At 27.9% G+C, this 72,089-nt stretch overlaps 2 protein-coding genes and 4 long non-coding RNA genes across 9 annotated transcripts; 2 read left to right on the plus strand and 4 right to left on the minus strand.

Moving 5' to 3' along the window:
* Window positions 1-11,366: 11,366 nt before the first annotated feature.
* LOC136079779 (THAP domain-containing protein 1-like) lies at window positions 11,367-24,698 on the minus strand. 3 transcript variants are annotated; one of them, XM_065796155.1, is made up of 4 exons: window positions 23,420-24,698; window positions 13,291-13,882; window positions 12,820-13,172; window positions 11,367-12,722 (listed from the first exon to the last, which is right to left on the minus strand). In XM_065796155.1, exons 1-3 carry the CDS (start codon window positions 23,488-23,490, stop codon window positions 12,987-12,989), a joined length of 849 nt encoding a protein of 282 aa, XP_065652227.1. In that variant the 5' UTR covers window positions 23,491-24,698; the 3' UTR covers window positions 11,367-12,722; window positions 12,820-12,986. The 3 variants fall into 3 exon arrangements, with proteins under 3 accessions (XP_065652227.1, XP_065652228.1, XP_065652229.1); XM_065796156.1 differs by lacking the exon at window positions 23,420-24,698 and adding an exon at window positions 19,487-19,614; XM_065796157.1 differs by lacking the exon at window positions 12,820-13,172 and having other exon boundaries at window positions 11,398-12,722.
* On the minus strand, window positions 19,790-22,217 carry LOC136079071 (uncharacterized). The gene is made up of 6 exons (XR_010637923.1): window positions 22,122-22,217; window positions 21,446-21,466; window positions 21,259-21,279; window positions 20,735-21,138; window positions 20,592-20,615; window positions 19,790-20,466 (listed from the first exon to the last, which is right to left on the minus strand). It is a non-coding gene; the product is annotated as an uncharacterized LOC136079071 (long non-coding RNA).
* Window positions 24,699-24,838: 140 nt separating the features above from the next.
* LOC136079780 (uncharacterized) lies at window positions 24,839-51,670 on the minus strand. Its single transcript, XM_065796158.1, has 9 exons — window positions 51,533-51,670; window positions 42,559-42,626; window positions 41,791-41,832; window positions 36,182-36,226; window positions 36,060-36,104; window positions 25,502-25,546; window positions 25,336-25,362; window positions 25,169-25,201; window positions 24,839-25,023 (listed from the first exon to the last, which is right to left on the minus strand). The coding sequence occupies exons 1-9, from the start codon at window positions 51,538-51,540 to the stop codon at window positions 24,995-24,997; spliced, it is 342 nt and encodes a 113-aa protein (XP_065652230.1). The 5' UTR covers window positions 51,541-51,670; the 3' UTR covers window positions 24,839-24,994.
* On the plus strand, window positions 26,089-29,434 carry LOC136079782 (uncharacterized). The gene is made up of 5 exons (XR_010638216.1): window positions 26,089-27,077; window positions 27,779-27,877; window positions 28,533-28,691; window positions 28,995-29,057; window positions 29,143-29,434. It is a non-coding gene; the product is annotated as an uncharacterized LOC136079782 (long non-coding RNA).
* Window positions 31,186-35,683, minus strand: LOC136079781 (uncharacterized). 2 transcript variants are annotated; one of them, XR_010638215.1, is made up of 6 exons: window positions 34,538-35,683; window positions 33,543-33,815; window positions 32,740-32,838; window positions 31,926-32,084; window positions 31,557-31,708; window positions 31,186-31,471 (listed from the first exon to the last, which is right to left on the minus strand). It is a non-coding gene; the product is annotated as an uncharacterized LOC136079781 (long non-coding RNA). The 2 variants fall into 2 exon arrangements; XR_010638214.1 differs by having other exon boundaries at window positions 31,557-31,619; window positions 34,538-34,799.
* Window positions 51,671-61,616: 9,946 nt separating the features above from the next.
* On the plus strand, window positions 61,617-69,734 carry LOC136079783 (uncharacterized). The gene is made up of 3 exons (XR_010638217.1): window positions 61,617-61,835; window positions 63,879-63,997; window positions 69,548-69,734. It is a non-coding gene; the product is annotated as an uncharacterized LOC136079783 (long non-coding RNA).
* The last annotated feature ends 2,355 nt before the right edge of the window (window positions 69,735-72,089 follow it).

Consider the following 72,089-nt stretch of genomic DNA (forward strand, 5'->3'; position numbering starts at 1 on the left):
GTATGTATGTATGTTTGTATGTATGTATGTATGTATGTATGTATGTATGTATGTATGTATGTATGTATGTATGTATGTATGTATGTATGTATCATACATACATACATACATACAGAAATGTATGTATGTATGTATCATACATTCAAATGTATGTATGTATCATACATACATACATACATAATGTATGCATGTATGTATGTATGTATGCATGTATGTATGTATGTATGTATGTATGTATGTATGTATGTATGTATGTATGTATGTATGTATGTATGTATGTATGTATGTATGTATGTATGTATGTATGTATGTATGTATGTATTTATGTATGTATGTATGTATGTATGTATGTATGTATGTATGTATGTATGTATGTAAGTATGTATGTATGTGTGTATGTATGTATGCAAGTTACAGCTTTACACATAATCAAATGTAGTTATTTTTCTTTTGCTCAGTAACTAAGGCAATTTAGTTTAAGTAGCCTTGTTTACGGGAAGTTACACAAAATTTAAACAAAAAAAAAAACAAATAAAACAAAACAAACAAACAAACAAAAATATATATAGTAATTAAAAAAATTTTATAATAATTTATAACTTCCTGTAAAATATCTTTTTTTCTATAAATTGACTTTTTTTTTGAGATTTAGTAACTCTTCCTCATGATCCAGCAATGGTGAAACTTAAAGTAGAAGATAAAAGTTAGATAAGTGTTTTTTGCTAATTTATTACTGCTCTGTTCTTTAAGAACATTGAGCACTCTATTTCTAAAATACACTAACATAATTTACATATATATATATATATATATATATATATATATATATATATATATATATATATATGATTTTTTTTGAAAACCTTTTTTTTGATTTGTAAAATGTATCTTTTTTTCGAAAACAAGTCAAATTAAATTTTTAAATGCCAGTTTTTACTTTTTAAAAGACAATGGATTTAGTAGATTATATCTTCTAAACACAATAGCTTCTCAAGTAGTCAATTACGAACTGTATATAATTTTGCAGACGCATGGGAGAGACAGAGCCTGATCGGCTATAAAAGTTAGACACAGTATGTATAAGTTTTGTTTAGATATAAGTTTAATAATTTCTACACAGTATAACTTCTAATTCGAAACTTCCAATTATCTTAAATAACACAAAAACAAAGTACTTTTAAAATCTTTGCACAACTTCTTAAGCAAAATCCAGTGGCTGCAGGGCCGTCGGGGCTGTCCCAACGGCCAAAACGGGGGCTGTCGGGGGTGTCCCACCCCCTTTCCCAAAGTTGTTATATGCATTCGAGTTGTTATATGTATTCAAAATTGTTATATGCATTCGAGTTAGCAAATTTTGAAGGACAGTTGGCACATGTCAAATATCAAGGACCTTTCTCTTTTATTTATTTTTGCTACCCCCCCCCCCCCTCTTTCCATGAGAGACCACTTCGAAACGGTCCTAAGTGACTGACATGCAGCTTGAAGGTTACTATGAAGGAGAAAAATATCTTCTATGCATTGAAGGTAATGTGGTTGCCCCCCAAAAAAGGTTTTTGGTATTATACACGCCAAAATATTTTTTTTCATGTATTTAACCTAAAGTATCCTTCTAGTTCAAGATCATTTTAGGGAGTGTTGGTAGTTTATATTTAAAATATAAATCTCCCTTTATCAAAAATAAATCTCCCTTTATCAAAAATAAATCTCCCTTTATCAAAAATAAATCTCCCTTTATCAAAAATAAATCTCCCTTTATCAAAAAGGCAAGTCAACTATTGAAATTGTTAACTGCAAATGAACCATCAAGACATTTTTTTAAAACTTTTTTAATGGGTAGAACAAAAACCGCAATATATTTTTATGTACTTTATAACTAAATATGTGTATGTTAATTCTCAGATGTGTATGTATGTTAATTCTTAGATGTTTTTTTTGTTTGAAACTAGCCTGAAATAATCAAAACAATCAAAATAAGCAACAAAACAGTGTAAATTAACGCTAAAGAGGTGTGCGACATGAAATATATCAAAACGGTGTAAGTTAATACTAAAAAGTTGTATAGCATGAAATACATCAAAAAGGTTTAATTTAACACCGTTTCGGTGTGTCCTCGTGTTGCCCACCTGTTTAGAATAATTTAACACCTTTTAATTAAGAGTGTACCTTAACTGTTTTACAATGCTTTTTAGTAATTTTTCAAAAGACAAGTCAGTGAAATATTTTTTTACATATAAATGTTTTTTAAAGATAATCATTTTTACTTGAAAGTTTTTTTTTGGCGTTTAATAATGAATATTTTCATAAAATCTATTTTTTGTCGTGTTTTTTTATTTTTATTTTTGTTAGTTATAGTTCTAATTTTAAACAATGTTTTGATTTTACTAAATCGTTGAAGTAAGTCGTAACTATACAGGTACAATGCTCTTCCGACAATGCTTGCTTTGTTGTTAAGATATTGCTTGCTATTAGAGAACATGTAGCGATCAAAAACCCGTAATGTTTAAATCTCAATTAATCCGTCTAATAATTAAAATTGAAATTACCATTTTTGCAAAGAAAACAAGATTGAAACTTTTAAGTGAAACTTGTATTTGAAACTTGCGAGTAAGATATTATTTAAATTGAATTTGTTGAATGAAATGACAAAGCACATTTGTTTGACAAAGATATTTACTTCAAGCTTATGTTCGAACTCATAAAAAAAAAACTTTTTTTTATGAGTTCGATTTTGCTATCATTATTCGCTTTGCGAATAACTCTGTTTAATCACTACGACTAGTTATTTGCTAATCATAAGTCAGTATTTTGGTTGAAGCTAAAGTAACGGCTTTAGAGTAGCTGTAACTTCCCGTAGTCGTTTTTCCATTAGTTTTATAGCGGCAATCTAAGCTGAATGTCTGGCGCCTGAAAGTTGAAAAAATATAACTAGCTCTTTTAATCTGATTTAGCTGGGTTTTAGAAAAATTTCTATTCAATATTCTGTGGTTTGAAGCAACCAACAACACATTCTACTTCATTTATTCATTTTGGTATGACATAATAAAGTTTTGGATTAACTTTATATTCCTTTATGCACACTCATTGGTGACTTTCATATTTTTTGTAAGCAATACAAAACTAAAATAAGAGAAAAGTTCCATTTTTCAGGTAACTGAACCTGGGCATGGGTAACATGGGCTAGACGAAACAAAATCCAGTTCTGATTACCAACTAAATTTGATAGTATTGTAGACGGTGTGATTACAGGCATTTTAGGTTTTCCGTTTATGAACTTTTTAGAAATTAGAAACTATAAGAGTTTTTTCAATATTTTTATCTTTTTGTCTTTCTCAACATCATTAACAGCTAAAGACATTATAACAAGCTGTTATAATACTTATATGCCAGGTATTATTCTGCATGCATTTCAATAGTGATTGAGTAAGCTCAGGATATACTCTACTTTAATTAAACACGTCCTTGACAGCTGGTAAGTCATTAACTGGGGCTTTAATACTCAAAGAGCTTTTGAAGAACCAAGGACAGTATTTCAGAGATATAAATAAAGAGGCTGTCTGAACCATCTTCTTCTCCCTTTCATTTATGGTGCTTGAGATGTATTTTGTCATTTCTTATGTAAGCAAATAAATTGCATCTGCCATAAACCTTGCTTCATGACAAGCTCCTGGCTGATGAATTCTTTTAACAAAAACATGTCCACCAAGGTTGCAAACATAAATATGACAATGATTTTTGTAGTCTCTTCTCTTGAAAACATTTTTGTTTTGCACAGTTTATCCGAACTTTAATCCTGCTTTGACTATATTACAGATAGGTCATTCAACCTCTAAAAAAGTTCAATTAAACCTAACCAGATTATCTAATGAGGTGTCAATCTTATCAATAAATTTTGACCAGGTCTTCTGTAAACACACATAAATTTCTCTTCTTGGAGACTTGCTATTATTAATGTCAGTTCAGTCATCAAATTTTAATATGTAATTCAATAATATGGTGACAACACCAGCACCAAATGAGACTATTATTAAGGATGTTAGATATGAATGTAACTGGTCCAGCAAATTTTCAAGTGTTGGATGCAGTTTTGTCACAGCAATCACCTAAAGTATTGTCGACAATATCATAGTATTTTAAGAGATTGAGAATTAAATGAGCCTGTTTTGACACAGTTGAATTTTCCGCCTGTACAATGCCAAGCAAAAAATCATCGCAACATTTCGAATCTGGACTTGTTAAACTAACTGCAATTTTTTCACAGGTAGCTGTCAGATCATTTGCCTTGTCCAGCTGTCTAACAAGTTTCCCATCAAAATAAAGTATTATTTTCTTCCTTTTAAAACATTAACAAGGTCCTGCAATAGTGTTTTACCTAAAGTAATTAAATTATATATTCAAAGCAATAAAGATAAAAAACAAATATACTTATTCATTTAGTAAGTAATAATTACCAAGTTTTTCATTAATTCTGTGTCTTTTTTCTGTGTAGTGTAGATCCTGATAAATTTGTTTCATTCAAATAAACACTAGTTTTGTTGCAGATAGCAGAAATCATAGCAGCCTTGGGTCTAACATTAATTCTATACCACACATTAACAGCAGAAGTAGCTTTAACTATTTCATCAGGTGTTAATTCTAAAATTATTTTTGATTTTTTGATTTGGACACATAGTCAGAATCAGTACTTTCTTCGCGTGAACTAGAATTTTCAAACGCGTTCGCAGCTTCTTCTAACTTGTTTTGTCGATCTTAACCTCCGTCTGTGCTATTCTTGTTTGTTGACTTCTTGGATATGTCAAACGCTTGCACAGTCGTCTTCTTGTTATGAGGGACTTTCTCAGCTGCGTGTGTTTTTTTCTTATCATTTTCTTTCTTCGCAGAGTCTTGAGTTTAAGCTCTTCATATTGCTGTGCAGTCATAGTCATATAAATTTCAGATCTTTGAGCTTCATATTTCATTTTTCTATTTCTTCTATTTTTGCCTTTTCTTTTCCTATTTTTGCTAGATCTTCTATTTTTGCCTTTTCTGTTCTTCTCCGATCTTTCGTTATCAGGTTTATTAGTTGAGGAACAGATATGTTAAAGAAGCTATTTCTATTTTTATTTAATTAAGCTGAGTCCGGTTTGCTTGGGTGGTACGCCAGTTTAGTTAATTCAATTCTTTTATTTTATTATATTTTTCCGTGAGTCTAAGGATCCTGTGAAAAATATTACATAGATGAGTTTACTAAAAAAGTTAATTGTCAATGCATTGCATAAAAAATTATTTGTAAAATTTAACTAACAGACCTTCCTTTGACAATATTGAACTTAAAACCAGTTTTTATCCAGATGTTAGTTACAGCGAAGTTACACACCTATTGGCTAATCTCTATCCTCACAAACTAGTTCCTATTTTTGTTGGGCAGGCAATAATTTCTCTGCTGGATTAAAACCTTGGACTGTATAAAAGAAACTTTATTCAAATGTATATTTACATTAATAAGTCAGGTAAACAACTTAGATAAAAACTAGATGTTAAAATTACTTTGATTATTTTTTTTAAAGTGAAAATATTGCCCGTTTATTCTGACACAAAGCAGCTGCCTAACTGGAAGCTCATTGATAAGATATATGCGGCGGTGGCGCAGTGGTTAGATCGCTTGCTTTAGAAGCAGGAAATTTAGGTTCGAAACGAACTCTTGACACATATTCGCGTCATGGTAAGGAAGGAGGCATGAACTTCCTAGTTAAATGCACTTCCGCGGTGCTCTGTGACAAGACCTATTGTCACAGAGCACCGCGGGGCTATATATAACAAATATAAAATTAAAATAAAAAAAAGATATATTTAACAGATATAGAGATCAACTTAAATCGCTTTGAATAGTGTACTTTTTCCTATCCTCTTGTCCATTTTTGGTTGATCTTTGTTTGTACAACCCTTTTTTTTTTGAATATACTTATTTATTTATGAAACTAAAAATGTTTAATTCATTTTAAATCACATGTATATTAAACAAATCAAAGTTTTATAAATAACATATGACAGTAAAACAACTCTACAATAAAAGTAATAAGTAAAAAATGACTTCTTTATTAAAGAATAATTACAAACTCATGCTTATGACCAAATTTCATCCATTTTTCATTGCAAGTCCATTTAAAATAATAAAAAGTTGAAAAATATGACAATTGCCAATATTTAAAATTTCACGTTTTACACCACGCTCTTACACTTATCTGAGATCAATATTTTTGATGTATTTATTCATTATACATATAAGAACCAAGTTTTAGATAGCGCACAAAAAAATGATGTGCATTAGGGTATTTTGGGACACCTTAATGCACATTACCAAGTAAATTTATTTTATACCTTATTAGTAAAAATAATTTTTTACTTTTTTATAATTAAAATCTCATTATGATTTTATTCAGGTTTTTAAATGTGATAACACAAATAAAACATTTAATAATTTCTTACAAACATTTCTTGATATTTAAAGCGAAACGTGCCCATATGAATTATAATAACTAAATAATAACAATATTAAATCCTTGAATGGATAAAAAGCTTATAAAATTTTCTAAAATTAAACGAAAACTTTACAATACACTTTTGAAAATCAGAACTAAAAATAGTAATATTAATACAAGCTGCTGTAACGACTATTGTCGCGGAGCATAAAGTTTAAAATTTATACTTTAACAGCCGTTAACAAATGTTTATCTAGTCTAGCTTTAAAAGAATTTACTGTCATTGCAGAAACCAATTTTTCAGGTAAAGCATTCCAATAAGGTATCACTCTGTTTGTAAAAAAATTGTATCTCAGGATTGTTTTTGCAAATTCTCTTTTAAATTTCATTGAATGTCCTCTTAGACTTTGGGGAGAAGCTTTATGAAGCTCTTTATAACATAATATCTTATCAATTCCAGTTGTTGTTTTGAAAAACTCAGTAAGATCACCTTTGTACGTCTTGTTCCCAGAGTTGTGAGACCAACTTTGTCATCTTTCAGTATAACTTAGATGTCTTAGTTCAGGTGCTAGCTTTGTTACTCGTTTTTGAATTTTTCCTAGGTCGTTGATATTGTTTTTATTACCTGGACTCAACACTGGAACTGCGAATTCCAGATGTGGTCTAACCAGCGAAGTGTTTAATTCTTTACCATTTCAGTGTTTAGATAAGTAAAACTTTTTTCTTAGTAAACATAAGATTCTTTGTGGTTTACTTGTAGCTGCTTAAACCTGATGATTCCATTTCATATTGGATGAATGAAAAAATAATAACAATAATAAAAAAAGTTACAAAAATATAAATGCTTTTACGAAAATCTTTTCAAGATAGCTAAAAAATACTATTATAGTAAAGAAATACCAAAAAATAAAATTCGCTGCCAAAAAAACATGGAATGAAATCAACGATATGATGGAAAGAAAGAAAATAAATACGGCTATACTACCAAAAAGAATAAATTTTAATAAAACTGCTATTATTGGTCCATTTCAAATCTTGAATGAGTTAAATAAATACTTTACAAACATTGGCTCTATCCTTTACAAAAAAATCTTAACTACACCAAATTCTTTTGGTGTTTTGGGGCTGTTTTATTTTTCATTTTTTTCCGACCCCCTCAGAGCTTATTAGGACCCCCCGTTTAATAATTTTGAAGCAATAAAAAATGGTTTTGTGATTTTTTAATATAAGAAATAAACTTTTTCTTTACCCAAAAGTAAGTCATTGATGAAAATAGTGAGAACCAACCAAAAAAAATCTTTTCATCTTAAGAAAGGAGTATTTGTTTAGAAGAATTCTTTTCATAAATGATATTTCTTTTGTTATAAAGTGTGAAATAGCTTCCCAAAGCCTTTTTTGAGAACTATTAGTCAGTATTAACTTCATTTGCTGAAGCTATTTAAGATGTCAAGAAAGTTTGTTCGTGGAGAGAAGGATAAATATTCTTTGTCACCATTTTATAAAAGCAATATAATTTATATAGTATATTGCGCGCAATATACTATGAAATAATATATTGAGTCTGAACAATTACGTTTCCAGACCTTTATTCCATATTATAAAACTTTTAATAAACGAAGGGATATTTTACTTCAGTTGTAGTAAAACACTAAAATTGGCAAAAGTATGTCTAACTTACAACAATAATGATCTGAAATCTCTAATTATAGACCTGTATAATTACTTTCTGTATTTTCAAAAATATTTGAACATGTAATTTATAATAGAATCTATAACCATTTTAATGAAAATAATTTATTTTACACAAAACAGTTTGGTTTTCGGAAAAACCATTCGACTGAACACGCAACAATTGAAATAGTAGACCAAGTTACTTAAAGGTTGGAAAATAATAACTTCACTCTAATTTAGGATTATTTATGGACCTATAAAAAGCATTTGATACAGTTAATCACCTCATTCTTTTAGAAAAAATAAAACATGATGGTTTAAAAGCTACCTCGCTGAAAGAAAATGATATGTTATTAGAAAAGAATCAGAACACCAAAACGTTTTATGTGGAGTTCCACAGGGTAAATTCTTGGTCCATTGCTTTTCTTGATTTATATAAATGATTTAAATAATGCCTTAGCAAAACTCAACTCAACAATAGTTGCTGACGACACAAATCTCTTCGTTTCAAACTGTGACATTAATCAACTATATTCTGACATGAGTTTTGAAATAAAGAATGTTGATTAATGGTTTAAGGCTAATAAACTTTCACTCAATGTAGACAAAACAAAAGAACACCCGATTTGATTTTAAATGATACACTAGTTAGTAAAAGGTCAACGAGTTTAGCTACTTAGGTCGAGGGTACAGAGTAATGGAGGAAGTGAAAGAGAGGTAAAGAAGAGAGTGTAGGCATGGTGGTGTGGATAGCACAAAGTTTCTGGTGTGATCTGTGATAGAAGGGTGTCAGCTAGAATGAAGGGTAAGATTTATAGGACAGAAAGGAGACCTGCTATGTTGTATGGACTGGAGACAGTGGCACTAACAAAGAGACAAGTGAGGGAGATGGAGGTGTCTGAGATGAAGATGTTAAGATTCTCATTTGGAGTGACGAAGAAAGATAGAATCAGAAATGAGTTTATTAGAGGATCAGCACATGTAGCATGTTTGGAGATAAAGTTAGAGAATCAAGGTTAAGATGGTTTGGACATGTACAGAGAAGACAGGAGAGCTATATTGGCAGGATGGTTTTGGAGATGGAACTTCCAGGTAAAAGGAGGAGAGGTAGATCTAAGAGGAGGTTTATGGATGCAGTGGTGGATGATGTGAAAGTGGTTGGTGTGTCAGTGGAGGACACTCATGACAGAGCTAGATGGAGGAGTTTGATCCGCTGTGGCGACCCTTAAACCGGAAATGCCGAAAGAAAAAGAAGAAGAAGACACTAGTTAGTAAAAATTATTCAATAAAATTCTCTGGAATTCTTATTGATAAAAATTTATCATGGCTTTCCCATATAAATTATATTCAATCAAAATTTAGTAACACAATTGGTTTGATATACCTATTTTGTCCGTATGTAACATCAGAAAGTCTGAAAATAGTATATTTTGGCCTAATACAATGTCTCATTTACTATTCCAAAACTACAAGGGTTTGCACTCAACCAGCAAAACTTAAAAAAAAAATTTTATCTACAAAAACATACTTGCAGACTTTTATATAAGAAAAAAAAATGAACATGCAATAAATATATATAAAATCAATATTTACCAACACCTAAATTTTAAGTATAAATATAATAATAGCTTTATTCCAGAAAACAAAAGTTAGTAATAAGTTTACAAAAAATATATAATAGCAAAAAATATTCTCTAATAATAAACCAATGAATTGCAAAGAATTATTAGTAAGTATTCTGAATATGGAATACCATACCGTGGACCAAAACTATGGAACACTTTTCAAAAAACAAAAAAATTTAAATACTGTAAAACCGTTAAGTTCCTTTAAGTTTGTAATAAAAATTAACATTTTTAAAATAGATAAATGGTTTTCTTGATTTTTTGAACTTAAAATCGAATTCCATTATTCTTAGTTTTTTATTTGTTTTACTTGGCTCTTATTTTAATATTTAACAGAGTCACCAGTATATTTAAATGACTATTGCTAAAATTATATTGATATAATGTAAATATTTATGGCTTTAACCTTTTAATTGTATTGGAGATATACGAAGTATTTTTTACTTATCTTATTTTATTTTTAATTTGTAAAGCCCACATAGGGGGTCCATACAAAGGTTGTGGTGACTTTAGTCATCCGTATCTTCGTTAACCCCTGCCTGTTTTTTTATAAATCTATTTTTTTTTTTTAACGTTTCTTTGTAATTCTATTTCTTATTATATGAACAACAAACATATATTAAAAAAAAAATCTTGACTAGTAATTAAGTAGTACTATGTAGTTTATCTCAACTGCTGTAGGATATTCGTTATAAAAACAAATGCTTGAAAGAGTAGTTGTTAATGTTCTTAAATCAAATGCTTTAAAATCAAGTATTTATGGAATTATTCTGACATCTGGTGATGATATACGTGAGACATACGCTAATGGAGTGTATCAATATTTTTCACATTTGCGAACTGCAGCTGATATCTATTATTTGTCTTCGGGGGTTGAAGATGTTGCAATATGTATGAAATAGGTAGAACAACAACATCGCTTTTTGGAACTGGATATTTAAAAAGACTTTTGGGTCCTATAACTTTCCTTAGAAACTTCATATTAAGATATTTTGGGATTTTAAAACAGATATTATTTTCCGAGCATGCTGTAATAATATCAGACGAAAAGTGTGAAGTTATAATATCTCCAATAAAGACCTTCATTCCTGTAAGAGTTGCTATTTTAAGAGTAAATTTTTCAGTGAACCAATGCCGTAATGTTCTAGAGTAAAACTAACTAGATTTTGATATATCAAATATACTTCCATGATATATACAGGCACCACGTGTCCGCACTATGGAGCTTTAGAAACAACTACGGGAGAAAGAAATTGTCCAGCCGCACTACTGCAGTACATAATACTAACAGTTTGTTTGGAATGCTGCATTTTTCTTTCTACGCGTTAAAGGCCACGTTTACAAATTACTGCTTCAAGCCTGGGTTACAGCCTTAGACCATTAAAAACTATAGACGCGGCTTTTTGAAATTAATTGAAGCCAAACTTTTTGCGCATATACGTCACTTTGTGGCAAAAACGCAAATAATGTAGGATTTTAGTATAAAATAGGATTTTGTTTATAAAGGATTTTAGTTCAAAATATTTAGGAAATTTTTTTCCATTAAAAAAAAATATTAAAAATATTTTGAATACTTTCTTTTAAAGAATAAAAACATTTATTACTATGTATTTTTTAAAATTTTTTACTCAATTAAAAACACTCGATTTGAATAGACAGTAAAAATATAAAAAAGTTTCATATATATATTTATTGACCACAAAATAAAATACTTTTAGTTAATTTACTTCGAAGTTTCTTACAATCTTTATTCAAATTATCTCCTTGGTGGTATAATCTAACGTTACAATAATAAAAGCTTATCATTTTGACTAAATTAACCAAATGATTAGATTGAACATCATTATCAAACATATGCTCTCTGTTTTCAATAAAAATAGAGCTACGAACAGTGTATACAAATACAATTTGCCTGAGAAGAACCTGAAACACTTGTATGAATCAACAATTTTTTGTAGGTAGCTTGAAACTGTTTTGCTGTGGGATTATTATTATATCCTCCATGGCTTCTTAAAGCACTGAAAAAAACTTCCAAATGGTCTTGAGATAGTTTATAAGCTGAAATATACCTAAGACTTTAATTACCATTTTGAACATAATAATTCCATATTCCCATATATGATTTCAGGCTTACAATCATCCCAATAAAACCAGTTTTACTTTGACTTAAATGCAGAGGTTCTCGATTTTTAGCACATTTAAGTGTTATTAAATACTCTATTGATTCTTTTATTTTTTTGAAAATAGTTTCTTTATTATAGTGTTGTAAACTAGACTTGAAATTCTTTGCTAACAAATTTCTGCTATTTAAGATGTCAAAAATGTTATTAATAGCAATAATGAATCTTTCTGTTGCTTTGCTGTCTTCAAAATCTTTCAAGTGCTGACTTTCTCGTAAATATTCTATTGCATTTGCAACTTTTTGACTGAATGTCTGTGCAGCTAGCTTGAACTCATTTTTTCTTGAAACCAATTTATATGTCTCTTTGTAATTTTTGTCGCTAAATGAAGGCCTTCCTTTTCTTGAATAGTTACTAATTTTTCAATAAAATCCCATTTTATTGGTTCATTATTACTATCAAACATTATTTTGTGCAAACCTAATGTATTTCTTATAAGTTTTAACATGTGCGGAGGATCCATGAAAATAAAAATTGGTTTTTTTGTAACTGGATGTGGAAAGTATGTACAAGTAGAGTTAACTGATAAATCAGCTCCGAGATGATTAGCCATACTAACATTTGCCGAAGCACCATCAAAAGTTAAACTTGTTATAGTAACGCCAGCTTCTTCTAATATTTTTAAACACATTTTTACTAAGTTACTTTTTTGAACTCCTGAGATTCCATTAATTAAAAAGTAGCCTATTGGTAGCTTCCACGCATTGTTTAAGCTATTAATCAAAAACACAATTGCTTCTTTTGCTTCAACTTCAGAATCGCTTTGAAGTTCAGAACCAATATCAACATACCTAAAATTATAGTTAAATTTTTTTTGATTAAACAAACACAAACTTTCCACTATTGTGTACATATATAATTGTACTTAACTGTATTAACACAACCTACCCTGAAAACTTGTCACCATCCCATTCTATTTTTTTATGAATTGCCATTTCATCAATCATTAATGAGCAGATACATGATTTTCCTTTTTCTTTTAGTTCTGCTACTTTCAGTTTTAAGACCTTAATTGATTCAGATTGAAATCCAGGTTCGCATGTGACTTTTTGATACTATTTTTGAAGTGTTCTTGGATGAGGAAGCATTTTAGTAAATGTTTTTCTGACATATGAATAAGCTCTAGGAGAATAAAAATTTAGGGTAAGAGCAAAGCTTTTTAACTCCATTGGATATTCTTTAGTGCATTTGGATTTTAGTAATTGTTTAAAAACAGTTTTTGTAGAAGCAGGCATTGTGTCCTACAAAAAATTAAATAATTTTAAAATGTCTAAGAAATTATTACCTATACCTAATTAAAATTTTGAATGGAAAGTTCACATAGATTATTACTTTATATTTTTAGTAAATATCACTTACAGAAAGCTTAAGGGAGGATTCTTCGTCAATCATTTGCATTTCCTTCAAATGTTTAAGTAAAGATTGTAAGTTAGATACTCTTTTGTGAAGTCGCCGATTTCGTTGCTGCAAAATTTTAATTTTTTTTTCTTGCTTTGAAATTAATTTCAATACTATATTAAAAGACTGGTGTTTTTTTAAATCATTCAGGTAACATTTTCTCCTTTTTAGAGGAGATTCTAAGGCTATTTTTTTTAAATTCCTAAAGGTATTGCAGCTCTGTCTTTTAGCTCTGTCTAAGGAGGCTGTTTCCAGGGTAGTTTCAGATGAAGTATCATCTTTTATTGTTTTGATATTAATTTCACTCTCACTTGTGATTTTTCTTTTAGCTGGAGGTTTTCTAGGTTTAATTTTCTTCACCAAACTACTTGGAAAATTAAAAACACTTGGTATAGCTTCCTTTTTAAGTTGCTTTTTTGAACTCCAACCACTAACAACATATGAATCTGGTGTAAAATGCTTAGAACAAATTTTTGAACTTTTTGTCGGAATAAAGTTTTCTCTACGCATGGCAGAAATCCATTTATTTTGTAACAATAAATCTTTTGGAAATCTGTAACATAAAATATAATTAATAAATAAAAAATATTTTTTGCATGTTTATCAAAAAGTAACATATAGCAATATAATGGTTTATAGCAACATATTAGTAATAACATTTAGTAATGTAATGGCAAACATAATGGATGTGGTTCTAATCAATGATATATTCTATTGACAATTCTATAACAATTAAAGTATTAAAAAAAGTTATAAAAAAGATTTATAAATATATAATATTATGTTTACTTTCTTATCAAGAAAAAAGAACTTTTAAGTTTAAGACAACAAATAACACTTATATATAATTATTAAATATTTTAAACAAATATCAGCATAAATCAAAACATATCCTAGGATTAATCAATATCGGCCAAAATTGCAGAAATCCAAAATAAAAATACCATCGAGTCGTTATTAATAATAATAGTGGACAACAAAAATTATTATTATGACATAATAAAATGACTTAATATGACTACTATGTATAAATATGATAAGCCATTTATCTTTCATCATAATTTAATAATAGGTACGTGCCATGAAAATTTTAAATTAGATAAATTCTTGGTTGTTATATATCATTAGAAAGAGCTTCGATTCAATATTGTAAAAGTGAAAAAATTATCAAAATCGAACAATTCCATAAAAAGTTATGTCGTTTTTAGTACCGATTTTTTGATATATGGATTTGTTGAAGAAAGTGTGGTCAAAAAAATGTTTTTAAGCACTAAAAGTTTAATAACTTTGTCAATTCTTATCCAAATGCTTATAACTTGGTATCAAAAGATAGATGTAATAGTAACCTACAAATTTATATAGGTCCATAGTCACCGGGCGTATTCAGGGGCTGAGGGGGCAACCAAACGACACTTTTAACAGCAAAAAATGAAATTTTTATTAATAAAATATCAATTTTTCAATGAATTTATTAATTTTCATATACAATAAATTGCTATAATTTCCATGTAGACTGCCACCAAATAGGAGAGGTTCATTTTTTGAGTTAGGGTATATGTGGGGTAATGATTTAACACACCCTATTATTAAAAACGATTCATTATAAATATTTTGATTCTTATTAAAAAGGCTTTTTAAAAATCATCACAATAAAATTTATAATTTACAACATTACAACAAACAAAGCTGCACACTCATTGATTGGCAAGGGGGTGTGTCCACACCCCCTCCAACCTAAAAAAACATAAAATACTTTATTTAAAATTTTGTTAAAAAAAAAAAAAAGAAAAAAAGCAATGACTTTAAATAATATATTGAAATACAAAACACAATACACATTACCACCTTACAAGTGTGGGTTTTCATATTTTTTTGTTTTAAAATAATATTTGAATTAATTTGAGTCTTGGCTTTTAGTTAATGATTAATATATTAAATTCCAATAATGAAACTAAATAGAAATCATTGTTAACAATAGACACGACGTGAACGTAAGCCAGAGCCGTCTATCAAAAAAATTGCGAGTTCCACTACTCGCTGTACATTTATTTTGCAAGTTCCACTACTCGCTGTACATTTATTTTGCAAGTTCCACTACTCGCTGTACATTTATTTTGCAAGTTCCACTACTCGCTGTACATTTATTTTGCAAGTTCCACTACTTGCTGTACATTTATTTTGCAAGTTCCACTACTCGCTGTACATTTATTTTGCAAGTTCCACTACTCGCTGTACATTTATTTTGCAAGTTCCACTACTCGCTGTACATTTATTTTGCAAGTTCCACTACTTGCTGTACATTTATTTTGCAAGTTCCACTACATGCTATACATTTATTTTGCAAGTTCCACTACTCGCTGTACATTTATTTTGCAAGTTCCACTACTTGCTGTACATTTATTTTGCAAGTTCCACTACTCGCTGTACATTTATTTTGCAAGTTCCACTACTCGCTGTACATTTATTTTGCAAGTTCCACTACTCGCTGTACATTTATTTTGCAAGTTCCACTACTTGCTGTACATTTATTTTGCAAGTTCCACTACATGCTATACATTTATTTTGCAAGTTCCACTACTCGCTGTACATTTATTTTGCAAGTTCCACTACTTGCTGTACATTTATTTTGCAAGTTCCACTACTCGCTGTACATTTATTTTGCAAGTTCCACTACTTGCTGTACATTTATTTTGCAAGTTCCACTACTTGCTGTACATTTATTTTGCAAGTTCCACTACTCGCTGTACATTTATTTTGCAAGTTCCACTACTCGCTGTACATTTATTTTGCAAGTTCCACTACTTGCTATACATTTATTTTGCAAGTTCCACTACTCGCTGTACATTTATTTTGCAAGTTCCACTACTCGCTGTACATTTATTTTGCAAGTTCTACTAATTGATATATATTTATTTTGCAGATTCCACTACTCGCTGTACATTTATTTTGGATGCTCTGCTTGTTGAAAATTCGGAATGCTCAAAATATGAAATTGATATGACCCAGATTAGCAATATTTAACTAATTTATGTCTTGCATTGCATACTTTGCTATCGTACAATTAATATGCTCACATACAGCGATTAATTTGAATTACGAAAACATTAACTCACCTGATACAATATCAGCAACCAACTGTAATTTTTTCATGCAATAATCAACAGCTTCAGAATCAGTTTCATCTTTAGACCAGTATGATATAGAGTAAATGATATCTGTCTGTTTTTTTTTAAGTTTTTTAACTCTGCCATCATACATGATTGCCATTGTTGATTCAGTATCATACCATTGATGGCAGAGATTTCTGCCAACAATTCTGTCTAACATAACATTATTTAAATCAGCAACTTGCTTTGTCGACAAGTTTTTATGTAAATTCAAAATTTCACTTGTAGTAAGTATAGATAATTGTCGCTCTAAATTTCGTTTTTCTTTTTCATCCATTTTTTGGCGTTTTTCAGTCTGTCTTTGAGAAATCTCAGCCCTAATTTCAGCATGTTGCAGTCGACTTTTTAGTCTTTTTTTTCTTGCCTCCTGCATAGCCCACCTAATAACATTTTCTCTTGAATAGTCGTCGAGATTTTCAAGATAATCCACTGTCCTATTCTTTTTTGTTCTTAATTTGCAAGATATATAATCAATTGATGCATTAGGGGATCTTCCTTTTGCAGCACTGAACATTCCCATTAACTCTTCACTATCTATGTTATGAAGTCTTGCACTTGCTGTCTCCTCTTTAAGTGTCTTTGTAATAGTAATGGAAAAATAGCGCTTGTACTGACGATTTAAAACCTCTTCTATTGCAACAAGACAAGCCTTAGTCATGGCGATAAGCTATCAATTGTGCATGTCTTTGTAATCACTTGTAAAGTATTTGGTTTGAGAATATTTCCAAAGAAATCTGTTTTTCTGGTAAATAGAGCAGTAGGATTACTTTTGAACTTTTAATTGTTTGCACAATTTTTTTAACTAGAGCAATACCACCAACATGATCAAAAGTTGCATTTTCGGCGTCATACATAAAACGTAGTCATCCAGGGTCCTGTAAGAAGTTTTCCAAATAATGCAAGCACACACATTTGTTTTATTGCAGTTGTATTATAAAATGCTTCTCGTAGAACCTTCTGTAAAGTTGTTCTTTTTACTGTTCCGATTTTCAAAAAATTCATAAATAGACTATAGTATTTTATAAAAATGAAACAAGTTTGGAACAGAATGTGAAGCCGGTTACCACGATACCTTGGAATGATACCTCGTGGAAGTTTGTTATTTTCTAAAAAATTTACAAATCCTTTTGGGTCCCCTTTCACATCTTTAAACCTCATCTTATTCATAGCTAAAACAATTTTGACTGCCATACAATCATATCCAAATAATTGACAAGTTTCAGTTTCCAGAGACTTTAATGCTGAACGACATGAAATAGCAATTGTATCAAGAGGGTGCAAATGGCAGTTTAACTCATTCAGATTTTTAGCCCAGATTGCACCGAGTTTTTTTATTGTAAGATGGTTAACCGAAACTCGATCGGACATTGTGTTTGATATATTTGAGATAATCAAACTACGACACTCTTCAAAGGGTTGTAAATGAAAGTTACGAATAAACTAAAGCAATATGATCTATTTCATTACATATATGGTTTGCATAATCAACTGCTGTCCCACCTGGTAATTGGTCGATAGCAATAACCTGGCATTTATTTTTTGATGTTAGGTGAATACTATTGATATGAACGCCTTCTTGCGTTGTTGCATCAAACCCTAATGTAAGGTGATTATTAGTAATAGCCCATTCTGCTACTTGCAGGTCAGCGATACTGCCTAGCTCACGAGCCATTTGCTCAACAGTGATTCGGTGAGGAATGTTAGAAAAAACAACACCAAAATATTGCCCCATTTTCTCAACAAGAAATGGTATGTTATTTGTTGGGACATTAGACAATAACATGCTGTAAATTATCATTCGCATTTGCAATGGATAAGTTTTATCATCTGACGTATTTGTATTAAGTATATTGCCCTCCTCCATCTGGGTCATATCATTTTCTAAGCTGGTAATGACCTTTTTATTTGTACTAATAGCAGCATTATGGTTGAGAGTTACTTTTCTTAACTTTTCTCTTTCTTTACTTTTCATTGCTTTTTTAGTAGCAATAAGATTTCGAATTTGTCTACTGTAGTAATATGTTTGTAGTTTATTCTTTAAGTCTCTAACCTCTGCTCTTAAACCTTTGATAACGTCTTCTTTTCTTTTAACACTTTGCCTTAAAACTTTTAATTTGTATGGCATAGTGTTTAATTTTGCTTTCACTTCAGCTATCTCGATTCGGTGTTTTGTGCAAATACTAGCTAAATTTGAAGATAAATAAGACAATCTACTTCTTAGTTTTTTTCTCCTAGGTGTCATATCCTGTCGTGAAGTATATCTATTTGACGCATTTCCACTAAAAGCTGAGCTTAATTGTTTACTTTGGTGGAGATGAAACACTGCCTTGGTGAGGTGTTACAATTAAAGAACATGTTGTAATTAAACTACTGGTTGTAGACTGTAATGATTGTATTGTCGGTGTTGAAGCTAATAATAATACATTAGCAATATTAGAGCTTGCAAAAGGCTTGCTGCAAAAGGCCAAAAAAATTTCATAATAACTAATCCTAAAAAAAAGTTTTGCCCAGATTTTCGATTTATTTACTAAATTCTCAATTTGACTTTTTGATGTTATGATTCTAAAATATTGAGTGACTTGATTATAAGTTTTAGTTGCTGATTCCCTGCAACTGACATAGACAAAAAGAATGTGTCCATTCATACACTCACTGGTTTGAACAGGCAAGGAGAAGTTATCAATTAAATACTTTTTGGCTGCACCATAAAATACAATACTTTTTTTGGGACCCATGATAGCTAGGGGGAAAAAATTTATTAAGTATTGAAATCATAGTAAATATAAAACGATATTCAAAAAGTTTAAATACTTTAACCTAAAGAACATTTTCATTTCTTAATTAAAGGCAGACATAAAAATTTGGTTAAGTCTGCCTATAATTAGAAAACTTATTTTAACTGAACATAATAGTAAAAATAAAATTCAAATACGCTACTTACACTACTATAAGCCATTGCAGAATTGTAATACTAGACAAACAATACATACCTGTTGCAAACAAAAGTGAGTCAACAGCAAAGTTTTCAATTATTTTTTTTAGTTAACTATGAATTAATTTAATTAATTAGAAACAGCAACACATATATAAAAATATATGTAATATACAATACAAATACATAATATACAATACACACACACACACACGCATGCATGCATGCACACACACAGATATATATATATATATATATATATATATATATATATATATATATATATATATATATATATATATATATATATATATATATATATATATACATACAATATATATGTGTGTGTGTGTGTATACAATACAAATATATTTTCATTTATACATATATATAAAATATAACAAATATATTTTATGTATATGAGAAATAACTATAAGAAATCTTTTTAAAAAAACATTATCTTGTTATAATAACTTAATAATTTTATTAAACTATGTTGGTTAATATTTTGCAACCAAATTGTAAATTTTTTTTTATTTTATTAAGATTCAGCAATACAGTTTTCATTAACAGTTAAATAAAACAGAGTAATAAAGTAAAATATTATCTACAATTATAAACATTTACAATGCCACCATTGCTTCTTCCACCTATGCTTCTGTCCCTTCCCCCACCATAGTCGCTCGGTTTCCTTCCTCCTTGATATCTATTTTCTTCTGTTCTGCCTCTATATCTGTTTTCTTGCCTTCGCTCTCTATATACACTTTCTTCACTTTCTTTTCCTTCACTTCTGCGTCTTTCGGTGCTGTCCCTATACTTACTTTTGTCCTTTCTGTCTTCCAACTTTCTTCTGCTGGCAGATCTTCCTATTTTCATATTTATCTGCCCTTGCCCTAGGAACTGAATATGGTGTCAAGTTAGGCCATCTGAATAATGGCCTATCCTTCCCACCATGTGCAACCCAGTTCACAAAGGACTTATTGGAATATGGTCCTGGATATTTTGACCTGAAAACTTTATAGTCCTCATATGTAAGTTCTACAAGCAAAAATCAATAGAGAAATATTAGGAATTGTAAGAGTTAATTTGAAAAAAAGACTAAATATAACATAATTCGTTTAAGAAGTCAAATACTACAACAAAATAACAAAAAAAAAACTTACTGGTAGTTGACACTGGAGATATCACTAAAGGTTGTACAAAAAAGAATATTATTCAAATAAGACAAATACAAATAGTATACGTTTTATAATTTTTTTGATAAGTAATAATTAAATCCCAAGTAAAAAATTACATAGAACCTTACCAGTGCTAGCCAATGGAGGTATGACTAAAAAGTAATACGGACATAGTGTTATAAACATATAATACATCTACAAATGTTATGTATTTTATGATGTATTATCTTATCTTGAATCCAAATAATTAAACAAAACCTTACTAGTAGTTGCGGATGGAGATGTCACCGAAGGTTAAACAAAAAAATATATTATAAATATAAGACACCTACAAATAACATGCAATTTATAGTCATTTCAAAAAACTGAAACTAATAACCTTACTATTAGTAATACTAATAGTATTGAATTCAGGTATTACATATAAAACATAAAATATTGCAAAATATTTTAATATATTATATAATCTTACCAATGGTATTCGAAGAATTTGAAATTTTATCAACAGTTGTTGATATGTTACTAGACATAGCTAAATATTATTAAGAATATGATTATAAACAAGAAAGATACATAAATAATTTGTTGGTAATTTACTTTTAATACCTATAAGTAAATTACGTAAAAAATCATATCTTGTTCAATTACTCACCTAAACGCTGCACTAGATCACCTAAAAAAAGGAAACCAATAAATTTAATTTAACTTCACATTTCAACAAATTTTGATAATAAACTTTTGACATTCAAACAAACTTTGCTAAAAGGTTTTAAAGCATGAAACCAATATAAATTTAACATCAAATAAAAAAGTAAAAAAAAAAGAAAAATTAAACTAACCAACTGTTTTTTCTAATCGATCTAAATTGATGAAATAAATAAAGTTACAAAAAATGTTAACACAAAACAATTTAAAAAAATGAAAAATACATCTGTTAATATTAAATCACTCAAGCAACATCATCATCATATACATAGACTAATATTAGTACATAGAACCTTCTTCTTCTTAATATTAGTACATAGAACCTAAGTCGATACCTCAACTACTCGCCCACATTATTGATCACATAGTAACAATAGTTGTTAAAAATTATAAATTGGCCATCATCTAACAATTCATTGAATACAAATTGATGCCATAACTCCCAAATTTGGTAGATGTGTTTTTATCTATATCTATATAATGCGTGTGTGTGTGTGTATATATATATATATATATATATATATATATATATATATATATATATATATATATATATATATATATATACACATACATACATACATAAAGATATAGCTATTGTGTTTTATTCGTATATATATATATATATACATATATATATATATATATATATATATATATATATATATATATATATATATATATATATATATATATATATATATATATATATATATATATATATATATACACACACACACACAAATAAAACACAATAGTTAAATGCTAAAATTAAATAAACAAAGAACCAAGAAACACAATAAAATTTACCTATTCTCTTATCTCTTTCAGATATCTTACTTTTTTTGCCAATCTTGTTTTTTCTTTTTGCCATTTCTTTAGGCATTATAATATTAATTCTAAATATTATTACCATTGTTGCATTAAACAAACTTTATCTATGTAATCTAATGTACATTAAAACTTTATCTAATGAGTAATTAAGTATTTATTGTAAAGTTATATTTTGACAAAATATGACTTTACTAAATTTTTGTAAACATTATTAAAGTACACTACAAATATATTGTAATTAGATTAAAATTACACTTTAGAACCTGAAGTATAAATTAAGCCTTTTAATCAAAAATTTTTAAATTTAACTTAAAATTTAAATTAAATTTGAAAGTAAACTGATTAAAGTATGGACAATAATATTAAGTTAATAATATTATTAATATGAAGTATCCGATAGACCCCCTCTACCATATGAGGCGTAAAATTGCCGAAATTATGTACCTTTTTTGTGCATTGTAGTAATGAATGTGTGCATCCAAATAATGCAATAAAATTTGGCAAGAATATAGAAAATAGATATAAAAACAAACGCAAATAGTTTTAATAGTACGCACTACCTCCTTCGATAGGAATTTAACGAACAATCGACATCAAAAACTTTGATACCCATTAACTTTATATAAATGAGTGTAACTTCAAAAACAGCAAACACTAACAGAAAGTATAATTATTTCAATTTTTAAAACATATCTAAAGTGATACTAAATTCTAAAAAAAAAGACTAGAAAACACGTTGTTACCACACTTACTTTGAACGGACTTTAAAAAACGTGGAACAGAATTTTGGCACAAAAATCGGTTCCGTAAAACACGGAATTCTACGTACCTATTAATAAAAGATAAATATTTATCATGTATATAATCGATTATATACATGATAAATAGATGATTAATCATCTATTAATCATGTATATAATTAAAATTAATGTATATAATAATTCATGATAAATTATGATGATGATATATATATATATATATATATATATATATATATATATATATATATATATATATATATATATATATATATATATATATATATATATATATATATATATTATATATATATATATATATATATATATAGATAGATATATATATATAGATATATATATATTGATATTTTTCTATATTATATTAAATATGATAATATTTAGTCATATTATTAATATGACTAAACATTATCATACTTAATATTATTAAATAATCAATAGATAAATAACATCATAGTAGTCATATTAAATTATTTTTTATTTAAAATAAACTCTTACCCATGAAATGATATATCTGCACCGGCTTTATGTCTTTCTGTGCAGTTATATGCACAGCAAGAATGCACCATAGTTGAAGATAATCAAAAAATATAATGCAAATGCAAGAGCAAACTTATCATCGAAAAAAGTTTTTGCCACAAACTGACGTCATGCGCAAACTTTTTTTTTTGGCTTCACTTTAAGATTAGAATTATTAGGCTTAGGCCGGGTCTATAGTTTTTAATGGTCTAAGGTTACAGCTCACATTTGTCTCATCATAGTCGAATATATTAATATTAGGAATTTTTTTATAGTATATATTCGGTCTCTATCAGATTCAGTTCTTGCTGGTTATACGTTGTCGGCAATTATAGCCGTAGGATTGTTGCGAAAAATAAAGCCGTCAGATTGTTTGCAACAAATTATCCAATTAGGTCCGGGGAAATTGTTTTTAAACTTTGTTTTAGTGATAGTTAACCTGTCCAAATCTTTCACTAGCAGACGCATATCCATACTGTCCAAAGGTATTTTTCTAAACTGTCAAGATGCTAAGAATTTATAATATCTTTTTTTGGTTTGAGTTATAATCTGGTTTGCCCTCCAGGTATTTTTATTTCTCAGCTTGCACTTGTTGTGCAGAGTACCATGTTATACCACATAACTTTGATGCCTTAGAGATTGACAATCTGTTCGTTGAGATACCCAACAAAGTATTTGGTATGACTTCTGCTAGATATGATGCCTATGATCAACTACCTGGTTTGCATTTATAAATTCTCACGTTCCTTTGAATTGTTCTTGTATATTTGCTAATATTTAATGAATTTATGTCTTTTTTAATCAGGAATAATTGTTTGAAACATTACAAGATTACAATAAGATTGAAATGTCAATTACTGAAAATTATCTGAAAACACACACACAAAAATTTTTTTTTGATTTTTATGCACTTGGGATTGGGAGTAACCAAAAACGAATGGTAAACACCACATGAACTACATATGGGTTATAGAAAGACATTGAGGCAAAAAACTCAAATTTATAAAAAATTTTCGGCGACACGTAAAAATCGTTATTTTGCTGTTTCAGTCAGTTTATTCAAAACACATTTCCACGTGTTAGAATCACTTCGCAATCATTTTAATTTTAAAACTAAATACAGAATATAATTATATTTCAAGGAAAAAAATTCAAATGGGTGGTTATTTTACAATTACATTTTTAGGCCAATACTTTTGTAACAAAGAAGCAAAATTATTTATCTTCATCACAAAGCCCCGTTTTTTTATTATCAAAGCCCCGTTCAATAAAAACATGCGCTTGATTTGCGTTTAGACTATTATATTTTTTTCTCTTAGCCTTTTTGTATCATAGTATCTTTTTACCAACTTAGTTAAGTTTTTATGAAAATAAATTTAAAATAACAACACATACCTCTAAAATCAAGTTAAAAAGTTGTTTATTACATTGAAAATCAAATAGTGCATTTTTACACATATTTTACAAATCTAACAAAAATGTTCACATCAAATACAACTGATTTTTAAAAAAAATTGGAAATCTCCAAAAACTCAATTGAACCATATCTATCAATTAATGTCCACGACCGAAACTTTTTTTGTCTAAAAGATAAAAATATGGTTAAAAGAAACCCCAAATAAAATGTAAAACAGATAACTTGTTAAATGTGTTTTATTTTGCTTTTTCCATTTTGTGCTAAGTAATTCATTTTTTTGAAGTTTTTTGGAGAAGGATTAATATTTTTACCTTTGTGATTTTTGTTTTTGTCTCTATTGGAGTCTTAAAAAAAATAATAATACATTATTAAAAGCAAAAGTTAAAACTAAAATAGAAAACAGAAAACATCTTTAACTCTAAACTTTTGATGTCATGGTTTTTGTCAATTAAAAAAAATAATAAAAAAGTATATTTACCTATATTACGTGATGACTGTATTGGCACTAATTATGAATAATTAAAAATAAATCAAGTAAAAAAAGGTTTTTTTAAACATCTGTAGAACAATTATTTTTTCTTTTTTATTCAGTAATGTTTAATATAAAGCGATATTTTAAAAAGCTTATTAAAAATTTTATGTACCAGGTTTTGAGGGTTTTATTGAACTGTGCCTTTTTCCGTTTCCTCCTAAAAATCAATGAATTAAAATTAGTTTAACACGAACAAAATATAACAATAATAATTAACTCCAGCCCAGTAGGCACGCAACATTTTATTCACGTTTCAATCACGTGTATTTTAGGTGACTTCGTCCAGGTTACTATTTTACGTGAAAGTCACGTGAAAGTTACGTGCCAAAATATCTCGTCTTTCGGAACTTTTTTTATTCTCAAAAGAAACTGGCATAAGAAATGTGAAATAATATTTTTAATTATATTAATTATTTTTTTATAGTATAGTTTTTGTATTCATTATATTAGTTATAATTATTCACTTCTATGATAATATAATTAATTTTTATTGTAGTATTATCAAAATTAAAAAAAAAAAATTGGTCTATATAATATCTTTTAACGCAATGCATTTAAAACAGAACTAAAAAGAACAATATATTCTAAGTTGTAATATCTAATATCTAAATTATATCAAATTAAGTTAAATAAATTAGTACCCTGTTTGCCGTCCCTATTTGCCACACAAATAAGATTAAGCTCAAATACAAGGTATGCTTTTTTTCTACTTTATGATATAATATTTAAGACTGGCGAATTTGTCCATTTTGCTTACTTAATTTAGTACGAAATAAGTTATGTTATAACGAATTTAATATCAAATTAAGTAAGCTACATGGACAAATTATAAGTTCTAGCAGAACTTATTCTTGATTCTTGAGCAATAATAATGTCTCTAGAACTTCTGCATTATTACTCAAGAGTCGTTTAGATAAAAACCCAAAATAGATTTTCTTTCTTTATTTGGTTTTTATCAACAAGGTTAAAGAATTTATCCAAGATAATATCAATAAATAAATGTGTTATGTTATTTATTATTGATATATGTATATATTATTATTAAATAATTTATCTTTTTATAATATATGACATCTTGATCTCGTGCTTTACTTGTTAAAAAGGGTTAATACTTATTTATTTCCTTTTTTTATATTATTTGAATATTATATGAATATTATATATATATTCGAGTTATATGAAATTATTATTATATATATATTATATGACTTTTATTACTATTGTTATTATGTACAATATAAAACAGGTTATTAACACGGATTTGTTCGATGTTTTCCCCACAAAAAGATAATTATGATGCTATTGTATTTGAAACTGCATTTTACCTATCTTTCAATGTTAACAACCTTCCAATATGTAAAGCAAGTTTCTCTCAAGTATAGCATTGCTTTTTTAAAAATTGTTTAATGATTTAGATCAAAGAAATAGCAACACCAGAAAATCTTGTTGCCAAAACAGTTGGTGACTCACCATGTAAGATTTGTCTTAAAAATTTGTGATTTAAGATGATTATTTAATATTAATATTATTATTTAAGTTTTTATTTGTTTCTTTTGAGCTAAATTTGGTGTTGTGAGCTATTATTGGAAAAAATATTGACTTATTCATTAGATAAAGTTTAATGCCTGCTCTTACCCCGTTTCCTTCTTCATGTTTCAATCATGTATATTTAAGGTGACCTTGTCCAGGTGACAATTTTACTTGATTAAAACGTGAATGTTACGTTGCCAAAATATTGTGTATTTTGGAACTTTTTTTATTCATAATAAAAACCTGTGATTAGAAACTTGAAAAGATATTCTTTATTTACTATTTTTTTATAATTTAGTTTCAGGGATTATCTTATTCGGGATATTCCCGGAATACCAGATATTTTTCTGAAATTTATCTTTTTCCAAATATCCGAAAAGTTTTCCATACATACAACTTACATTACAAGTTCCATACATACAACTTATATTACAACATATAACAAGTATATATTATTCATCTATTTGTTTTAATGTTGTTTTAGTCATCATTCATACAAAAACTAAGAAAAGTTTTTAAAAAATTGAGAAACAACTTGGCTGAATGCAAAATTATGGGAAAAATGAGGGGGGAAATGTTCTGAATTTTTTCAGGATATTTTCCGTAAATTTTTTCAGGATATTTTAAATATAATGATTACATGAAATATGTAGTTTATATAATCATTATTGTAATTACTTTTTATTTTACTTTTATAATAATGTAATTATTTTGCATTGTAATTTTATAATAATTAATTTAAAAAGTAGGGCGTAAGATATCTTATAACTTCGCAATGCATTTTTGACAAAAATAAAATGTCACATATATAATATTTTATCCAAACATATTATCTTATAACTAAGTTTTATCAATTTAGGTTTAATAAATATATTATAAAGCTTAGTTCAAAATTGTGTAACGTTATGGCAGATAATTATCATATTGCAACACGCAAAAGATCAAACCCTATTACAAGGTATACTTTTTTTTCTACCATATTGTATATTATTTTAGACTGTCAAATTTGTCAATGTAATTAATTTGATAATAAATAAGTTATTATAACTTATTTAATATTAAATTTGTTAAGCTACATGACAAATGATAAGTTCTGCATAAAATATTATTGACAAGGAAGACCCAATGGTATTGTTATGTTATTGCCTAGGAATATCATTCTGTAGTAAGACCCAATAACCTTTTAACTTTTAAAGTTTGACTTTAAATTTCACTTTTCCCTCTCTTTGTCTTCTTTTTTGATCGCACTCTGTAGTAAGAATTTGATTTAATTCATATCTTGTTGGAGAATGCAACTTGATTCTGAGTTGAATTTTCAGCACTCTGTATTTATTGGTGACCTAATTTGATAATACTTTATTATACATATTTTTAGTTTTATACTTAATATATTATAAATAATTAGGGGTAGATGAGGCTCCTTAGCCATGGTGAATGTTTCCACAACAAAAGGAGCCTCAAGGTGAAAATCTGACCATGGATAAGGAAAATCATGATATAAAATCCCCACTATAATGCTTTGTGGTTATGTGATAACTATTACATTTTTATAAATTGTTTTAATTTTTGTGTGCATTCTAAAATGACATTTAATGCTGTTCAAAACTTTGTAGATTACTCATTTAAAGCAACTTCGTGGGCTGTCACCTTTGCATCTAGTGAGTTAATGTGTGAACAAGTTAATGCAGAAACAGATGCAAATATAAGAAGATGGAAAACAAAGTAAACAAATTATCATGTTATCACATAGTACACAGATGTTATCACATAAGGTGAGTACAGGTCTTTTTCTAATCACGCATATCAGTTATTAACTTTATATAGATATAGATATAGATAAATCTATAGATAGATATTAGATATAGATATATATAGATAAAAAATATTTTTTAAACTTGTATTTTTTATTATGTACTTCTTTTTTTTTAATCATCTGTCGACTTTTTTGTTACATCTTTTTTATTAAATACTTATTTACTTTTTTAGCAATCAGAGTATAAAATTAGAAGGCAAATGACTTTTATTTTTTTACACTGTATGTAGTATTGTTTTCTTAAAATTATTTAATGATTTAGATAAAAGAAAACAAATAACACACTAGAAAATCTTGTTGCCAAAAGTAGTTAGCAACTCTCAAAGTAAGATTTGTTTTAAAAGTTTGTGATTTAATATAATTATTAAATAATCATATTATTATTTAAGATTTTATTCGTTTCTTTTTAGCTAAATCTGATTCATTAGATAAAGTTTGATGTGTGCTCTTATAGAAGAAAATGTCGACTGATTCGTTAGATTATGTTTGAAGCGTGCTTTTATGGGAGAATAGATATATAAGTTTGAAGCGTGCTCTTCGTAAGTTGCAGATCTACGACTTCGTACTTATTACTTATTGGATATAAGGAGGATATTTTAACAAAAGTGCAGCTTTTATTACAAATTAAAAATTTTTATGTCAAGAACTAATATACTGACTAATAAAACCATGTATTTTAATACGTATTAAATATTTCCTCGACGATGAGTTTCTTTTCTTTACACGAATCCAAACACTTATAATTGTAATTATAAAGCATAGTTATTGCTTAAATATTACTTGCCAAAATTAACGTAAAAAGCACGTCTTTTGGACAGTTTAAGGGGACCAAAAAGTCACCACAAAAATATCACGTGCCAAAAGTAACGTGAAAAACACGTCCATAAATCACGTGAATTGGTCATTTCATGGGAACCAAAAAGTCACCTAATTGTCACGTGCCAAAATAACGTGAAATTCACGTTTTTGTCACGTCGCTGTGCCTACTGGGAGCCTAGAAAAAAATATTAAATTAAAAAATTAGTGCATTGTAAAAAAAATAAGTTTATTTACGATTTTTGATAAGCTTTTTTACATACTTTGAAATGATTTTTATATTGTGAGAAGTTAACTAGTTGATTGCGCTACAATTTTAGAACCGCACAACCAACTAATGGTAGAGTAACAATTAGAGCTGCACCGTTAAGTACACGAACGGGTAGGCCACGAATTTAAAAAAATAGAGACAATTAAATCAATAATTAATTAATCAGTATGACTTACAATAAATGAAGAAACGTTTGAACTTGAAATTTTTTATTTTATGAACAACACAAGTTAGCATTAAAGACTACTCTAAGCAAAACTGTCATTGGCAAAACACTTCTTTATAGTAACAGATTTTTCAACAGATTGATCAAAGAAAATTTACTTTAATATAATTTGCTTTCTAAAAGTATTATCAATAGAATTGTCTTTTTATTGGTAGATAGGTAACCATATAGAACTTCTAGTCGGTCTGGCACTCTAATCTATTTTTTTTTATCATAGTTGTAGGAGTTTTTAATAGTTTAGTTAGTGTCGCCGTGTGGTAAATCTACCTTTTTACCTTCATCTTGAGTTAGAAGCAGACATTTTACAAACTAATGACATTAAAAGTTTTTATACGATTACTTTACCTAATCTACCACATAACAGTGTAGGTGCGGTAGTGGTGTAGTGGTAAGAGCGCTCGCTTCATAAGCGAGAAGTTCGGAGTTCGACTCCCACCACGTCCCTGGAAGTACCGCGCTCAACTCAGTTTCTCCGCGCAGAGGCCTTGCTCGGAAAGGTTCGTGTTTCGGAGTTAAAGAGTTGAGAGAGGGTTGTACCACGAATAACAACTAAAAAATAAAAATAAAAAAAATAAAAACACAAAAAAATGAGTAGCCTCCTCGACTGTAGTGGCCCCCCTCGGGCCTTGGGGAGGTGAATAATCTAAAAAAAAAAAAAAAAAAAAAAAACAGTAACAAGATGAAGGCAACACATATTTTTTGTTTCTATGCAATACTTAATTCTCCAATTAATTATGCAAAATAATTGCTTTCCTTTTCTGAATTATCCCAGTAGGCACAGCGACGTGACAAAAACGTAAATTTCACGTTATTTTGGCACGTGACAATTAGGTGACTTTTTGGTCCCCATGAAATGACCAATTCACGTGATTTATGGACGTGTTTTTCACGTTACTTTTGGCACGTGATATTTAGGTGACTTTTTGGTCCTCATGAAATGACCAATTCACGTGATTTATGGACGTGTTTTTCACGTTACTTTTGGCACGTGATATTTTTGTGGTGACTTTTTGGTCCCCTTAAACTGTCCAAAAGACGTGCTTTTTACGTTAATTTTGGCAAGTAATATTTAAGCAATAACTATGCTTTATAATTACAATTATAAATGTTTGGATTCGTGTAAAGAAAAGAAACTCATCGTCGAGGAAATATTTAATACGTATACATGGTTTTATTAGTCAGTATAATAGTTCTTGACATAAAAATTTTTAATTTGTAATAAAAGCTGCACTTTTGTTAAAATATCCTCCTTATATCCAATAAGTAATAAGTACGAAGTCGTAGATCTGCAACTTACGAAGAGCACGCTTCAAACTTATATATCTATTCTCCCATAAAAGCACGCTTCAAACATAATCTAACGAATCAGTCGATATTTTCTTCTATAAGAACACGCATCAAACTTTATCTAATGAATCAGATTTAGCTGAAAAGAAACGAATAAAATCTTAAATAATAATATGATTATTTAATAATTATCTTAAATCACAAACTTTTAAAACAAATCTTACTTTGAGAGTTGCTAACTACTTTTGGCAACAAGATTTTCTAGTGTGTTATTTGTTTTCTTTTATCTAAATCATTAAATAATTTTAAGAAAACAATACTACATACAGTGTAAAAAAATAAAAGTCATTTGCCTTCTAATTTTATACTCTGATTGCTAAAAAAGTAAATAGGTATTTAATAAAAAAAGATGTAACAAAAAAGTCGACAGATGATTAAAAAAAAAAGAAGTACATAATAAAAAATACAAGTTTAAAAAAATATCTTTTATCTATATATATCTATATCTAATATCTATCTATAGATTTATCTATATCTATATCTATATAAAGTTAATAACTGATAGGCGTGATTAGAAAAAGACCTGTACTCACCTTATGTGATAACATCTGTGTACTATGTGATAACATGATAATTTGTTTTCTTTGTTTTCCATCTTCTTATATTTGCATCTGTTTCTGCATTAACTTGTTCATACATTAACTCACTAGATGCAAAGGTGACAGCCCACAAAGTTGCTTTAAATGAGTAATCTACAAAGTTTTGAACAGCATTAAATGTCATTTTAGAATGCACACAAAAATTAAAACAATTTATAAAAATGTAATAGTTATCACATAACCACAAAGCATTATAGTGGGGATTTTATATCACGATTTTCCTTATCCATGGTCAGATTTTCACCTTGAGGCGCCTTTTGCTGTGGAAACATTCACCACGGCTAAGGAGCCTCATCTACCCCTAATTATATATAATATATTAAGTATAAAACTAAAAATATGTATAATAAAGTATTGTCAAATTAGGTCACCAATAAATACAGAGTGCTGAAAATTCAACTCAGAATCAAGTTGCATTCTCCAACAAGATATGAATTAAATCAAATTCTTACTACAGAGTGCGATCACAAAAGAAGACAAAGAGAGGGAAAAGTGAAATTTAAAGTCAAACTTTAAAAGTTAAAAGGTTATTGGGTCTTACTACAGAATGATATTCCTAGGCAATAACATAACAATACCATTGGGTCTTCCTAGTCAATAATATTTTATGCAGAACTTATCATTTGTCATGTAGACTAATAAATTTAATATTAAATAAGTTATAATAACTTATTTATTATCAAATTAATTACATTGACAAATTTGACAGTCTAAAATAATATACAATACGGTAGAAAAAAAAGTATACCTCGTAGTAGGGTTTGATCTTTTGTGTATTGCAATATGATAATTATCTGCCATAACGTTACACAATTTTGAACTAAGCTTTATAATATATTTATTAAACCTAAATTGATAAAACTTAGTTATAAGATAATATGTTTGGATAAAATATTATATATGTGACATTTTATTTTTGTCAAAAATGCATTGCGAAGTTATAAGATATCTTACGCCCTACTTTTTAAATTAATTATTATAAAATTACAATGCAAAATAATTACATTATTATAAAAGTAAAATAAAAAGTAATTACAATAATGATTATATAAACTACATATTTCATGTAATCATTATATTTAAAATATCCTGAAAAAATTTACGGAAAATATCCTGAAAAAATTCAGAACATTTCCCCCCCCCCCCATTTTTCCCATAATTTTGCATTCAGCCAAGTTGTTTCTCAATTTTTAAAAACTTTTCTTAATTTTTGTATGAATGATGACTAAAACAACATTAAAACAAATAGATGAATAATATATACTTGTTATATGTTGTAATATAAGTTGTATGTATGGAACTTGTAATGTAAGTTGTATGTATGGAAAACTTTTCGGATATTTGGAAAAAGATAAATTTCAGAAAAATATCTGGTATTCCAGGAATATCCCGAATAAGATAATCCCTGAAACTAAATTATAAAAAAATAGTAAATAAAGAATATCTTTTCAAGTTTCTAATCACAGGTTTTTATTATGAATAAAAAAAGTTCCAAAATACACAATATTTTGGCAACGTAACATTCACGTTTTAATCAAGTAAAATTGTCACCTGGACAAGGTCACCTAAAATATACATGATTGAAACATGAAGAAGGAAACGGGGTAAGAGCAGGCATCAAACTTTATCTAATGAATAAGTCAATATTTTCTCCAATAATAGCTCACAACACCAAATTTAGCTCAAAAGAAACAAATAAAAACTTAAATAATAATATTAATATTAAATAATCATCTTAAATCACAAATTTTTAAGACAAATCTTACATGGTGAGTCACCAACTGTTTTGGCAACAAGATTTTCTGGTGTTGCTATTTCTTTGATCTAAATCATTAAACAATTTTTAAAAAAGCAATGCTATACTTGAGAGAAACTTGCTTTACATATTGGAAGGTCGTCAACATTGAAAGATAAGTAAAATGCAGTTTCAAATACAATAGCATCATAATTATCTTTTTGTGGGGAAAACATCGAACAAATCCGCGTTAATAACCTGTTTTATATTGTACATAATAACAATAGTAATAAAAGTCATATAATATATATAATAATAATTTCATATAACTCGAATATATATATATATTAATCATATAATATTCAAATAATAAAAAAAAAAGAAATAAATAAGTATTAACCCTTTTTAACAAGTAAAGCACGAGATCAAGATGTCATATATTATAAAAAGATAAATTATTTAATAATAATATATACATATATCAATAATAAATAACATAACACATTTATTTATTGATATTATCTTAGATAAATTCTTTAACCTTGTTGATAAAAACCAAATAAAGAAAGAAAATCTATTTTGGGTTTTTATCTAAACGACTCTTGAGTAATAATGCAGAAGTTCTAGAGACATTATCATTGCTCAAGAATCAAGAATAAGTTCTGCTAGAACTTATAATTTGTCCATGTAGCTTACTTAATTTGATATTAAATTCGTTATAACATAACTTATTTCGTACTAAATTAAGTAAGCAAAATGGACAAATTCGCCAGTCTTAAATATTATATCATAAAGTAGAAAAAAAGCATACCTTGTATTTGAGTTTAATCTTATTTGTGTGGCAAATAGGGACGGCAAATAGGGTACTAATTTATTTAACTTAATTTGATATAATTTAGATATTAGATATTACAACTTAAAATATATTGTTCTTTTTAGTTCTGTTTTAAATGCATTGCGTTAAAAGATATTATATAGACCAATTTTTTAATTATGATAATACTACAATAAAAATTAATTATATTATCATAGAAGTGAATAATTATAACTAATATAATGAATACAAAAACTATACTATAAAAAATAATTAATATAATAAAAAATATTATTTCACATTTCTTATGCCAGTTTCTTTTGAGAATAAAAAAAGTTCCGAAAGACGAGATATTTTGGCACGTAACTTTCACGTGACTTTCACGTAAAATAGTAACCTGGACGAAGTCACCTAAAATACACGTGATTGAAACGTGAATAAAACGTTGTTTGCCTACTGGGATAGGACAGGATTGACAACAAAGTTGAGAATATTAGCAATAGCATCAGCAAAAACATGAACATTCAAGTCTTGCTTTGCTAATGTTAAAATTGTACACATATTATTAATTTTATTTCTGATGAACAAAAATCTTGCCAACAACTGTACTTAGGGTTATCAAAATCCTTAACACCACATGACCATTCTATTCAATTGACACCAGATAAATGTTTCTTTATCAAGTTTAATTTTGTTTTGAAAAAATTATTTGAAAAGAATTAAATCTAATATAAGTTTTTAACAACCACAACATACACTCTCTTTATCTATTTTTTTTTTTTTAGCAACTGCTGTCACCATCTAACTACTGTGACCATCTAACTGCTGTCACCATCTAACTGCTGTGACCATCTAACTGCTGTGACCATCTAACTGCTGTCACCATCTAACTGCTGTGACCATCTAACTGCTGTGACCATCTAACTGCTGTCACTATCTAACTGCTGTCACCATCTAACTGCTGTCACCATTAAAATCATTTTAACTATCTTTCCTATTCATTTTCTTCTTTTAGTTGTTAAATTAAACAAGTAGGATAAATAAACCAAAAGGTCTGAATCTTATTAAATTAATTTATGTAATATAAAAAGTGCCTAAAAACTTTCTGTTATTTAGGCAGGAAAATTGCATTTCTGATTAAATTTTTTAAAAAACAAGTAACATATTTCCTGTGTTAAGAAATTTCTTATCCACCAATTTATTCAAAGCAAGAATTTATTTATAGCAACAAAAATACTTCTTGTTTTAAGAAATTAATTTCTTAACTATGTACGATAGATATTTCGATTTTGCTGTGAATCTTAAAACAAGAAATATACATTTAAATTAAGAAATATACACTTAAAACAGGATTTTGGTTAGATTCTAGATAGATTAGAAACCAACAAATTTAGTCACAACTTGGCATTTAGAACTGTTCTTAAACAACAGTTAACTAACTCTTAAACAATCAATAAACAGTATAAGGTATTAAACAGTAATAGGGCTTGATAAAAAAAAAATTATAAACAACTTTAACCAGCTTTTGATGGTTTTATTGAAGGTGTTCTTCTTCCACTAGTTTCTAAAAAAATAAACAATTGCATATTTTAGAAGGACAATTGTGAAAAACAGGTAAATCTCAGTAACAGAATTTCAAACCTGATTTTGATGGTTTTAATGAAGTAGGTCTTCCACCATTGGGTACTAAAAAATGCAATTATATACTGTACAACAAAATCTTCAGATACACCGTGTATGAATTACATTGAAAGTTATTAATTTATGTATTTAAGATAAATTATATACTGATAAATACTAGTAGTTAAGTTGTACACTATTGCGTCGTCTCTGACTTAAATATAGAAACAGTTGCTGAAGGTTTAATAAAATAGGAATAATGTCACAATATCGAGAAAAAGCGATACTATCTATTTGTATTATTTCTTTAGTTAAAGAGCGTTTTTCTAAAAGGCGCTAATTCACATTTTTATTGTAATTTTAAAATAGAAAAAACTTATTATTCGGCAAGGTACTTTTCGAATATCAATAATTTTGTTATCGTAAATAGAGATGGTAAAACACTTTTTATTCATACTAACATTGTTTTGTGCCTTCAATAAAGAATCCAAATGTTTATTTAGAAAAAAAATTCAGTTTTGGAAAAAATGCACTTATCGCCTTTTAGAAAACAGCTCTTCAATTCAATATTTTCCGTGCCGTACGATACGAGCCCAAGTCGTAAAATAAGTAGCATAACATATCTTAACAACACGTCCCCCGTATCATAAAATAACCTGTGTCGTATGTGCATCGGGTGTATCGTACAATAAACCCACCCATCTCGTACGGTACGGAAGATACACCCGTATCATACGGTATGGAAGATTTGTATTTGGATGGTTGATTCCCGTCTTTACTGAAAGAATTTTCTAGTTTACTTCTCCGTACTGGTATGAAATCTCTTCCAAATTATATGTTAAACATAGACTCATTTTAATTTTCTTGAATCTTTTAAACGAATATGTGAATAGATTTAAACTATATTTACTATGTTTACTGTAGGTTACCGTTGGTTTTTGTTGTTTAATGAAGATATGGCGTCGCCTGATCCTAAAAGGCAGTGATATAAAAGGGTTACGAGAGAATAAGCGTTTGAAAGACACGTAGGAAATGATTTAATTTATGCTTTGCGCCTTGATATCAAGTAGGCATGGGAGTTCATCAAAAGAGTGGGGTCTTTATTCTAGGTTTCTTTGAGACACTAAATTATGATGTTTATAACATTATAAGTGATGTCTATATTTTGATGTTTAAAACTGTTTGTCCAATCCTTAACTTTAATCATTAGAAATAGTAAAAAAAAATAATGTTCTGTAATATTCATAAAGAATTAATAGAATTAATTTATTTTGAAGTCGGCTTGAATTCAATTTTTCTAATACTATAAACTTTTTTGAAAATTAAGTTTGTTTTTAAAAATTAATTTTTTTGCAATGTAATAGAAAATAAAAAACGCGCATTAGTCAAACCAAATAATATTCTATGGAAATTTATTTACTTAAATAATGTGTAATACGTGTGAAATATGAGATTTTGGCTACTACGTTTTTAACTAACAATAAATTTTTACTCCCTAGTAAAAAAAATTGATATAAAACTTATTTATTTGTAAAAGTCTTGTATTAAGTTTTTACTGTCATGAGATATTTTAACACCCCACAAATTGATTTTTGGACCACGTTATATTTTGTTAATAGTATTGACAAAATACAACCTGATCACAAAAAAGATTTTTAGGATCAGGATAAAACAAGCTTCAATCTTTAAAAGGTTTAAAAGTGTTAACTAAAAATTTTTTTTTTTTTTTGCAAATGAAATAATAAATATAATTTAAATATTTTGATTTACCGTTTACAAACTATTCGTATTCACAACTATATACAATTGAACGTAATTATGCAGAAAGCAGTCAGCCACAAAAACTTGCACTGAGATAAAAGCACTTTTTTCACGTCTAAATACTGAATAATCAAATGTATACAACACAAATATTTTGCGAGGCAATTACTGTGAATTTTAGTATGAAAGCCTGGCTGGTTTTAGTAAAGTTTAGTTTAATTCTTCTCTCTTTTAGTAGAGTATAAAATTGACTTTTCTCTGTCGGGTGACATCAATATCTTAATTTAGTCGAAATTGTGGACTGGCTGCTTTCTGCATAACTACGTTCAATTATAAGTGCGTAAGATTTTAAACTAATCTTATTTGGTAGTTAATGGTATAATGGCTATGTTAATATTGTAATTATATGCTGCATACATATTATTTAGAAGCAGGAAAAAATCCCACCGAAGTAATTCCCCGGGAACAATTTTCCTAGAGAAAAAATCCCACAGAAGAAGATCTTTTTTTTTTTACAGCGAGATATATCAATATAGTAGTTCTTTATAATATAAGTATTTTATACATACATATTATGTTACTAACATCACCTTAATCCTTCATTTTTCATAAATCGACTAAAAAATAAGTGGAAGGAATGTACATTAACTGACTGACAAATAGACAGAGCATACAAGGAGTGTACATATATAGACTAAAAATTAGATACAACATGCAAGGAGTGTACATACATCAACTGACAAATAAGTATAACATAAAAGGAGTGTACATACATCGACTGAAAAAATAGGTAGAACATGCAAGGAGTGCCGTTACATTGGCAGAGGGTTTTGGTTTAGAAACTGGCAATCTATTAATTTCAAAAAAGTATTTTAAAAAAAAAATTTTAGCGGGGGATTTTTTCAGAGGGGATTTTTTCCGAGAACCACTTTGACAGGATTATTTGAAAAATAATCAACTTAGTTATTAAAATACATAGTTATTAAAATAGTTAATAAAATGAAACCTTCATTATTTTTTATGTGTTTTCATAATTATTAATAATTGATAAATAAATTAGTAATTAAAAATCAATAAATTAGATTTAAATTAGAAAAAAATTTTCTTAGCTAACCACACTTTTACAATTTTTTATGTGAATTGGAAAAAATTAAAAAAAAAGTTTGTCACATTGACAACAATAAGGCCAATAAAAAGTATAAGAAAATGAATATAAGAAAAAAAAAAAAATATATATATATATATATATGTATATATATATATATATATTAGGGGTGTAATATTTTCTCAAACTCAAAGAGCATGTCATATTCTGATGAGCTTTTGTAAAAAAATTCAGAGAATTTAGTTTCATTATGTTTCTAGAAAAAAACTTACGCACTGACCCACTAGAAAGCCGATCCAAAAGCTGTTAATCAAATAACAAATACGCTTAGAAATTATTTACTGGTAATTTAAAGTAAAGTGTTTTCCGCTTTTTCCTAAAATAACATGTTAAAATAAGTAATAAAGATATATATCACGTAAATAAAGCTATATTGATAAAACTAACGAAACATCAAAATGCTTAAAAACTACACTGATAAAACTACATTAACTAAAAAGTTTGCATTTGCTTTAATTGTGATTTGTTAATAAACTTTTCAAATACAAAGTTTCTTCAGAATTGCAAAGATTTTTTATAACTTTTACTGCTCGTTTGGCACAATTGTTTGATCTTTGCGTATTTATAGACGAAGGAATATCACACTAAAACTTCGCGAATGTATTAATAGGCTTCTCTAACTCTTTACCATTTTCAGGGTTAAAAATTTGATTTGAAAACCAGATATTTGGCCATTTTCCAGCAAATCAACTGTCATCTTAAGTCATTGTCTGTCTAAAAGAATTAGTATGTAAGCGACTAGTAAATAAAATGCCCAGGAGTTTCATCTAGATTGACTAATATTTGTTATACTTTTAAAATTAACCTTAGGAAATTTCTTTTTATTCCAAAAGTATTTCACTAATAAAATGATTCAAAAACTGCATGTCATCTCTCCATTTCAGTTCATTCTTCTTTAATTGTCAGCGTTCAATGTTAAATAGTCATATTTACTACGTATTTCTTCAACAAAATAATATGACTGTTCAGATGAATTGGTACAACCTCCAAAAATGTCATCCAAACTTAACTTTAAAAATTGATTTGTTATATGGAGTTGACAACCAATTTAGAGAGCTTTCCGAAAGCCAACGCTTTCAAAATGTGCAATTAATCTTTTTATCACGCCACTTGTTTTCCCAGTGTTAACATTTGTTATATCTGTCACAATCATTTTTATAGATCCCCAAAAATTAAATTCATTCAAAAGTGCTCGAAGTCCTTCAAAAATTGTCTCTGACTTTCTATTCTTCAATACCATTGGCTTTAGCCTAACCTCTTTTTTATTGCTCTTTATCACGACTACTTGATACTTCACCCCAGCTTTTTTTTCCTTCAAAATGCAAACACCAAATCTCGACCTTTATTTCTTTTCTCAATTTATCTTGCAACTTTTTAATTTTTTCCGATGACTGCCATATAGATTACTGGTTGAATTAGTGCAGGAAGATCAACACCACCCATCTGATCTCGTTGAAACACTGTGGCAGCTTTTCGTGTACTTACTTTGCTTGACAAACCAATTTAATTTGTTTAATTTTTCATTTAACAATATTTATTGAAGGTCACAATCAATACCACTGTCATTTACTGACTCATAACTTTGACGGAACATTTCCAATTTTAATTTTCTTTGAATGATGTATTTTTTAGAATCATTGCAATATGTCACTCATTCTTCATTGCAATATGTCACTCTTCCAGATGTCTCTAATTGCTTTAAATAAAGATTTTTACCTTCAGAATGCAACCAAAGTCCATCCTCTTTTGTTATATCTAATAAACCATCAAAACCATCAAGTACCTGGTTTTTTGATTTCTATTTGTCTCGTTTTAATCAACTTTCAATTTTTCTTGGAACTGATCTTCTGTCTATTGTTGGAAAATTAAAATAAGCCCATAGTTCTGAATATTCATCTGAAACTTTTTTTATTTATCCTTTCACATTTTTGCAGTTTGATGTCAAGCTGGTGTATCGGCTAATTATTTGTCAATTTGTTGGCATTTTACATATTGTTCCTGATGATTCTTGAGATTTACTCTTATGTAATCTTTTATTTTTCTAAAAGTGAATCAAATACTTTTTCCATACGTCTCTTGATACTTTGGTTGCAGTAGAATTTTTGTTTGACATATTGAATGGTTGTGTAATAACTGAACTTGTAATGCCTTATACAATTTATTATTTGATAAGATTAAATTACATAATAAGATTATTTGATAAGATTAAATTACGCTAAATTTCACTAATGAACAAAACAAAAAAGTTTTTCATCGCAGAGCATTAAGTTAAATCAGAAATTGAAATAGCCCGTTAAGTTTAATAAAAATTACCTCATAAAAGAGCCTAAATCTCCTTAGAACAATCCTTTAGGAACTATATTTCATTTGGTGCGCGAGTTTTTAAAAAGGTGTACCTTTAAATAGTTGTTAATTTTTTTTTTTAATATAAAAGCTCATAACTAGGTAACATGCTCATGCTCATTTCAATATCTTAACACTCTTTTTGTTTTATACCCCTAATATATATATATATATATATACATATATATATATATATATATATATATATACATATATATATATATATATATATATATATATATATATATATATATATATATATATATATTTATATATATATATATATATATATATAATAAATTTATTATATATTTTTAATATAATTATTTAATTAAAAATATAATTATTTAACACTGCTTACCAGATTTTGAAGGTCTTATTGACGGATGGCGAGTGTGAGATTCTATAAATTAATAAATAATTATCATTAAATGTTATGAAAATAAAACAAATATTATCAAGTTTTTTATCGCATTAAAAAGCAATTTATACTCCATATTAAGAAATTGTATTTTTTATTGATAGCATAGAAAAACTATTTTGATTTATGAAGTTTAAAATAAATTTTATCATTTTAGTTTATTAAGTTTTGAATAAAGTTTATCGTTTTGTATTTTTAAATAAATAGCATATAATATAATAAACTTGTGTCATACAATAAACCTGTGTAATATAATAAACTTGTGTCATGCAATAAACTTGCGTCATACAATAAACTTGTGTCATACAATAAATTTGTTTCATACAATAAATAAATTTAAAGTTTGCTATTTCGGTACACTAAAAATATGTTTCATTTTAAATGGGATATTATTGTTTAAATAAAGTGTTATTGAGTCACGCTGAAAAAAAAAACTGAAAAAAAAAGTAGAGTCACAGTGTCAAATGAATATGTCACATGCCTCAATAAGCTTATAATAATAAGTCATAAATTTTAACTAAATAAAAAAATAAAACGTTGTAAACAAAATTTTGGTTAATTCATTTAAAAATACTAAAAGTTAAACTACTTCGCACTTTGTATTACTTATTTTTATTAGTTTGTTAATATAAAAAAATATGAATTAATGTGGAATGTCAGCATTGCATGTTAATAACCAGCAAACTTATAAAAAAAGTATCAACTAACTTCTATCGGCAACATTATTTTCGATAATGACCAATAAAATTGCAAGAAAAAAGATTGCCACTGTTGCCCTAAAAATAAAAAACATAAATAATGCTATTGTTTAATCTACAGAGCAAGTACACATGTAAAACTTTAACTGGTTTAGCGAGTGTTATTAACTTATTTAAATAGTTTTCCATATGGCGTTATGTTGACCTGGTTTAGCTAATATGAATTAAAAATAAACAACATTAGAAATAGGCATTATATAGTATTTCTTATGTGCAGTAATGGTGAAGAAGGTTTTTTTAAATTTTAAGCAAAAACTTTTTTAACTTTGAATTATTGTATTTTTATCAGGACCAACTTGATGAATATTTAAAATGTGATAAAATTTTTTGGTGGGACCATTATATTAACTTTACACCAGGTATGTCATACTCAGTGTCTTAGAGACCGATATATCTGAACACCAAGTAAGCAACAAATGTAAAAACCTATTGCTTAATGAATATTCAAAGCATTTAATAAAACTATGTAAACAAACCGAACTCAGTTTATTCTGTTTGACTGCAGCACATTTAAAACATTTTGTTTAGTTTTTACTTGTAATCTTTTAAGACTAACAGAGTTCAAACTTTTTTTAGCTTAGTTTGAAAACTGTTGTATTACTGTTGCATAAACTTTATTTTAACATTAGTTAATGTTTTTAAGTAATACTTGAACGTTTTGACAGCTAGACTAACGGTCTTGTCATACTTATAAAACTAATAGTAAATTTAGCTTTTCTTTTGTACTTAAAGCCTTGAAAAGAGTTCATGAAATCACTGGAGGAATGCCTGTTATTTTTAACAACTGTAGTTTTTTAAAAATCTGTAAAATTTGAAAAAAGATATGTATGCATGTTGTATGTATGTATGTATGTATGTATGTATGTATGTATGTATGTATGTATGTATGTATGTATGTATGTATGTATGTATGTATGTATGTATGTATGTATGTATGTATGTATGTATGTATGTATGTATGTATGTATGTATGTATGTATGTATGTATGTATGTATGTATGTATGTATGTATGTATGTATGTATGTATGTATGTATGTATGTATGTATGTATGTATGTATGTATGTATGTATGTATGTATGTATGTATGTATGTATGTATGTATGTATGTATGTATGTATGTATGTATGTATGTATGTATGTATGTATGTATGTATGTATGTATGTATGTATGTATGTATGTATGTATGTATGTATGTATGTATGTATGTATGTATGTATGTATGTATGTATGTATGTATGTATGTATGTATGTATGTATGTATGTATGTATGTATGTATGTATGTATGTATGTATGTATGTATGTATGTATGTATGTATGTATGTATGTATGTGTATGTATGTATGTATGTATGTATGTATGTATGTATACATGCATCTATGTATGCATGTGAAAAAGAAGTATTTTATTCCCAATGTAGATAGATATTATATAGATCTATTACCTTGATATATATTTATCATGGTAATCATGATTTACAATGAAGTAATAAATAGGTATCGCTTATTTTTGCTGAATGCATTAGTGCATTATAAATATGCTTTTTTTTAAATGCATGCTGCAAGCACTGATATTGAGAGTGGCTGTTATGGAGAATAGTTACTTTCAAAAGTTATATAAATGTAACAGAAACTTAAAATGATCATAACTTTTAAACATTAAAAGATTATAAGCTGAAACTTAAGATGTTTTTTTTTTTTAATTTAAATTTAGTGTAATCAAGTCCAAAAAAAGTTTATTTACTCATTACCTTCGTGTTTTAGATAGGGAGGCTAACTTTTTAGAATATTTTAGTTCCTAGACTCCAATCGTCTCAATTTTTTTGAAAATATTTTCATTTTGCGAAAGCAAAAACATATTTATTTGAATTTTTACTATATCTGAAACTGTCATCTGTAACATCAAAATATCGTGCCAAAGCTACTGTTTTTAAGATAATCGTTTTCTTTATATATGAATATGTTTTTATAAAATGTAAATTGACTTTAAAAGTTCATGAAAAAAATCAAAATACAAATTGCGATTATTTAGAACATAAAAAAGAGATTATTTAGAGGGTTGTTATTTTTTGTTTTGTTTTTACAATTAAAGTAAAACAAATTATTTTAGGTAATAAAACAGTAAAAATGTGATTTCTCATTTTTACTGTGTTTTTTTTATAAATAATTGAGCACAATAAATATCCTTTTCATACAAATCATTTATCATAAAACAGGATTGGTCGGAAAGCGGGAGCGATCGCTCTCGAATACTGACCACGAAAATAATATTTAGTTGCGAAAATCTGGTCAGGTTTATTAGTCGTTTTGAGAACATTTAAGTTTATGTATGTCCTTAAAGCAAAAATTTGGACATACATGGAAATACATGGACATACACAGAAAAATACATAAACTTGAATGTTCTCAAAACATCTCGGCGCGGAAGAATAAAAAACAAATAATAAAAACCGCCAAATTTACAAACAAACTAATTCTATTAGTTTAAAAAATACGCTGACTAAGCGAAAAAAAGTTCTAGAGTATTCTGCTGAAATGTTTTAAAAATTGAATTATTCAGGATTTGTTAAGTTTTGAGATTTCTAGCATAAATTATTTAAGAATATATTATCAAACGAACTATTATTTTAATAATATGGCTCATTCTTGGAGCCGCATCTGCAAAGCTGTAATTCTTTTAAACTAATATTAAAGTTGTTTACAAAAATAAATGTTAATAAGTTGTTTACAAAAATAAATGTTTTATAATATATATTTTTTAAATTGTCAAAATTTTGAAAGTTTATTATGTATTATAGATATTTATATTTTTTATTTAAAAATTATGTATTTTTTATGTATGTAATTTTGGGTATCTGTTTTTTAATCTAGTGTAATCTTTTAAAGCGACTTTTACGATTTATTTTGTAAACAAAGACTTTTAACACTAATTGCGTTTTCGATGAAGTTATTAATAATCATTAAATTTAATAAAACTAATTATGAAATAAACATACAAGAAGTTTCTGGTTACTAAACACAAACATGCATACAAAGTAACTCGCAGATAAACATAAAGTGACTTACGGGCGGATCAGCACTGCGTCAGCGGTCGAGACAGAACACAACATACATGAACGAAACAAAAGCATACATAACAAAACACAAAAAATAATTACATTATTTATCTGTGTTTTGTCACCAAACAGGTTCTCTAAATAAATGAATAGTTCAACGTTCCTTTAACTTAAGTATCTTTTAATACAGCTGTTTTGCGCCTAGCGCAAATCCTACACCATTTTTTAACAACTAGTCCATTTACTTCCGTGTACCCGATTCTTTTCCTCAAGAAAGAAAGTTTTTAAGGTCTTAGGTATTGGTTTACTAACTCTAACTAATTTTGCTTCAGTTGTCATTCGTACAAACTCGTTATACTTAAACATAGTTACTTTTTTCTGTTTTAAATACTAATTAAAATTAAAAAGCCCACTCACTAAACATCATCAGCGGTGTTGTGAAGCAGTTTCGTTTCCTCTTCATAAAGTATTTTTAACCTTTTTTAGTTGATTTCTGTTTAGTTAATTTAACTTCTACAGTAACTCAGTGATTTAATTATTTCATTCGTTCATCTTACTAAGAAGAATTGTTTCAAATATGTTAAAATTTTCAAACTACGCGAAGCATAAAATAGTTATTAAAAAAATTAACTTTTTTATTTATAAAATTATTTAGCTTAAATATAACTAAAACTAGCGTTAGTTTTATTAGAATCTTGTTGGACTTTTCGGGGCCGGGGGCTATTTTTATTTTGAAGGCCTTTATTTTGTGTCACAGCGTAAAAATGGCTAAAAAATAGTCTTCTTGAATATTTCGGGGCCCCTAACATTGCGGGACCCGGGGCCGGGGCCCCCTCTAACACTAACCCTCCTTAATCCAGCACTGGAAATAAGGCACGAATATATAAATAAAAATTATATTATACTCTTTGATAAATAAAAGAACATTTCTTTCCTTATTAAGCAATCGTAAGATGTTACTTTATATAAAAAATGCTGCTTAATTTTATAAATAAAGTTATTTATAAAATTAAGTAAATATTTGTTCTAAACGTAATTTATTTTGCTTTAAGTTTTTTGGCGTTAAAAGTTATTTTCTTTTCTTAGTTTTTTTTTTTTTTTTTGTAATTGTCTCTCACCGGTCCAATAATCTTTCGCATTTTTTTATTGTTTTTTGAACTGTTCTAAAAACAACTAAAAAAATCTGGCCAGTTTTTCACAACTAAATATTTTTCCGTTGTTACTATTCGAGAGCGATCGCTCCCGCTTACCGACCAAGCGTGATAAAAAGAATCACTTTAAAAAATATTTTAGAAAAAACTATTTGCTCGTTATTTAAATTTCAAAGTTTTTGTTTAAACTGATTAAGAGTTGTAAATGCATTAGTATCATTATTGAACAGCTTAATCCGTACATTAGGTCCTCCAAAAATTATTGCGAGTTCAGTGGAATTATATATATTGGAATATATATATTGTGCTGAATTTTATTAAATAATGGTTTAAAGTATTCAGTATTTCAAAAATTTTAAACATAAAAGTTATAAATGGTTTATGTTTATTAGGTAAAAATCTAGTATTTTCAATTTTGTTAAAAATGGTATGAATGGAACTTTGTATGAATAATGTGTATGTAAATGGTATGAATAAACTGTGTACGCTTGATGGGTCAGGGTAACAACGTCAGTTTTTGCCATGTCTAATAACATCTGTCCAACAACATCTGAAATTTCGTTGATGTCGAATAAAATCTGTGCAAAAATTCAATGGCTATTACAGATGTAGTTACATCTTTTAGGTTGTCAAAGTGTAATAACATCTGTGCAACTACATATATACCAACATCTCAACCTTTGAGATTGAAAGATTGGTTTTTCTCGAGCTGTATATATTTATGTATATATTCCCTGCTGTTGAGAAAACTCTTTCCCGCTGTATATATTCCCTGCTGTTGAGAAAACTCTTTGAGATGTTGATGATGCATCTGGTATACAGAGGTTTTTTCTGACTAGCCTTGATATTATTGGGTAAATACCTGGTTTCGTTTCCAGAATTCCAGTAACAGGTGATGCGGAAGTTATCGGACAAATCCTAATTTCATTATTTGAGCATTACAATTAGTTTTTGTGGTTTTATGCGTAGGCTTAAACGTTCTATAAAATATAAACTTTATTATTTGAAACACAATTATTTAAAATGAGGTTAAATGCAGCTGAACGACAATCTTTTCGAAAGCGACTAAAAATGTTTTTTGTAAATAAACCTAATATAAAAAAAAAAAGTCGTAAATCATTTTGAAAAGGAAGGATTTGCTCGAAGTACAATATATGATAAGCTAAAAAGACTTGAAACTGTTCAATCGTTTTCTGATAGAAAGCACCCTGGTCGTCCAACATCCTGGACTAGAGAAAAAAAAGCCGAATTAACGAGACTTGTCAACAATCGAAAAGGAGACAGTCAGAGAAAAATAGCTATTAAATTCGGTGTAAATCAATCGACAATTGGTCGTCAGTTAAAAAAAATGAATATTAAATATAGAAAACGTCTATTACATTGATAACGTATCCAATCCCTCAAATTTGCCTCAAGCACGACCAATTGAAAATTTTTGGGGACATTTGGCACAGAAGGTTTACGAGGGAGATTCGCAAGCTTCAACAGAGCAAGTTTTGATTGATCGCATTAAACTAAAACTACAAGAAATTGATTTAAACTTTTTACAGTCGCATATGAAAGGCGTCAGAGCAAAATTGAGATCAATTGCAGATGGTGGTGTTTTTTCACATAAAAAATAATATATTTTTATTAAAAGATAAATTTTTTTATTTAAAAAAAATATAATAACAGTTTTTTTTTTTATATATAAATAAGTTATTGACGTTTTTATTTTGTCCGATAACTTCCGCATCACCCGTTACATTTGTATTTGCTGGAACTGGTTTTGAATTCAAATACCCTTCAATTTCAGCAGAAATGGCTTTCTAAGAGCTTGTTTCATCTCCAGGATTAACGTAACCTGCACCAAACACTTTCTTCCTGAGTTGTTCAGTGAAATCAAAATTGTCATCATCTTCATCATCCAACATTAAAGTGGAAGGAGTTTTTTGGCTAGCTAAAATTTCTTTTTTGACAGTTCTTCCATAGCTTTCTTTACTGCAGTTTTGACTACTTCAAATTTTTCCCCCTCGTCCACAAAGCACATGCCCTTGCTGTTAGGATCTAAAAAATGTGCAATAGAGAATTCAATATTCACTATCTCACCTTCGAATCTTTTGTTTAGATCTTTATTGAAGTAGTGAGCTAGCTCTGATGAAACTTCGATTTTTGGCTTGATCATCTCCCTTGCTAATCTTCCTCTGATGTTGTATAGACAATTAATAACGGAACAAATGCTAACATTCTTTTTGCTGCTGCATTTCTCAGAAAATTCTGAGAAGCTTCTCAAAAGCCGGATGACAGATTAAATAGATTCCACTTCATCTTCTGCTGGTAAAATATCTGCGAACTTACAACCTCCAGAAACAGTAGGGTTCGGATTCTTTAAAGAATGCATCGCCGAAAAAAGATCCACCACAGACTTCATTTGATGGAGGTCAGAGTTCCATCTTGTGGGGCATCTCTGCACTAACTTCGTTCTGGAGTTATTTAGGGCTTTGGCAGCATTAACTAAAGTCATAGCTTTTTAAGAGGACTGGTAGAAGTAAATTACTAATTTTGTTATTTTATGGTTGAGAATTGACCACTTCGGAAATATTGAGGGAGTATTATTAAAAATATTAGGCAAATATTATTTCCTTAATATTTGCCTTAATAAAACGTGATGCATGCAAACAGTTTCCAAAAAAGAACTAATTATTTAAAAGTTATTTGAAAATTTTCCTTAATATTTGTCTTAACAATAAATGATATTTTAGAGAAATGCATAATGTTTTCAACAAAAGAACTAATTATATGCCTTAATTGTTGAAATGAACGTAACAATTTTTTAAACTAAGTTTTATCTCTATTTCTATTTTTATTTCTATTTAAGTAGAAGAAATATAACAATATATAAATTTCATCGGACCAATTCACTAATTGAAGCAATCTGCAAATCGAATTAATTTGCCAAAGAATTAATTCGCTTCCCACAACAATAACAAAAAAACCCCGCAAAAACTGAGTTTGAAAAATTCTTAACTTTTAAATCAAAATAATATAATAATGGCTTACCGTAATAACTGTAAGTGAAGTAGACTTGTTGAAGTAGACTAGATCTGTTAAACGAATTGTTGTAGGTTAAGATTTCCAAATAGGAATGATTGAAAATAAAAAAGAAATCCACTATTTATAGGACGCGAACAATAAAAATGTAATTTATTTGGACCACACCATTTAATGGTGACGCGAACGGAACGCGATTCGTATAATTCGCTAAGCGAATTAAAGTTAAATTGATTCGTAAAAGGTTTTTGGAATAATAATCCGAACATAAAAAAAAATCCGCAAGTTAAAAATCCGCTAGCCGCTCGTAAACATTTTTCGGATTAATAATCCGAACAGCAAAGAGAATCCTAAAAAAAAAATCGCTATTAGTTCATAAATTATTTTTCGGATTATGGTTTGTAAAATATTTAACGATCGGACTGTCTTAATATGCAAAATATGTCGGTCTGACTTTTTGTGGATTTTACGAACCGAATCGGCGGTGCCTGATTCTACAGATGTAGTTACATCTTTTAAATTATCAAAGTGTAATAATATCTGTGCAACTACATCTGTAGATTTTTATATGAAGTTCTTTTTAAGATGAATTAACTAATAATGCATAATTTAACCAGATATTATTACATATAGAAATTTTTTCAGATGTAACTACATCTGGAAAAAATATTAACTAATAATGCATTATTTTAATCAGATGTAGTTACATATAGGGTCTTTTTCAGATGTAATTACATCTAAAAAAAAAATTAACTAATAATACATTATTGTAACCAGATTTAGCTACATATAGAAGTTTTTCAGATGTAACTAACTCTGGAGAAAATTCTTCCAGATGTTATTGGACTCGGAGAATAATTACCAGAAGCAGTTACATCTTTCAAAAGATGTTGTTAGAGGTAGTTGAATTTTTAGATAATATTGGACAGATTTTATTAGAGTAAAAGAAAAATACAGATGATCTTGGAAAAAAGTGTATAGATGATCTTGGACTACTCCACAGATGTTGTTGGACAGATGAAGTAATCTTTTACCCACTTGATGGTAATCAAGTTGCATGTATTTGCTAGTTAGTGTTGCAATAAGTGATGTTTGTATAACTAAGGTTGTGATGAATAAATTAGAAATACATGTAGTTTAAGCACAATTGATCTAAGAATAATTCCTATATAAAGTAAACCAAAATTGTTAGAAATTTATCTTTTAGATATGGCTATGTGATCTTTCCAAGGTATTTTTTCATCAAATTTAAACCTAAAAATTGTATTGATATTAATTCATTTTTTACTGCATGGTCACCGTTAATAAGTTTCAAATACTTTTTTAGTAGATTTAAGAGAAATTAAAACTTTCAATTAATTGACGTCGTGTAAAAAATAAATGTATTTTTTTTTTTGTCGCATTTGTCTTATTACATTTGTATTATTACATGCCGTACACGTAAAGGCAATATTCTAACTCTAATTAATTTTCTCTAGAAAGTTATTTTAATAATATATGTTACAGTAAATACTCATAGTAATTGACATAAATGTTACTTTACCTAAAGAAAGAATTATACCTACATTTGGGCGTAAGGATCTTACATATATGTGGACGTATGAGATTTTGGAAGATACTGTTCATGGAAAAAAATTTACTAGTTATGTAAATAAAGTGAATTCACACGAAAATATATTTAACTTACCTTGTCATTTTCCTTTCTTATAATTTACCTTTAGTATAAGTTGTTCGTGTACAAATACCTTGCACTTTTTTTAGGGAATGATCTCTTTTATACTTTTATTTAATTGATTGACTCATAAATATGGATTACAAAAATATAAAAAGAAACCATACAAGTTGTATAAATAATATTGTCGTTGCCATTGTTTTCATTGCATGAAACTATGTGTAAAATTCAAATTAAGTTTGAATGGTCTTTTACAAATAATTTTAACTTGATCATTTTGATCAAACCCACGCGTGATTAATGCAGCAGTTTTCTCCAAATAGTTTTTAATTGTTGAAGAATAAATTAAAAGAAGGTTAGCCGAAGTTATTCTGATTTGGTGTAAATGTAGGTTATTGTTTTGGTAATCTGTAGATAAATGAACATCGCAAAAATAAAAATAAGATTAAGCTATATTATATTAGCAAAAAAAGCTTATTATTCGCTATCATATTTTTATTATCATTACACAGTTTCTTCCATTTAAACCTTTTTTAACAAACTAAAAGTACTAGGTGTGTGTCAAACTAACAAATATCATTTTACATTTTTTTCGGTTGAATTATAAAAAAATTTGATTTATTGGCTATAGATTTCGAATATAGTTTCTATCAGTTTAGTAAGCCACGTATTGTAACATAAAGAGACCTAATATACTTTTGCACTCTGAAAGCTTTCTAAAACGCACGTTGAATAAACACCTCAATTTTAAAACAGTATGAAACATTTTGTTCATTTTAATTGAAACTTTTTACGATTGTAAAAAGCAAAGATAAACCATATTGGACCACTTTATTTTCTTTTTTTAGTTTTTTATTCTTTTCAAAACCTTGTTGAAAATCTCTTTCGGTACTTAATTTGTATTTTCTACGAATCTGTTTACTACTTTTGCATGGAAAGCATTTCAACTAAAGTATTTAGTATAAATTGCAACAAATGCGTGGACTTTAATATTTTTCTTTGAGGCAAAATATCAGCCAGATCATGGCTGTATTTATGAGAAAACCATTTTTTTTTTCGGTTTAGTATCTTTACAATAAATGCAATAAAAGTATTCGGTTAATATCGACAAGTTAATTTATACTTCTTTTCAAATTTTGATCCATAACTTATTTAAATTGTTTTGCGGATTTTCGCAATATTCAGATATAATACAAAATAAAAAATATTTGACTTTTTTTAGAAATAAGGGCGTGGGTAAAACTTCTAACTATATGATGTACTTTTATTTGTAATTATTATGAACTTATATGTTATATAATTTACATAATTTATATAATTCCATATTATCTTATTTTTAAAAAGTATTAGCGCTATTAACTTTATTCCAACACTAAGTTTTAATAGCATACAGTTTATTGACGTCAAAAATGAGTTTATCCGCGTGTCAATCCCATAATGACTTACTTTGATAAGAAATTCTATTGTTTCGAATGGATAGTGAGTTAAAGTGTAGTAAAACCATGCAAAAAGGTTTCAAAATTTTGAAATTTTTCAAAATGGAAAGAATTACTTAACATATTAATAAATTATTATGTTAATATTTAAATGAAATAAAAAAACTATTTTGTTTGCGTTTTATATTCTCCGCGGAGCAACTTTGTTCATCAAAGTTCGAATTTCGAAGTAAAAGAGTTAAAAGAGGGTTGTAATAAAGTTGAACTAGCTTCCTGGACTGTAGTAGCCATCATGGTATTGTCAGATAGTCCAATTCAACAAAGTTCTCATAAACTGTTTTTTAAAACTTGCTTAACTCCTCTAAACTTTATTGTTTCAAAGATGACAAAGAAAAAATTGCTTGAAAAATCGGAAACCATCGTTAATTAGTTCCTGTGAGCCTCTCTGATTTTATTATAGAAATGAAACAAAAGAAGTAGTTCTTGCAGAATATGAGTCAGTTATAGCTTCTTAAAAATTCAAACTATTATTTCCATAGCAACCAAATCTTAGTAATGCTTTTTAGTGTCCGGTGCATCTCCAATTGAAATAAATAATCAAACTTTAGTAATTTAAACAAACTTTAGACGGCAAAAATAGACATGGCGTTTCAACTTTGCATGTTTGGATTTTGTTAAACTAAGAAAAGTTTAAAAAAAATATTGTTAAATAGAGAAAAGTGGAAGTCCGAACCGAATTTCGAACAAGGACATGCCTTGTCAGAGAGCAACCATGAATAGGTGGAACATGTACATCAAACGATGGTAACATATCTAGGCGATATTTTCAGCAAAAAGATTTCTCAGCTAACATTTTGAACAGAGATGTTGATCTTGTGAAAAAGGCTTTATATTATTCTAGCCACAATGTGTTGCGTTAACAATATTAACTCATCAAAATTTAAGGCATCCTATTGGGAAACTGCTTTGCTCTATTTAGAATTTATCCTTGGTATCCTATGACCAAAACATTTCATAATATTTTGTTTCTTGACTTTGAAGTCTTTTAATTGTTTACTCTACCATTAGGTATGCTTTCTGATGAGTCTCAAGAGGCTACCAATAAGGTTATTAAGATCTTTCGTGAAAATTTTACAAGAATATGCGATTGGGAAAAACTATTTAGACCTTTTACATTTTCTTTAATGTGTATCTGATCCTTTAATGCACTTTTAGAAAGAATATAAGAATAAACAATAACAACAACAACAACAACAAAAATGTTCTACCTTCTGTTGTCATTAAAATATTACAAGAGCTATCGGCAGAATACTCTACCTATAATATAAATTTAAATAATATTGTTTTTGTAAGCTTTGTTGGAGTAAAACGAAATTTTTTATAAATTAAAAAAAAATTTAGGGTTTTTTTAAACAATTTTTGTTAATACGAAATAAAATTTAAGGCTTTTCGAAAACAAATGTTATTTTTTCCTCAGAATGTGTTTTTCTATGTAGTTTTGGCTAGCAAATGTCCCTTTTGACCCACAGTGGAATGATTTGCGATACGTATTTTAAGTACCGCAACCTTACGCTATTTAATAACAGACAACAGTAAACACTCCATTTTTATATAAATATCTCAACGTTTTAATAATTCCAATTGATATACCTTCAAGACTTTGATCTATTAGCCAGAGCAACATCACTTTTTTAGCGATTTTAGTGATTACTGTGCTTGGATTAGGGTTTTCAAAATTATTCTATATATTTCATATAAAATTTGAAAAAATACTTGAAAAGTAAAAAATATTTTAAAAGATTAATATTTATTGAACAAAAAATTGTAGGATATATGAAGAATTCGACCTGAAAGTTAATAAACCAAGGGCTAGCGGATCAGGAGGAGGAAATACTGGAAAATTAATCCAAAAAGGTTAATCTAATCCTTAATTACTGGGCAAAACTTTAGAAATTATTTAGGTCATTATTATCAAGTTGCATAGCATTCTAATTGAAATTTATAGCAAAGACTAAATTGATCTAGAAAAAATAAGTAAAAACTGCAATCACGCTTGTAAAAAATTGTTAGAAAAATATGGTTGGTTCAAGATCCCAGCTTCCACAAAGTATTAGCACATACCGGCAAAATCATCATCAGTTCCCCAGTTTCACTTGGCCTTATGGGAGAAAAAGCAGCTGAACCTCGACATAGAGTTAAAAAGTTTAATCGTAAACACCATGCAAAGAAAAAAAGTAGAGAAAAATAAGACATTACCACGTGATCACTTTTGACTCCCTAATTGAATTTTAATAACTAAATTTTCATAGCGGTAAAAAATGAAAATACGCCTGGTAGGGAGTCAGATAAAACTAATGACCTAGATAAATTGTATTTAAGCGTTGACGATATTAACAAAAATTTAGAACTATATATGGATGTAGACGAATAAAATTCTGAACCGTGTATAACGTATAAGTTTATAGTTGTTTGTTTACTATATAAATTTATATGTAAATATATATAAAAATTTTAATAAAAAATAAAAAAAAAAAATGCAATGATTATCCTGTAATCATTGGAGCCTGGAAACAAGAATACCACAAAAGTTACCCATATCCCAAATATGAAGGGAATGATATAATAAGTTTTTTTTTTTTTTACTGTTTTGTGTTAAATTCAAACTCATTAACAGGTTTTAACTTTCATCAATTATTCTATAAGAATTTGAAATAAATGACTGTATAAAGATTTTACCCTTCTCATTATGAAGGGATTGTAAAATTTACATGGTCAAAACTTTCAAACCATGAAAGTTTATTCGATAAAAGCTAAAACCTGTCAAAGGAATAAAAAAGGGTGAAAATTTTGGAGCTAACTTCGATCCCAGGTTCTAATCACAGCAATTTCTCTGTTTGCTTTTTATTTGTTTTTGCTAAAAGTTCTCATCTGACTTAAAAATGAACATTCTTTAGTTTGGAGTTTGCATATGGCCTTGAAGTGTCATATCAAAAACTTTAAAAAAATCTCATTGGCGTCTATGCATCTATTTCCCATCTTGCTAGTTTAAAGACTAAATAAATACTATTATTATTATTTTTTATTATTATTATTATTATTCAGTGATCAAATACAAATACATAAATCTATTTATAACTTGATGAAGAGGTGCTACACCAGGCCCCCCTATGCTAACGAACATGGAGATACAGAAGCTACAGACAAAGCAGCAATTGTATCTATAAAGTTACTTTCTTTTGTTGTTTTTGAAAGCGTTGATGGATTATACAACAAGTCGCTATTTTACTCATTAAGGCTTAGTACTCACATAAATACTACAGTTATATTTTTGGCTATCTAGTATAATAGAATGTTCCAATCACTAGAGTGGTTAGAAACATTTCATTTTTTCAGCAACGTATGAAATTGTGACCGTATAAAAACAATGGCTGCTATAACTTAAATAAGCACTATCTATTGGAGGAAGTAATCTTGGCTATAATAACAAAGGCCTTGTGATGGAAAGTATTTTGAATAAAGAATATTTTCCATCGCAGTAAAGGCGAGAGCACATCTAGTAGCCAAGCATACAAAAGAAAATAGAACCTTTGACGGAAACTCAGTCATGATTATCCGGATAAAATGTTGCCTGATGAGCTGAGATTGCCTACAACGCATAGACAGAAAGAATGGCACGAGTAATGGGGAAAGTGGTGAGTTAGGCTTTTTAGTTGAGTTTACACTCAACTAAAAGTTAAAAGGGTATTTCCTTATGATGGTTTTGAAATGATACAGTATGAGATAGATAATAATATTTACTTATCTCCAGCACTTGTAATATTGGGAGATAAAAATATACTCCACAAATGATAATTAATCCTAAGAAAATTCTGAGCAATCTTGAGCAATTTCTAAGCAAATCAAACCAGAGCAAATTAAACCTTAGCAAATTTTAATCAATCTTGAGCAACCTTGAATAAATCGTGAGCTAACAATTGAAAATCACTGGATAAGTAAAAAATAATAAAAAATAGAAAATAGTTGAAGAAATTAATTCAGTGTTAGATGCAATAGTTAAATCATAAAAATATATAGCAGCGGCAGTTATCGGCAACAAAAGGCAAAAAGTAGCAAGCAATAAATAAGTTTGAAAAAATTAAAAAGCACAACTTTAAAAAAGAGAGGCTAAAACGAATCATGATGACTAGATGAAAGTAGTCAAACTAAATCAAAGGATTTCTCTTTGAATTGTGACTTTTGGTGGTGACTCTAAGCGTTATATATCCCTGTTATGGACTTGTCCAACTCTTCCTGTTACAGTTCCTTCTTGATAACCATTAATTACAGCTCCAGTTATAGTTGCAGTAAAACCTTCGGCTCAAAAAACAATTACAGCTCCAGTCACAGCTCCCGACGCCACAATAAATTATGCGGTTCACACATGGTTTATGTGGTAGTCGCGTCAACTTTTAGCCAAAAAGCTTTAAGTATATCGTCACATGAGAATTATAGGGTTCTATCTGCATTTTTTTATGTTAAAAGAATCTAACAATTAAAATTTTAATTAATAATAAAAACAAACAACTTTAAAAATATTATGAATAATAATATAGTTTTAATAATGAAACCATAATAACATAAACGACTTGTAATTTATAACTATAAAGAATAATAGCATTAAAACATGTTAAAATTAAATATCGAAAGTTAAGTTCTTACAACATAAAAAAGTGCATATAGAACCCTATAATTCTCATGCGACGATATGTTTTGGGCTGCTTTTGTATGTCGCAGCGTTTGATACAAGCAAGTTCTACTCCATCATAAACATGACAACACCAGGTAATGCCCAATTAACGCTTCATACTATCTTCTTTAAAATTCTGATTAAAGAAAAAGATATTAAAAACACTCTTTTTTAAGCTTTTTTAATAGGAAAAATTGCTATTATTACTAAGTCATATTACAACAGAGTTGTATCTAATTCAATTTTAACATGTATGTCCAATACTGGCATTGCGACAAAAATTCAAATTAGAATACATTTAGTAATGATAATATACATAACATATTATATGGAAAAGTAATTTACTCCCATTCATCTTTAAAGGTTTCTTTACTTTTAAACCTCGAAATAAATATACGCTAAGAAGAAATAACTTACTAAATAAACCTTTTTGTAGAACCAAAATTAATCAACTTTTTATTGAATATTGTGCTCCTCATCTGTGGAATAATATTATTGTGCCGAACTTTGATTTGTCTACTTTGTATCTTGCTTTTAAAACCAAGTTAAAAAATATTGTTCTCTTTTTTGATATTATATATTTAAATAAGACTCTAATTAACAACTTTAATTTTTTAATATTTATAATAAACAAGTTTTAGTATTTATCACGTACTTATTATGAATGTTGTAACTAAATATATTTGTTCAATTTATAAGGTTCCGATGATAAGATCTTTGTAATCTTCTTTCGGAAACCTAGTTTATATTGCTAATCTTTATTTTTTTTATTTTGGATCACGAATAATAATATTGTATCACGAGTAACATTATAAACTGAAAAAAAAAATTGAAAAAAAAATCTTGAATATTATTATTGCTTATTTGCATTATTTATTAAAAATATTTGGTGAAATTTTTCAACGTTGTTTTTTCTGAAGTACTTATTATATTGTATTGTCCAAATATATTTAATTTCCTTTTAGATACTTTCTACAAATCTTGATGCAGCTATTTTTTTATTTTATTTTAATTTGAAGTTTCAATATCTCCATAGTTCGGTTTTAATTTGAAGTATTTAAACAATTCAGCGTTTCTATAGTTCCATAGTTCAGTTGAGTAATATAAGTTAAAGTATTTATTAGTTTCGCTTTGAGGTTTTTTCTCGACAGGTCCTTTATGTTTTTCAAAAAGAGGGTGTGTGCAGAATTAAACGGTTTTTGAGGGATGAGCTTTATATTAATTATTCTTAGACATCTCCATACAGCTCTCGCCTTGTTGCAAAAGATAGACGGATGGAGCGTGTCTTCCACCCGCTTACATGTTTTGCAGTTTGAGTTTCTGAGGAATTGTCCACGCTTAGTTGTACAGAAGTTTGTTTTTTAAGGTGCGGAGGGAGTTGGCAAGGATATGCAAATGCGTTTTCCTACTAGTTCCTTGAGCATGGGAATCAAAGTTATTTTCCCAAATTTTTTTTGAAAAAAGACTTGGAATTTTGCTTCTCATTTTGAAAACTTTGAGAAAAAAACACCAATATTACTTACAAAAAATAAAAATTGGAGAAAAATTTCCAATTTTTGTGTGTAACATCGATGCATTCTATAATGCCTTAATAGTAAATACACTATTTTGTTTTTACCTAAAGTTGGTATTGTGCTTTAACCGTCCACGGCGATTATTTTTATTAATTTTTTTCCCACTTGCTTATATTTACAATGTTTTAGAAAATTATTTAGTTACGGATTCAACGGCGACATTTTTACTATTTGACTACTATAATACTACATAAGATTTAACGAATGAATGAGATAACACAACGTTTAACAATTAGAAGGATGATAGAAAATAAAAAAGAAAATAAAATGATATTTTTTAATATTATGATTAGATAAAAAATAAGATATAACTTGAATATTACAAACAAACATAAAAAGCAACAATAATAAAAATAATCGCCATCAAGAGCACCAAAAAATTACACGTCAACATAAACAATAGAAAAATGCATACGTCAATATAAAAGATGCACAAAATTAAACAACAGTATAAAGAAAATTATGATATACTAATTTTAATAATAAGTAATTTTACATATTACTAACGTTTAACCATGCATTACTTTAATACTGATGAAAAGTTTTAAAAGAAAGATTGTAAAAAGTCATTTTCTTTTAAAAAAATTATTGTTTGCACACTCCCAATATGACTTTATCTAATCTAATTGATTTGTATAAAAATAAAACTCATTTTAAAATTAATTGTATATAATTATAAAACAAAAAACTATATATATTTAAATTAAAACAATTATATTATATTATATGCATAAGCTTTATACAAACATGAGATAAAATAACAGTATATAAAACTAAATTTTAAAAATATAAATATACACACTATATATACAAACATACATACAGTTTCTAAACGTGTAAATGTGGAATATTGGCATGTGATAACAACAAATATGTACAATTAAAGTTAATTATGTCGAAATAATGCAAGAGACTTTTTGCCAGATAATGCCATGACTATGTAATGCAGAGTACTAATACAGAGTACTTCACAAAAGATTCCACGCATCATAAATAGCACCATCACTATCATATTGAATATTTTTCCATATTTTTTTGTAATTATTTGTCGATTATTCCTACTCATTTTTTGTAATGACTTATCCTGTTTTATATTTTTTTGAACAAGTTTATCAACAATCTTAAAGTCAGTTGTAGAATTATTTGACCATTTAGATTTTGTATATTACTATTGGTCAATCAGTCTTTTACATATCAGATGTTTAATGCATTTAACTCATTTTCAATCTCTGATTGTTAAAATGAGGAATCATTAATGCGTAGATGGATAGCTATTTTCACTTCTTTTAGGGTAACAATATCATCATTCAATTGATCTGTTTGTAATACAAAAAAAAAAAAAGAAATTATTTGTAACTAATTGCAAAATAAAAAAAAAAAACAACTGTAAAATAAGATTAGAATTAAACTAACTTTAAAAAACATTCGCTCTTTAAATAAATTAACAATGAAAATTAATGAAAGTAGTTTTAAACACATTCAAAAAAATTGTAAAAATAAAATAGAAATAATAGAATCTATGCGGGAACTTTCAGGTTATATGATTTATTATAGATTAAAGAATTTTTTTTTTGTCTTTATTTTTTTCGATGGGCCTATTTGTAAACAGATTATGGCATTTTAGGTATCCTTGTAAAATTAGAAGGGCGTTAGTATGTCAACTAGCCGGATGACTACATAAAATACAATACTGATTAAAAATATAAATAATAATAACGTCTCCAATTTAACAAAATTTGGTATCATCCCAGCCAACATTGACAGACGGGTACCGTATGGTTTTTGTTTGGGCTTACGAGAATGGGATTTTGACGAGTAAGTGTTTTGATTTTCGGACGGGCCCCATAAGGTAAAAAAATCAAGCAAATTTGCTTGATTGGGTTTTAACTGGTTTTTATCAGGGCCGAAGGATCTGGGATTTGACGAGTTTCCCATAAGATTCCCAAAAGGTTTACACTGATAATTAAAAAAACGCCGTGCCTGCATGCTCGGCAGCCGGGTAGTAAAAACGTAAAGCCTATATGCCCGGCAGTTTAAGTACGCATGCGCTTCTTTTTATATAATTGAAAATGCCGGGAAGATTTAAATACCTGCAACTGCATTCGAATATTATATCTACCTGGCAGTAGAATAAACTAATACATCTTCTTATGTTAAAAGTGCCGGGTGGATTATATATGCAGAAACTTCATGCCCGGCATTTATATTAATTATATATTTTTTATTTTTTAAAAAGTAAAAAAAAAAAAATCAGAAAATAAGTATGAAGCGATAATATGCGCATGCGTACTTGAACTGCCGGGCTTGTAGGCTTTACGTTTTTACTACCCGGCTGCCGGGCATGCAGACACTGTGTTAAAAAAATCATAACAAAACTTATTCGATGGTTGCCTTTTATAATTCGTATTGTGCTTGAAACAAATTTAAAATTTAACTTTTATGCATTATATTTTTTGTATACTCTATATTTACATTGTAATTAAAGAGAAATTTTTTTTTCGATATATTTTTTCACTGTGAAACTCCATTAAAAAGGCGCTGTTTTAAAATTTCACTTATTACCATCATAATATAATGATTATGTAAGTATTTTTTTATATTTTTTTAAAATAAATTTACAAAGTTTATTATATATGTTTAACATATGCTCCATTAACTGTTAAACATGATGTATTTCATGTTTAACAGTTAATGGAGCATATGTTAAACATATATAATAAACTTTGACTATTCCATTGAGACACTGTTTGCATTTTTAAAATGATCAAAATATAATGTTTTGTTTCTGCTAGTGATGGTAATAACTGCTTTGAGTTTAATCAAAACTTTGGTTTAGTCAAAAACATTTCAAAAGAGCAAACAGGTGAATGTTTTGATGGATAGGTTATATTTAAGGAATTTAAAGCTTTTAAATCGTTTTTAAATATCCACTCTTTTCCAATGATTTTTCTATATTTTGTTCAAGCAAAATAACTGATGTTAACAAAGTTTACCCACTGTGAGATATAAATATTAAGTGTTTCCATATAAATGCAAACAATGGCTTTATTGTTATGAATTTACCTCATTCTTTAATCATTGATATTTTTTGACTTTGATTTAAAATTGTATGCTTGTAATATTAACAATAATATCATAATACAAATAATATTATTATGTATAAGTTATATATTATTTATATAATATATATATTTATATATAATAATATATATACTTATATATAATATATGAGTTATTTATATATTAATATAAATAATATAATTAATATATTATATGTAATATATTATTATATATAATATAATATATTTAATTGTATATAATATAATATTTATAATTACATATTAATTTATATCTAAGTTATTATTATTAATAATAACTTATACTTACTATACTTATACTTGTAAATACTTATAATACTTAACTTATGTTTACAATACTGATAAAATTTTTATTGATATGAACTTTTGCATTTAAACTTTAATTATTAAACTTTAGTTTAACTTGATAACTTTAACATAAATAACGAAAACTAAAAAAGTTATTTTATAGATCATGACCATATGCTTATTTATTATAATTAAGTTATAGTAAGTTTAACACTGTTTTTGTTTTCCATAACTTAATTTTAAAATGTTGGGATAAAAAGTGGCTAGCAGTAATTGCCGGCAGTGCCGGCAAATAATTCTGGGATTAATTGCCGGTTAATTGCAAATTAGCAGTCTTGGAACTTTTTACAATGCAATCAAATATTGCAAATTATCTGTCGGCAGTGCTAAATATAGTATAAATTGCTTGCAACTCAATGAAAGACTTTAAAATATCTGTCGGCAGTACAAAAAACATTTAATTGTGAGTTGCTTGCAATGCAATAAAAGACATTGAATTATCTACCGGCAGTATGATTACAATCTTGGAACTTCTTACAATGCATTCAAATATTGCAAGTTATCTTGACCAAGTTGTAGCTAAAACCCTACTTACCAATAAAAATCTCATGAATTTGTCACCTAGGACCTTAAAACTTTTTATAAAATTGACAGAATGAAAATCATTAAGCAATTAAGATTATGAGCGAATAACTTTTAATTTATTTAAATTCATTTTACTTATTCCGCTTTATTTATTTTATTTTACTTATTTCACTTTATTTATTTTACTTATTCCACCTTATATAAAAGATCATGTTAAACATGATCAAAACATGATGTTTTATTCATTTATTAAGTAAACACTAAGTGTTTACTTACTGTTCTTTTTGTATCTCGATTAATTGGATGGCAGTTGTCTTTACAAAATTTTAGCAAAGCTTCTTCTGCTTCTTCAAAAGATGAATAAATGGCACCGTGACAGAAGTTAGACATTTGAATTAACATGAATGTTGAAAATTTAAAATATTTAATCTTAAAAGCTAGTTGTGCTTTTTTTGAACATTAAACTATGCGAAGAATTTGATACTTTTTTACGCATATTAATCGAAAATTGATACTTCAATACTTCCTGCCGGCAATTAATCCCAGAATTAATTGCCGGCACTGCCGGCAATTACCTTTTGCGATAAAAAGTATTAAGTTCCAGGTTATAGGTCTTATATGATATGTTTCTTATGTATATCTTGTATTTTGCAGCATGTTTAAGAATATTTCTGCTTTGTGCACTCTGACTGTTAACAATATTTGCATACTGATATGAGAAAAAGTGACTTCAACAACCAGAATGCATTTTTGATAAATATTATTAATGACAGGTTAGTAAATATAACTATAATAATAATGGTAATAATTTTTATTTATTAGAATTAGTGAGAGACTTATGTATGATAGAATTGCATTAACTTTGGGGGACAAATATAATGATTGGAGTAAATATTACCTTTGTTTATTACCACAATTAGAGTAATGTAAGAAAATATTATTTTTATCTAAAGAATATTCCGCAAAAGTCAATATTTTCTTAAGTATTAAATATTATAAAAAAACACATATTAAAAAAAACATGTATTATAAAATGAAAAAATAAGTACTCAAGTATAAAAAAAACACATGAATTATGATAAAGTCAGTTAATGTGATACATCACATTAACTATGTTGTCTGTAAGTTAGGGGCTGCAGCTGATATTTCATCTTCAGCTTTAAACTCATTAGCTTCAAATTAAAGCTGAAGCTGATCAAGTCAGTTCAATCAGCTGATAGTAAAAGAGAATGATATATATATTTTATATTAAAAACATGTAGGAAATTATTCAATGAAAATCTAAAATAGTGACAAAATTTAAACATTAATTTTAAAAAATTTCAAATAAAATTTGCAAAAGTTTTTGCTGTTTATAAATGTTGCTGTCAGTGCCTAGGCCTGGAACTCTAATTTTTGGGCAACCCTAATTGGATTTGTAGAGATTTGTTTAAAAAGTGGTGCTAAAAAACCTCCAAAAAATTCTATTTTTTATTATCTACATAATTTTTTGGTAGAGTTCGAAATTCTTCTAAAAGATGGTTTCATCTATTAAAATATTGAGTATGGAATCAATCTTGCTGTTATCATATGTGATGCACCAGCTAGAGCATTTGTTAAGTGTATTAGGGGCACAATGATTATAACTAATGTAAGCATTGTGTTCAAAAAGGAGAGTGGTGTGGCAAGATAATACTTCCACATATTTCATCAATTTTAAGCACTGATTCAGATTTTTGGCATCGAAAGCATTTTGAACATCTTAGTGGTGTGTTAAATAGAATTAAATTTTGACATGACGACAAAGTTTCCTTTAGAGTTTATGCATCTAGTACGCTTAGGGGAATGCGCAGACTCATTAACTTATGGTTAAATGGCCCAAATGTTGTAAATTTTTTCAGATTACAGTCAATACTTTATCTGGCAGATTGTTCCAGATATGTCGTTACATTTCAAGAAAATTTTCTAGAAAACCAAGGTCTTAATTAGGTATTGAAAAATAGAAAGCAACTGAACTAAGACTTTTTTTAGTATACACTGGGCTAGTTGTTTAAAGAGGATGATTTCGCCAAAAATCTATTCAAACTTTTTAGTACTTTCAGTTGTAATTCTAATTTTTTAATATTTTATTGTCAGCTTGTCAGCTACCAACATATTATAATATATATATATATATATATATATATATATATATATATATATATATATATATATATATATATATATATATATATATATATGTAAATAGAACTCTTATATGTTGTCAGAAAGTTTTTTCAGTATTTTGTTGACAAAAAGTAAAAAATTAAAATGCAAGACCAGAATTTTTTTTTTCAATTAATAGACTGCCTGCCCCAACCAAACCCTCAGTCGATGTAGCAGCACTCCCTTGCGAGTCAGGCTAAAAGATAGTAGATGTAGCAGCACTCTGTTGCGAGTGAGGCTATTTGTCAGTCGATGTAGCAGCAGTTTGTTGCGAGTCAGGCTATAAGATAGTCGATGTAGCAACACTCCACGCATGATTTACACCAACACTCCACGCATGATTTACTCCACGCATGATCAACCATTAATGGTTTTTACTTTCTGGCAACACGCAAATGTTTGGGCGAAAGTCAAAAGTAATTAAAAGTGATGTATATCTTGGTGTAAGAATCATTTTTTTCCTTCCGTGCTTCCCAAATGCAACAATCTATAGAACTATATATATATATATATATATATATATATATATATATATATATATATATATATATATATATATATATATATATATATATATATATATATATATATATATATATATAGTATATATATATATATATATATATATATATATATATATATATATATATATATATATGTATATATATATATATATATACAGTTGCATAAATATAGTCACTACTTTGTTTTTGTGAAATTTTTGTTTTTTTCACAATTATCTTTGAAGCCACCTAATTAATACGATTAAAAGCGTTAAATGTCTAAATTAATTGATTCTGTATCGTATAGTATATAATTGAAACTGTTTAGGTTAACCAGTCTTGAGTAATTATAAATTTAATTAGAATGTACCTGTATTTCTAATGTAGCAAGAATATAGTCTACCGAAATTTAACGATTTAAGTTGAAATATCTCAACGAAATGTTATCCAAGTGATCTAAAATTTAGTGATTGATTTCTTTCGAACTATATAAACGTTCGTGCGAAAATAAAATAATCTTGAGTTATTTGAATTAGTAATTATTTGGTTAAGTAAAAAGACAAAAATGGGCAGAAAAACTGTTTCAGACAAGGTATGATGGCAAATTGTAGGTCTGCTAAAAGATAAAACAAAAAGCCAACGAGAAATAGCTCAAATGTGCAATGTTTTGCTTAAATATGTACAAACAACGTTGAAAAACCAAGAGCTACATAATGATGTCAAAGATTTACCAAGGCTCGGTAGGCCTTTAAAGCTAACTTCAAGAGACCAAAGTTATCTCTATCGAAAGGTTAGACAAGACCCTAAAATTTCTTACCGCGAACTTGCTGAAGGGTTCACAAATACGCCTGGTAACATTAGTGTTAGTAGATGGCTAATTAAGTAAGGCTTAAAATGCCTAAATAAGTAAGGCTTAAATTGCAATGTCGCTGCTCAAAAACTACTTTTTTGTGTGTCAGATCACCTAAAAAGATTAAAGTGGTGTAGAGTAAGACTTCCTGGTCTGTAGAAGACTGGGCCAAAGTTTTCTCAGCGACGAATCCAATTTGTGATAAATTGTAAGTTAAGATTAATCTTCAAGAAGCTGGCTGGTGAAAAGTTCAAAGAGCGTTTTTGTGTATAAGGTGGAGGAGGATCAGTTGGAATATTGGGATGCTTCTCCCATAAAGGAATAGGGTCATACAACATTGTTAACGGCAGAATTAACCAGTACAACTACAAAGAGACCCTGGAAAGTAAACTTTTGTCAACAGCCAGAGATTTTTACGGAAGACAACAACAATAGATTTTTTAGCACGGTGGCGCTACGGCTCACACTGCAATCTTGATTAAAGAGATCTCAATCCCATCAAGAACATTTGGGCTTGGAATAGACAAAGAGAGCAGAGCCAGTGTTGCGTAATTACAGCAGGCGTTAGAAAAGCTTTGGAAAGAATTTTGAAAAGAATTATGCATCTGGCTTGTTGAATCTATGCTTAGACGTGTTTGTGCATGCGTGAAAGTTTTTTCAAAAAAGAAAATCTTAAATTTTTTTTTGAAAAAACTTTTTTTCTTATTTTTTTAATAAAACTACTTTTAATAAAATTTAAAACAGTTATTAACTTTATCGTTTGCTTTAAATTTTCAAAAATCATAAAAAAAAATCATATTAAAAATCCACTGACTCTATATTTATGTAACCCACTATATATATATATATATATATATATATATATATATATATATATATATATATATATATATATATATATATATATATATATATATATATATATATATATATATATATATATATATATATATATATATATATATTTATATATATATATATATATATTTATATATATATATATATATATATTTATATATATATATATATATATATATATTTATATATATATATAGTGCTTTCATTTTAAGAGTATTCTTCTAAATAAATTTTTCTTTTTCACTGGTGGGCATTCATGTACATTGATTTCTTTTAATACAAGCGAGCAGTAAAGTAAAAGAATTTATTTTCTTTGTTAAATAATGTTATAATCATAAATCATTTTTAACAAACAATTTAACTTATATTTAATCAGCATTTTTTTTGAAAAGTTGAGAAAAAATAATAGATATGTAAAATAAAAATATTAGTCGATGCCGATTAGTTAAAAAAGATAATTGTTGATGTGATCACCTAATTCAGTTGATATAAATTACCAAAACAAAATAAAAAAAACAAAAACTGAAAGACTTACCCTAATACTCGCATTGATCAAAATTTTGTAAGTATCTGACGCAAACGGCTTCTTAATATTATGAAAAATCTTATTTGACAAAGCACATGTACTATTTGAAATAGACTTTGCAGTAAGACTTAATAAGTAGGACCAACAACACCACCACTTTTTTTCAAAGGACTTTTTTTTTTTTAATTTTATAAAGATTTAGGAATACCACATTTAATGGGACTCCACAGGGCTAGTTAACACCCTGATATATATAATATATATATATATATATATATATATATATATATATATATATATATATATATATATATATATATATATATACATACATATATATATATATATATATATATATATATATATATATATATATATATATATATATATATATATATATATATATATATATATATACATATACATATATATACATATACATATATATATATATATAAATATATATATATGTATATATATATATATATTTATATATATACATATACACATCAACTTGTTTCTCCGCGCAGCGGCCTTGTTTGTCAAGGTTTGTGGTTCAGAGTAATAGAGTTGAGAGAGGGTTATAACCACTATTAAGTAGCCTCCTCATCTGTAGTGGCCTTCTTGGCCTTGAGGAGGTGAATAACAAAAAAAATATATATATATACATATATATATATATGAAGGGCTCATTGTGAAACAATGACAAGCCACATCTTCAAAAATGAGTTATTATCATTTTTATAATCATAAATAGTATACGCAATAGCCAAAAAGATATTAAGGCATAATTCTTAAAATTGGAGCTATAATTATAAAATCATCTTACTGCAAAATGTGATTTTATAGATTTAAATAAAAAAGTCATTTTTCTCAAATGTTTGTTTTTGTGGATTGTCATTGTTTCACAATAAGCCCTTCATATATATATATATATATATATATATATATATATATATATATATATATATATATATATATATATATATATATATATATATATATATATATATATATATATATATATATATATATAAAGTTATATACAATATGTATATATATATAAAGTTATAAACAGTTAATCAAGTTATATTCAATATAAATATAACGTTATATTTATATAATAGTTTTATATAATTTATTTATCAGTAACTAAAGGAATGTTATCAATTTATTATATGAATCACAAGCATGTGCTTATTTATTAGAAGTACATTTTAAAGCGTTCAAATAAATGTCGGTTATAAAATTAAAGATTATGTTTTTCTACCTTTGATGGTGAAAATTACATTTTTTATCTGAAGAGTTTTAGGAGAAATCGTAAGAGTTTTATAACATATTAAAAATAATTTATGTTACCTATAAAATTTAAGACTAACAGTTAACTTTAATTTTTTTACAGGTCATATTGATACGAGATATTGTGTAAAGAGGTTTTTAAAGAAGTCGTTTAAACAACAATGGAAAAGCTTCCAATTCGCGAGATTACCGTGAAAGCATTCGATACACGATTTAAGAATCGTTTAAAAGTTTCCCTAATTTCGACTGTAATTTTAATTTTTTTTTTGAAATAAATCAATCAAGTTATATATAAATTTGCTTTTTCTGTAAATTTTAAACATTTAAACGTAGTTTTTCAAGATTTGCAATGGATAAACCTCGAGGGACCCTTACGGGATACCGGGCGATATACCCATATGGGCTCCAAGGGAAAACCGCGGCCAAGATCCGGCGGGTTCCATATGAGTCCCAGTTGCAAACCTAAATGGGCCCCTTACGGTTTTAAAGTACGGGATTTGACTGGGACCCAGCGGGCATACCCGTATGGAAACCGCGGCCAAGATCCTTCGGGATTTCGTTGGTCTTCCCATACGGGACCCAGTTGACGACCCGTATGTCAATGTTGGCTGGTATAACACTATCGGCAATAACCCCATCGACAATAATTGACACTAAAAATGAACTGATTAACACTGGTAAGCCTCTTTCTATATTAGACATTTGCTATACAAACGCTACGTCCCTAAATTCAGATAAACTAACGGAACTACCTGAATTTGTTTCCTCCAACATCATTAAGATAATTTTTGTTACTGAAACTTGATTTTTTAAAAACATCAACACCACTTTTACCAGATTACCACCTTTTCCGCAAATACCGAGCTCACAACTACGGGGGAATAGCAGTTTACATTCTAATTAAATTTTTAGCATGTCAAATCGGAGCTGAAACAATGCCTAAACTGTCACTCGTGGCATCTGAATAACTCTGAGTTTCACTCAATAAAAATAACTATAAATAGCTATTCTTTCTTACTTAGTGCAATCTATAGGCTTCCTTCTTCTGTTAACCACCAAAACAACAATCTTGTAGTAGTTGGCGAGTAGATTTAACTATCCCTACATAAGATGGGTTCCAGATAAATTATTCAATATGCTTGGACCAGATAACAGCCCAGGACACATTTTCATCAACATGTTAGCTGACGAGTTTTTATCTCAACACGTATTCTTTCCTATATTTATAATATTCGACGGCTCACAAAAAAACACACTCAACTAAATTATAAGCAAAATCTCACAGTGTATTAAGCATCAAATAGGGACTTCCACTGGATGTAGCCCACCAGTCTCATTTAAGTCTAAACTGGAGCTATAGACTTACTACCGATTAGGCATATAGATTCACCAACTCCAACCTAAACTATAGAAGAGGTGATTTCTCTGCTATGTCCCCTAAACTATCAAATATCGATTGGACATCATTAGAAGCCGACAAAAATGTAAATGATGCTTTCGATGCCTTGGTGTCAATTTATAAAAACTAAGTGTTGAGTCAACCCCAATCTTAAAACCTCATATAATCATTGACAGCGCCTTGGATATGCAAAGAATTTATGCAACTATCTAGACTAAAATCACAGCTATGGCATTTAATCATGGTAAATAAATGTAAGTTTGACGAAATAAAAACACGTCTGTGTTAAAATAGTTTCAAGAAAACTACCAAAAAAGCAAGAAATACATTTAAACTCAACCTTGCTTATGATTTAAAAAAATCCTGAACGTCTGTACGCGTAAACTAATAGCAAAAACAAGCGTAAAGTTGGTGTTAGCGCCTTGCTAAATAGCTCTGGTCTTATAACGATTCACAAACAACAACAAGCAAGTATTCTCAACAAACAGTTCAAAAATGTCTTTATTTCAGCATTTATTAGTTGAACACGATGAAATTCAGCACCTTTTAATCATTAGTTACTCAAAAACTACTAATGTGTTGATGTTTGATTGTAATCAAAGTTGATAATGCCGCCCGGCGGCAAAATAGCTAACTTTTAAGGGAGACGGAAGCTGTTGGCGGCGGCCTCCCGATCAATTTTTTGCGGCAAAATATTCTTTTTTCCGCCTCCAGTGACTTCCGCCTTTCTATTGGAAGCCGCAGCCAAAGTTCTTTTTTGGAGGCAAAATATTTTCGAGGCCGACGCCAATAAAGAGGCGGAAGCCAATGGTGGCCGCCTGCAGAAGAAATTTTGGAGGCAAAGCCATATAGAAGCCGCCTCCAACGGCTTCTGCCTTTTAACTGACTGCGGCCGTCAAATTGGAGGCGGAAATATTTGCCTCCCGCCGGCGGATGTAATAAAAAATAATTTCTCATTTGTTTAAAGCAATTAAATATTAACTAGAAACAAATGTTAAGTACTTTGACATCAAGTTTCATTTTATATGATTGTTTGCAAAAGTTTTGAGCAAAGTAAAAGTTTTTTTTAAACTAATAAATCAAGTAGAATAAATTAGTATTTTAAGTATACAAAACAAAAGTTAAAAGTTGGAAGTTTTACTTCTATGCAATTGACGAATAAATCTTTTTGACAAAAAAAAATTATAATAAGTAATTATTTGACAATTGACTGATTATGGTCAAAGTTTTTTATAACAAGTCAACA

Source organism: Hydra vulgaris, chromosome 04 (assembly GCF_038396675.1).
Source record: "Hydra vulgaris chromosome 04, alternate assembly HydraT2T_AEP".
NCBI classification, from domain to species: Eukaryota; Metazoa; Cnidaria; class Hydrozoa; order Anthoathecata; family Hydridae; genus Hydra; species Hydra vulgaris.

Coding starts and splice junctions, on each gene's coding strand:
- LOC136079780 (XM_065796158.1), bottom strand. Junction 36,105..36,181: donor ATTAAAACCATCAAAATCAG/GTTTGAAATTCT, acceptor TTATTTTTTTAG/AAACTAGTGGAAGAAGAACA. Junction 25,202..25,335: donor ACAGTCATCACGTAATATAG/GTAAATATACTT, acceptor ATTTTTTTTAAG/ACTCCAATAGAGACAAAAAC.
- LOC136079779 (XM_065796155.1), bottom strand. CDS start 23,490: ATGGTGCATTCTTGCTGTGCATATAACTGCACAGAAAGACATAAAGCC. Junction 13,883..23,419: donor GCAGATATATCATTTCATGG/GTAAGAGTTTAT, acceptor TTTATGTTACAG/ATTTCCAAAAGATTTATTGT. Junction 13,173..13,290: donor AATCCTCCCTTAAGCTTTCT/GTAAGTGATATT, acceptor AATTTTTTGTAG/GACACAATGCCTGCTTCTAC.